This window comes from Trifolium pratense, linkage group LG5, assembly GCF_020283565.1.
Source record: "Trifolium pratense cultivar HEN17-A07 linkage group LG5, ARS_RC_1.1, whole genome shotgun sequence".
In the NCBI taxonomy this organism is placed as follows: Eukaryota; Viridiplantae; Streptophyta; class Magnoliopsida; order Fabales; family Fabaceae; genus Trifolium; species Trifolium pratense.
The window spans coordinates 31,006,516-31,078,604 of NC_060063.1; the positions used below are offsets into that span (position 1 = coordinate 31,006,516).

General features: G+C 33.8%; 3 protein-coding genes, 1 long non-coding RNA gene and 1 pseudogene across 10 annotated transcripts; 2 read left to right on the forward strand and 3 right to left on the reverse strand.

Moving 5' to 3' along the window:
- Nucleotides 1–2,376: 2,376 nt before the first annotated feature.
- On the forward strand, nt 2,377–39,074 carry LOC123886434 (annotated as a pseudogene).
- Nucleotides 32,314–36,406, forward strand: LOC123882820. 7 transcript variants are annotated; one of them, XR_006799990.1, is made up of 8 exons: nt 32,316–32,407; nt 32,764–33,345; nt 33,630–33,754; nt 34,023–34,128; nt 34,443–34,562; nt 34,729–34,819; nt 35,575–35,638; nt 36,145–36,406. It is a non-coding gene; the product is annotated as an uncharacterized LOC123882820 (long non-coding RNA). The 7 variants fall into 7 exon arrangements; XR_006799991.1 differs by having other exon boundaries at nt 32,318–32,391; XR_006799992.1 differs by lacking the exon at nt 32,764–33,345 and having other exon boundaries at nt 32,314–32,391; nt 35,575–35,787; nt 35,886–36,404.
- A 3,036-nt stretch (nt 39,075–42,110) lies between the features above and the next one.
- LOC123886435 (STOREKEEPER protein-like) lies at nt 42,111–42,662 on the reverse strand. The gene has a single exon (XM_045935749.1). The coding sequence runs from the start codon at nt 42,660–42,662 to the stop codon at nt 42,111–42,113; it is 552 nt and encodes a 183-aa protein (XP_045791705.1).
- A 2,305-nt stretch (nt 42,663–44,967) lies between these two features.
- LOC123882821 (protein ENHANCED DISEASE RESISTANCE 2-like) lies at nt 44,968–60,884 on the reverse strand. The gene is made up of 22 exons (XM_045931422.1): nt 60,656–60,884; nt 60,481–60,555; nt 60,317–60,370; nt 59,965–60,030; nt 59,708–59,766; nt 56,179–56,255; nt 54,022–54,138; nt 52,937–52,971; nt 50,823–50,923; nt 50,625–50,720; nt 50,129–50,193; nt 49,904–49,975; nt 49,066–49,236; nt 48,745–48,944; nt 48,544–48,610; nt 47,992–48,167; nt 47,617–47,718; nt 46,855–46,902; nt 46,215–46,358; nt 46,013–46,108; nt 45,812–45,913; nt 44,968–45,277 (listed from the first exon to the last, which is right to left on the reverse strand). The coding sequence occupies exons 1-22, from the start codon at nt 60,866–60,868 to the stop codon at nt 45,185–45,187; spliced, it is 2,229 nt and encodes a 742-aa protein (XP_045787378.1). The 5' UTR covers nt 60,869–60,884; the 3' UTR covers nt 44,968–45,184.
- Nucleotides 60,885–65,480: 4,596 nt separating this feature from the next.
- LOC123886436 lies at nt 65,481–67,664 on the reverse strand. Its single transcript, XM_045935751.1, has 2 exons — nt 66,488–67,664; nt 65,481–66,400 (listed from the first exon to the last, which is right to left on the reverse strand). Exons 1-2 carry the CDS (start codon nt 67,662–67,664, stop codon nt 65,481–65,483), a joined length of 2,097 nt encoding a protein of 698 aa, XP_045791707.1.
- Between the last annotated feature and the right edge of the window lie 4,425 nt (nt 67,665–72,089).

Genomic DNA, 72,089 nt, shown 5'->3' on the forward strand with positions numbered 1-72,089 from the left:
TCAACAAATGATTACATTAGAAACACATGAATAGGATTACCAAATCCAAGAAGTAAATACAAGATTGAGCTAACTTCTAAATACACAATCTAACCAAGTCTTATACAACATATAAGAAAATCTTAACATCAGCTGAATAATGTAATCCACATATCTGAACTTCATGCTTCAACGTCGCGACACTTCGATCAAGCTGTCTATCTCATCTGAAACAAAAAGTGGGGAGGGGGGGGGGGGGGGGGGGGGGGGGAGACAGTCACTTCGTCTCAGTGATTCCATTTACCTATAGAGTTAGTAATTAAGAGGAACAAACTAACATTTGATCATTTCTTACATAGCATCATATTCATTCGTCAATTACATAGCATATAAATAAGTGTATCACCCAATAATTATTCGGGTATATTTTACAGACAACTTGAGGTGAGTAGTCTCAAGAGGTCTAGCTAGCCGGCTAAATTCCCTATAAAGGGCTAGAGCGTGAACATACTCATCTTATCGTCATGTGAAATTCCCTTTCGAAATTCCAACCAACCGCCAAACTACTATCTGTAGCAGTTTGTCTGGTGCCTGATGAACCATGACTTCTATTCATAAATGTGGTCCAAAGCCCACTAATAATTTCATACTGAAAAATGGCACAACTGTTACACAACCTACTTGCACAACCGCTCTATCTTCTCTCTTCATCCATCTCTTACACTTTTTTCTTTCTTTTTTTCTCTCTTTTCTTTGATTCTCAAAAAATAATTGATGATTTCTATTCTATAGCCCAAAGGAGGAACAAACCACTACCAATAGAAAACTAAAGCATGCATTAATCGTTAGTTGGTTCAGTGGTGATTGACGCTAAACTTGATAGGGAGGACCGCGATTCGATCCCCTGCAACTGCGATCGGGAGGGAGCTGAAACCACTTGATGTCAGAACTGACCCCCGGACCAGATTCAACTGGTGGTGAATGCAAAAAAAAAAAAAAAAAACCTAAAGCATGCATTGTAACTGTTTAAAAAAAAAACATGCATTGTAACCAGAATATATTACAAGTGTCAAGAGCCATCATTATACGATAAATAACGAAAAGAACTTCTAGAAAATATTTTTCTAAGTCCACAAATCCTAACTCAACCGGTAGAAATGTCGAAATTGATATTATCGGACGTTGGGACCGGGGTTCGAACCCCCGGTAACTCCACTTTGTGTGTGTGAGTTTTCAATGACTCTGTCATTTCGTCTATAAAAAATAAAAAATTTCAATATATATTTTTAAAACAGTATTCGATTTTATATAATATTGCAAAACAATTAAAGAATTCATCAAAACTAAAAATTAAAAAAAATCCAAGGCAATGAACATTACTAATATCTGATTTTATTTATGGATTTGTCGAGCCCTTAGGTGTTGCATCTTCTGTTTTTGCTGAGCTTTGTGGTGCTATGAGAGCCATTGAAATTGCTTATCAGAAGAATTGAAGATCTCTTTGGTTAGAATCAGATTCAACCATAGTAGTTTCAACTTTAAATAATCCTTCTAAACCAGTTACTTGGGCTTTAAGGAATAGATGGAAAAATGTTTTGTTCATGATTAGTCAAATGAATTGCATTGTTACTCATATCTTTAGAGAAAGAAATCAGGTGGCTGACCTTATGGCTAATCATGGTTTGTCCTTAGCTTCCATTGTGTTTTGGAATGATACTCCTTTGTTTATTAGTGACTGTTTTGATAAGAACAAACTAGGAATGCCTAGTTTTAGAATTTGTCGTGCTTAATGGAGTTTGGTTTGGCCCCCTCCTTTTGTACTTGTTTTATTATCTCTCTTTATATATTATATTTTGGTGTGGATAGCTCTTAGCTTCCACCTTTTGGTAAAAAAAAAAATTCACTATTTCTTTATCAAACAAATTCATAATAGTTTGGACAGTCCTTAAGTTTCCAAAAAATACAAAAATAATAATGAATAAAAATAAGGTAAATTCTTTGGTACCGAAACTAATATTATTGGATACCACTATTTCATACGCAAAATTCTTTAAAATGTGAATTATGTAAATATAAGTTAGTATCAAAATATGATATTTATATAAAAAAAAATGGTATCAAAGTGTTCACAAAAAAATAATTTAAACAAAGAAATCAAAAACAAAAAGAAAGAGCTTAGTTGAAACAAAAAAATACATGAGCATTTAGAAGGAAAAAAAATTAATAAAGTGCATAGCACATGTTCTTTACAACTTTTTTTTTTCTTCCTTATTTAGTGAGATTTGGTTTTAATTACTATTCTATTAATTTAATATATTAATAATGAGTTGTAATTATTGAATTGGTTGTGCCTAATCATTAATGCTTAGGTGACGACTCACCTAAGAATTTCTCCCTATGTCAAAGGTCAGATATAGCTGTTTGAAACCTCAGTAAAAAGAATCATGACAGTTGGATGTGATTTTGCAAAACGGTGTGCAGGAACATTCTTGAACCATTCTTGAATCATTCTTAAACTTATGGAAGCTCAACGAAATCTTTGCCACCGGAGTTGTTCTTGGAACATATATGGCCATCATGACTGCAGTTTTTTACTATCTCATTCATGAAACCAATTTCTTCTCAGTAAGTAGTACATGCCAACCTAACACCAAGGGAAAAAAATTAGCATAATAGAATGAAAATGACAAATATGTTTTCTTTTCAGGATATTTTCGGCGTCCACTCAATTGCAGACAGCGAGGAAAAACTTAACTCAGCCCTCTACCTCCAAGTGAGTATCATTAGTCAGGCACTTATCTTTGTGACCAGGTCAAGGAGTTGGTCATTCGTGGAGCGCCCCGGTGTGATGCTTCTTGGAGCCTTCATTGCTGCACAATTGGTTGGTTAAAAAACATTGAATCTTGCAGGCTTAGAGAGCTCCTCCACACACTCAAGGGACACATTGAATCAGTTGTCAAGTTCAAGGGTCTTGAAATTGAAACCATCCAACAACAATACAGTCTTAAGAAAAGAGCCATTTCATATTTGTAAATACACTTAGGCTGCTCATGAAGGAGTGGGAGCTTTAAATCAATTTGTCCTCTTCTTTTTATATGTCCTACATTCTTTTCTTCTTTGAAATTGGAGTGAAAATATGAGAGATGGTTCGTGGAACTTTATATTCCAAATCCCATTTTTACCAAGGATATATCACATTGACAATACACATAGGAGTAATTCAGATTTGTAATAATATAGATGATACACATGGCTTTTGCAGAAGCAACAGGAAATAAAGTAAACAAAATTTAAAAGGATTTCTAATACTATATTTTTAAGCTTAATAAAGGTTAGGGTAGGGTAGGGATGGAATTTATATGTAGTTTTTTATGTCCTATTTGTACAGTTCTTTTATCACAATTCAATACATCGATCGATCCATGTTCTTATATTTCTATATCATCAGGATCAATCTGTTATATATAGTGCTGATCTTGCCCAAAATTTTAGATTCCTAATGTCTCTTTCAAGTTCTTATGTACAAACTGACATGTTCATCCCTCAAGTCTTTCCTAGGAACAAACTACTTGCATTATTTCCCCCACAAGACTATAAATCCAGCTAATGTTTACTTCAATTTTCCTCTGTTACAAAACATAAAAGCTCAAACTATGACTGTGATATGGCATGACAAGGGTGAAATGGCATTTGAATAAAAATATACATGTTCCTTTCAAAAATAAAAACATGTTGAATGGAGCCTTAATTTAAGGAACCTGTGGAAAAATATCATCTATACTCTACAATGATAATGTATTTGAGTATTGACATATGAATGCTAAAATTTGGGTTTAATGTTTTTCCAAGAAGTCGACTCAGATGGAATTACCTCTTCATTACAGGAAAGCACCGCATGTGCCATCAAATTACCTAGCCAACCATGGTATAACAAACCTCTTGAACCTAAACCAATACTTACAACTATGATTTCTACCAATGAAATCATTAATACAACCCAGAAGTGGGAGTGATCCAAGTGGCGTGAGTGGAGGCATTGCCCTCAGACCAGCTCTTGCACCAGTGAAAACCTAATCCCTTATTCCAGGATAAATAGTGGATGCCTTCGGCAGGAGCTCATGAAGAGCTTTTGAAGCTTCGTCAATTGAAACATTTGGTGATGAATTTATAGATTTCCATTCCCAAGTTGAACCGACATTTAGACTCCGAGAGCTCTCAACGGCTATCCATGCATCTGATAATATGGAAGGTCCATCCTCAGGATAACACCTGGAAGACAAGGCAAGATAAATCTCAAATCGGATGACCTTGGTGGAATCTCTAGCACATTGTATTCAATGAAGGTCCCTTCCCATAAAACAATACTCTTGAAGTAAAACGGCTCAATAGTTATTACATGAGACACCAATATGCAAAATGATAGGCCCATACTTAAGCAACTATACAATAAAAGATGAACAAGTGGACTAGGGGGGAAAATATGCCAGCTGAAAATGGCCTAAAAGTATGAGGAGAAATAACAATGTGAGACAAGTGCAGTAAAGAGGGGGAGAGAGGGAGAAATAACAGATTGGGGGAAAGTGGCAGATAATCAAAACAATACATTAAACCACATAAAGAGCCTTCATTGGCAATTTAGATACGAGAGCCTTCATTTTGCCAATTTAGATACTTGAAAAGTATTCTCACTAATAATATGCTTATTGAAACTGGAATAGAAAGGGAATTTCTTTTTATTGACTGAATGTACAAATCTCAGGATATATTCGACAAACCAGGAATCTCCCCTTAATATCACTAAGGGGAGATTGAAACAGAATATAATTTGCTATATCATGAGGTGGAGGAAGTCTGGTTCGATTGCATGGGTTGTGAGACACTGTTTTGTGAGTGAAGACAGGAATCATATAGGTTCCGTAGTGCTTGTTTTAGCTCCACCTGCTGGACATGGCTTGATACTGGTCAAAGAGCATTCCTTTGTTTAAGGCACACTGTCTTTTTTGTAGCTCCAAGATTGTAGCTCTATACCGGTTAATAGGAAAGAGACTAGGAATTTCTTTATTGATTGAAAATACAGATCCCTGGATATTCATGAGACCAGGACTCTCCCAAATTTTAATCTCATTTTGTACTCTCCATTAGAACCCCTATTATTCATACATTTCTCTTAACTAACCAACTACAAAAGGTTTACTCATGCAAAAATTGTATTGGAGCATCAATTCAATAGCACACACAATGGCCAAGAACTCTGCAGCATTCGAACCTCTGATCCCTACAGGCGCTGAAAATTTTTCTAGAGTTAAGCCTTCATCACTGCAAAGAATGCCACCAATACGAGCAGTGTCTGACTCTGGGACAAACCTAATGCAAGCGGTGTATGTGCTTCATAGATATTTAACATCACTAAATCAAATCAAGTGTTGCATTATGTTATCTACCCAAACCCTTACTGGTTTACTATTTAAGAATTTGAAAATAATTTGAATCATACCAGAGTAACAGGTCTGCTCATGAGGGTGCTAGACTCGACCACACTCTACTAGCAATTAGCAAACTGGTCCGGCTCTGTCAGGTTCCAAAATGCATGAGAAGGAGCCAACACAATACTGGTCCGGACCAGTTTCTAGTCTTTTGCTTTAATTTAATACAAAACATACAATTGACATACAATAACATTCAATAATTTGTCCTCAACAGCTTTTTAAAAACATTAATCTGGACTTATAAAAGAGATAAAAATAGACACCGGAATACCAAATCACAATGTCAGCTTGCATATCATATTTTCAACTATCTGCTACACCAAATCAACAGATATATAGCAACAAATATATAGATAAATCAACAATCTTTGCTAGAGAGAGCAAAATATCAAGAAAGTATCAATCTATTTCAAAGAAGAAATTAGGTAGCAATATGAAAATATTAAGAAATCAAGGAGAGAAAATTGGATTCATTCTCTTTCTCTTGACTTATTGGTTTCTTGATCTAAATCAGTTCTTGCAGCGGCTTTTTTCAGAAAGTAATTGCAAAATATAAATCTCACTCTTCATATTTCTAAATTGTTATTCAACATTGGAAACCATCATCAAGTTATTAGAAAAAAGGGCAATTTTTTCAATTAAATCAGTTAATGTTGGCACTTCATTCTATGAAAATTCAAGTGGACAAAATCAAAAATCAATTAAACGAGATTTAGTTTCTTTGTACATCATCCTGTGAAAATTCAAGTGGACCAACGATTAAAGCCACAACTTAAGCTTACTAAGGAAAAACAGAATTGAACCAACAAATACTAAACCAGGAACTTGTTCTCAAAAGGAAAACATATTAAAATTGCATGATGGAAAGCAAATAAATTTTACAAAAATTAGCTTATAAGGCTAATGTCATGAACCAATTAACATCACAAAAATGAGCTTATAAGGCAAAACACAAACAAACATATCTTCCGGCACCTTCATCTTCATGCTTCTCTACTTTCCTTATCTACCTCAGATGACTCTAGCAGGCTCTTATAAATCAAATCAACTTGCTCTTTAAGTAACAACGAGCGTTGGAGACGCAGTTGATCCTCTTGAACTTTCAACTCCAAACATCTTTTATCCAACTCCGCCCTCTTCAATAAATTCATATGCATATTATCATCTCCATGTTCTCCTTCATCGGCTCCAATTTCCCTGTCTACTGCTCCATTTTCTACTCCCCATAACTCATTAGAAAGTTCAAATAGTTTCTCCTTATGAGTATCAATGAAAATGAGAGAACCTTGCTCTTTCATTGTCAGATTTTCCTGATATTTCTTCTTAAGTTTATGAATCTTATCACTAAGTTGCCTTTTTCTAATAGTTTTGTTGCTAAAAGAATACTTATGGGTGCTGTAAACCTTGCTTAATATTTTGGCCGGATCAATGCCTCTTTTAGATTTTATTTGTAAGAGGCCATTGAGAAGAATTATTTCATCATTGCGAGAGAAGATTCTCTTAGGTTTCACGGTTTGTTTCTTGTTTTTTGCCATTGAAAAGAGAGAAAGGGTTTTGATTTTGAGTGGGAAGGAGAAGAGTGAGGGAGCGATGAGAACCTTCTGCTTGTTATGTTAAAAGTAATGAATGAAAAATGAAAGAGTTGCTCGCCAAAATTAATTCACTTTCCTTTCCCTATGCAATTGCACTTTAATATGAGATTCTTATGAGTAAATACAGTAGAATAGAATTAGAAGAGACTTATATATATATATATATATATAAAAAAAATAAAAAAAAAAAAAGAATTAGAAGAGACTCAAAGACCAAACAACTGCCTATTATTATCATTATTAGGTACTTTTTTTTGGACCTGATTAATCACGTTATTTTTGGACCTGATTAGTTATTTGAATTTGAATGCACAATATTTCCATATCTCTTTTTTCTTTTTTGACAAAAATATTTCCATATCTCTTCTTCAAGTTAGTGTAGGAGTATGTTTACTTATTTAAATCGTTTACTTGTTCAATTAAATGCTAAATTTAATCGTGTACTTATTTAAAAAATATTAAAACAAATTGAAAAAGAAAAAAAATTGATGTCTTGCACAAAAATAAATAAATTGAGTTTTTACAAATCATATGAAATAATAATTATTTAAATATAAAAATTAGAATCTGAAATATTTTCTTTGCAGTATCTGAAGAAATTGAATCAGAAGAGATTGATGTGAAAGAGCAGAGAACCGCCGATTCTTATGATTATTACGTACTTTTTTTTTATTTATTGTTGAGCAGTATTACTCACTCTGTAACACAATATAAGTCGTTTTAACAGTAGTACACAAATTAAGAAATACAATTAACGTTGTATGGAAATGAGAAATTTTACAAAATTGTCCTTAATTAATTATATGGAAAAGATAAATTGCATAATTAAAAGAATATAGAGTAATAAATAGTTAAGGTATAATAGAAAAATATATATAAAACGACTTATAATTTAGTACAATTTTTTTTTTCTTCAAAGGTAAACATTTTGGTACACATATTACGTGAATGTGTAACAGTACACTGCTAGATAGTTAACAAATGACAACAATTTAAAGCAGATTTTGTTTCTTTATGAAGTTTTCTATATTAATTATTAAATACTACTACTTTTTTTTTTACAAATTAAACACTTTTTTTAATATTTGTAAATGTATCTTTGATTTTTTTTCCTTAAAAAAATATAATCTTCAATCATGTTCCACAATAAACCAAACCTACATCAAATCTTCCATCTGATAATATTAACATTTGTTTTAACAAGATTCAAATATTTTAATATTATTATAATATCCTATAAAATAATATAACAAAACAAATGATATATTCTTTAAAAAAAAAAACAACGTATGATTTTAACAACTTTTTTTTTTTGGACAAACCAAAATGAGATATATATATCTATTATTTATATGTTTAGGAGTTTTTTCTCATAGAAACTTTTTTATGTGGCATTCTCTTGCTTAGCCAACTTTGTTTTCATCCCACATGGCATCTTCTCAAGCATCAGTTGCATATGTGTCATTTGTTTACAACTTTTTGAGTTTTATGTTCACAATTTTGGTAGTTTTTGATCTTCTTATCACATTTAAAACTCCTTAAAACTCCTATTTAAGTTTTTTTTTAATTCTCTTTGTTTATAGGTTTCCTATGTGTCAACCTATTAGAGACTACTCATATACAACCAACTCATAGTATTAATTTTGCTCAATTATAAATATAGAAATTGCTCAATCAGGTTTTATGAACAAATGTCTATATATATTAATATTTTGATACAATTGAAATTTTACATATGGAAACTTTTGATTATTGACCAACTCATTTTTGGAATATATATTGATTAAATTAAATCAATGCTGAAATGTATGGAAATTTCAAAAATTAAGGAACAAAAATCTACTATAGTTTCTATATATACGGGTCAACATGTAAGAGTGAGGGTCATTGAGTGTCTCAGCGCCCCTTCTCTATTTTCTCTTCTCACCTTCACTACTCTTCTTTTTTTTTTTTTGACAGAATCACTACTTTTTTTTTCTATCTATTGCTATTGTTGGTTTTTTTTTTTAAAAATAAAAAATCTATTGCTATTGTTGGTTATTTCTTATTTATTTGTTCAATATAATTTTTGTTGCTCTCAAGTGGAATGAAATCTAAATTTTATTTGTTTTTCTTTGCAGGTATTTTGTTTACTTGTGTTAGGCTACAATAAGAGGATTCAACATAAAAAAGAGAAATCATTTTCTTCTCTAAAGTCAATAATATTTTGTAAACTTCTTTTTTTTTTTTGGTAGAAATTTTAAACTTTTTTTAAGAAGCCAAAATATTATTCATCTATCTTTGTAACTTTTATTTACTATTTGGATTCTTGCAGAGACTGATGAAGATGACTACGAGGGATAAATAACATGTGGATTGGGAACAGATGAGTGGATAAAATATTCAAGTTTAATTATACAATCAGAAAATTGTACTAATTTTGAGTTATAATTCTTTATTTGCAGGTCCATATACGGAAGAACAACATTGTTTGTTATTCAAATTAGGATTAAGTATTATCAATTGATGTTAGAGTTTTAAGTATTTATTTATATTTTTTATATTTTATTGTCATTTTTTTTAATCATATGTTTACTTATTAAAAAAGAATTGTTGTTCATATTATTTTTTATTGGATTTAAATCATGCTTATAAATGTTTTTTTACTATTATTTATAAATAAATGTTGTACTCTATGTTTTTACTCATTATTTTTTTATTTGTCTAATTTTTCATGTGATATTTAACAAATACACCGATAAAATAATAGAAACTCCCCGAATGACTATACTATAGAATGAATTGGAAAAATGTGGAATTGAGAAATTGATATGCTTAAAAAAAATTATTCTTAAACTTCATACTTATCAAGTAGAGAAAAATGTGTCATTGTCTGAAATATAAAAGGAATGAAGTAATTGACTTCATAGATTATTTTTCTATTTCATTTTATTATTCTATTAATTATGGTTTACCTTAACGTGGTTTTTCTAATAAAAAAAAATACATAGTGATTTGTACCAAACAAAATATTAAAATACGGGGGTATTGATAAAAAAAAATAACCTACATGGAGGTATTAAGCAAAAAATAACTTACACGGGGTGAGACATACATTTGTAGATTTTATTATATAAAAAATACGATATCAATTGAAAGCAGGGAAAGTAACAATGATTTTATATATAAAAAAAAAGAATTAAAAGCAATAATATCATGTATTACTTTATTTTTATTATCCATATATCACTGTAAAATAAACAAATAAAAATAAAAACAAATAGATACATTTTTTAAAATTTGCACATTAACAAATGAGATATGCTTAAAAAAATTATATAAATTTTTTTTGTGTCAAGCAAATGACAAATAATTTTACTGTTCATTACTTTTAAATAAATAATATTAAAATTAAAATCGCCCCATTTTGCTTCTCAAATGTGAAATTTTTTCACACGGGGACATGAGATAAAATATTCCTGAAGAAAACAAATGTCTAAAGGAGAGAGATGACGATTAAGAACAAATATATTAACCGTTAGATTAGTTTTTGCATAATGACCTTTTTTTTATGAAAATAAAAGAACAAATATATGAACATGTGAGTTGGGAACGGGGAGTGGAGTATCACTCTCCATTATGTCATTTCTCCTTAAAATCTCTAAAATTTGGATCTTTTATCATATTTAAATAAACTATTACATTAAATATAAAATTAATTTTACAAATAATTAAAAAAAATCACAATATTAAAATTTTAATAATCCATATTTTTCATGTGTGAAAAAAAATGATCTATATTTTTCATAGAACATTAACCCGGGCGATAGCACGGGTAAGTTATCTATTATTTATATGTTTAGGAGTTTTTTCTCATAGAAACTTTTCTATGTGGCATTCTCTTGCTTAGCCAACTTTGTTTTCATCCCACATGGCATCTTCTCAAGCATCAGTTGCATATGTGTCATTTGTTTACAACTTTTTGAGTTTTATGTTCACAATTTTGGTAGTTTTTGATCTTCTTATCACATTTAAAACTCCTTAAAACTCCTATTTAAGTTTTTTTTTAATTCTCTTTGTTTATAGGTTTCCTATGTGTCAACCTATTAGAGACTACTCATATACAACCAACTCATAGTATTAATTTTGCTCAATTATAAATATAGAAATTGCTCAATCAGGTTTTATGAACAAATGTCTATATATTAATATTTTGATACAATTGAAATTTTACATATGGAAACTTTTGATTATTGACCAACTCATTTTTGGAATATATATTGATTAAATTAAATCAATGCTGAAATGTATGGAAATTTCAAAAATTAAGGAACAAAAATCTACTATAGTTTCTATATATACGGGTCAACATGTAAGAGTGAGGGTCATTGAGTGTCTCAGCGCCCCTTCTCTATTTTCTCTTCTCACCTTCACTACTCTTCTTTTTTTTTTTTTTTGACAGAATCACTACTTTTTTTTTCTATCTATTGCTATTGTTGGTTTTTTTTAAAAAAAATAAAAAATCTATTGCTATTGTTGGTTATTTCTTATTTATTTGTTCAATATAATTTTTGTTGCTCTCAAGTGGAATGAAATCTAAATTTTATTTGTTTTTCTTTGCAGGTATTTTGTTTACTTGTGTTAGGCTACAATAAGAGGATTCAACATAAAAAAGAGAAATCATTTTCTTCTCTAAAGTCAATAATATTTTGTAAACTTCTTTTTTTTTTGGTAGAAATTTTAAACTTTTTTTAAGAAGCCAAAATATTATTCATCTATCTTTGTAACTTTTATTTACTATTTGGATTCTTGCAGAGACTGATGAAGATGACTACGAGGGATAAATAACATGTGGATTGGGAACAGATGAGTGGATAAAATATTCAAGTTTAATTATACAATCAGAAAATTGTACTAATTTTGAGTTATAATTCTTTATTTGCAGGTCCATATACGGAAGAACAACATTGTTTGTTATTCAAATTAGGATTAAGTATTATCAATTGATGTTAAAGTTTTAAGTATTTATTTATATTTTTTATATTTTATTGTCATTTTTTTTTAATCATATGTTTACTTATTAAAAAAGAATTGTTGTTCATATTATTTTTTATTGGATTTAAATCATGCTTATAAATGTTTTTTTACTATTATTTATAAATAAATGTTGTACTCTATGTTTTTACTCATTATTTTTTTATTTGTCTAATTTTTCATGTGATATTTAACAAATACACCGATAAAATAATAGAAACTCCCCGAATGACTATACTATAGAATGAATTGGAAAAATGTGGAATTGAGAAATTGATATGCTTAAAAAAAATTATTCTTAAACTTCATACTTATCAAGTAGAGAAAAATGTGTCATTGTCTGAAATATAAAAGGAATGAAGTAATTGACTTCATAGATTATTTTTCTATTTCATTTTATTATTCTATTAATTATGGTTTACCTTAACGTGGTTTTTCTAATAAAAAAAAATACATAGTGATTTGTACCAAACAAAATATTAAAATACGGGGGTATTGATAAAAAAAATAACCTACATGGAGGTATTAAGCAAAAAATAACTTACACGGGGTGAGACATACATTTGTAGATTTTATTATATAAAAAATACGATATCAATTGAAAGCAGGGAAAGTAACAATGATTTTATATATAAAAAAAAAGAATTAAAAGCAATAATATCATGTATTACTTTATTTTTATTATCCATATATCACTGTAAAATAAACAAATAAAAATAAAAACAAATAGATACATTTTTTAAAATTTGCACATTAACAAATGAGATATGCTTAAAAAAATTATATAAATTTTTTTTGTGTCAAGCAAATGACAAATAATTTTACTGTTCATTACTTTTAAATAAATAATATTAAAATTAAAATCGCCCCATTTTGCTTCTCAAATGTGAAATTTTTTCACACGGGGACATGAGATAAAATATTCCTGAAGAAAACAAATGTCTAAAGGAGAGAGATGACGATTAAGAACAAATATATTAACCGTTAGATTAGTTTTTGCATAATGACCTTTTTTTTATGAAAATAAAAGAACAAATATATGAACATGTGAGTTGGGAACGGGGAGTGGAGTATCACTCTCCATTATGTCATTTCTCCTTAAAATCTCTAAAATTTGGATCTTTTATCATATTTAAATAAACTATTACATTAAATATAAAATTAATTTTACAAATAATTAAAAAAAATCACAATATTAAAATTTTAATAATCCATATTTTTCATGTGTGAAAAAAAATGATCTATATTTTTCATAGAACATTAACCCGGGCGATAGCACGGGTAAGTTATACTAGTATATATATATATATATATATATATATAGGGAATGTATCATGTGAGAACTGATAATTATTGTGAGAAACGAGAACTATTAATAATAACCATTAGATTTAATTGACGCATCAGATTAAAATCTCCCTACTCACTTAAAATCTTATGTGATTATATTTGTGCAGATTAGAAAATCTTCATATATAAACTTTCCTAATTTATACAATTGATTATTTTACTAAAAATTATTTAAAAATTAAATTAAATAAAGAAATGATTAGAGGCATTACTGTTATTATATTGTTGAAGCTTTTGTTTTTGTTTTTCTGGAAAAGAAAATTAAATTGATACAGGCATACACATGCCTGAAGATACAAAAGAAGTCACAAAACCTATTGTCACACAAACACAGCTAATGATAAATGAACTAGAAGTATATAATAACCATAATGCTTTTGGTTTAAAGAAAAAAAAATTTAGTGTTATATTAGTATTAAAAATTGAAGAGAGAGGTAAAAATTTATTCTTGTAAATTTTGGAAGGAATTGCAATAAATTAGGAAAGATTATATGTAGGTAGATTTTTTCAATCTTCAGAAATATAATCACATGAGATTTTAAGTGAATGAGAAGATTTTAATCTGACGCGTCTATTAAATCCGATGATTATTATTAATAGTTCTCATTTCTCACATAATTATCAGTTCTCACCTGATGCACTCGCTATATATATATATATATATATATATATATATATATATATATATATATATATATATATATATATATATAAGTAAAACCAATCATCCTCCCAGCACAAGACGTGTCAGAAAAGACTAAGTAAGGTTACAAAGAGTCAAGATACATGAACCAAAAGAAACTAAACAAGGCCCAAACAAAGCATAGGACTATGATTTTAACAACTTTTTTATTATTATTGGATGCAACTATGGTTTAATATTTCAATATTATTCCGTCAAAAAAAATTCAATATTATTACCTTTCATTTTTTTTAATATTATTAGTTTGTAAGTTTTTAATATTTATTTAAAGTTTAACCATTAATATATATAATTATTAAAATAAATTTATTTTGTTTTGATAAAGAATTATAATTTTTAATATGTGTATATATTTTATTGTTATAGCTTATTTTTGAAAAAAAAAAAAATCGCTTTTAATTATTTTGTATCCGTTAGTTACATATTTTTAAAATAATCAGAAGTTAATTAAAACAATAGAATAGGATTAGAAGAGACTGAAGTGAAAGAGCAAACAACCGCATGTTCAATATTAGGTATTTTTTTTGGACCTGATTAATCACGTTATTTTTGGACCTGATTACTTATTTGAATTTGAATACACAATATTTCCATATCTCTTTTTTCTTTTTTGACAAAAATATTTCCATATCTCTTCTTCAAGTTAGTGTAGGAGTATGTTTACTTATTTAAATCGTTTACTTAATTAAAACAATATATAAATCGTTTACTTGTTCAATTGAATGCGAAATTTAATCGTGTACTTATTTAAAAAATATTAAAACAAATTGAAAAAGAAAAAATTGATGTCTTGCACAAAAATAAATAAATCGAGTTTTTACAAATCATATGAAATAATAATTATTTAAATATAAAAATTAGAATCTGAAATATTTTCTTTGCAGTATCTGAAGAAATTGAATCAGAAGAGATTGAAGTGAAAGAGCAGAGAACCGCCGGTTCTTATCATTATTTTACGTACCTTTTTTTTTTTATTGTTGAGCAGTATTACTCACTCTGTAACACAATATAAGTCGTTTTAACAGTATTACACAAATTAATAAATACAATTAACGTTGTATGGAAATGAGAAATTTTACAAAATTGTCCTTAATTAATTATATGAAAAAGATAAATTGAATAATTAAAAGAATATAGAGTAATAAATAGTTAAGGTATAATAGGAAAAAAAAACATAAAGCGACTTATAATTTAGTACAATTTTTTTCTTCAAAGGTGAACACTTCGGTACACATATTACGTGGATGTGTACGGTACACTGTGTTGGATATAAATTTGGTATTTATCAATTAAATATAATTGGTGGGTCCAATATTTATTTGGAGGTGATATTGTTAAAATAAAACTTTCAAAGGGGGCGTCGAAAGCCAGCTAGGTCGAAGCCAAAAAGCGCTTCGAAAGATATGGATAATGCGTCCAATTTTGGTTCTGCCAGGAAGCTATCGAAAGCGCGAAATCGAACCGATGGAGAGCTGGGCCAAGCCCAAAGAAGGAACAACGAACGGCCCAAAAGGTCTTGGCGCGCGCTGAAAGAATGAAAGATGAAAGTGGAGAACGTGGTCGACGTGGCAAATGGAGGAGCGTCCAGATGATCGAGAAACAGTTACCACTTAGTAGTAGTATTTATAGTAGTTTTTCATTCAGAACAAGGGGTCACAAAATTTATACAAACACTCTCTCTAAAAATTCTAAGTACTCAGCGATCGAACGAACGGAATTCGAAGGAGAAATGTATGTTTTGTGAACCATCTTTATTTGTAATTGTTTTCATTCAATGCAATTTGTTTTCCAGTAATTTTTTCCAAGTCTGAATTCAGATACTTGCTTGAGAAACTGCTACTTCGAGGCGATTCGAATTAGTTTCTCTTGTATGCTTTAAAATATTTTAATTCCTAAGTGTTTGTTTCCTTAGTCAAACGAACATTCAAACAGTTTTCTCGAAGCGAATAAACACAAAATTGTCCTGAGATTTACTAGTTGATCTCGCGAGTTTAAATACTTAAACTAGCGGTTGTTTACCAAATTCCAACGTAAACAAATTGGCACGCCCAGTGGGACGGGTTTTGTGTTTGTTAAAGTTGTGTTTATTTTTATATTGTGGAATAAAAAAAAAAAACTTGTTACTTGCATACAACTCATGATAAGTTAGGTTATGGTTAAAACTACTCAGAGATCTAATCCTAGTAAAACTCCAAGTTCTAGTGCGATGAGTAGTGAAGCAAGTTCGAGTGGTGGAGTCGATCCGCCTCCACAAAGTTTGGTAACATCTGAGTTGGTGAATGTTCCAATATTCTCCAGTCCAACCATTTCGACTGTGCATGATGTTATTCCAACTTTGCCAGTACCAACTATGGCAATTCCGTCCGTGACTGCTGGTTTTGGACGTTCGAAACCACCATCAGGTCAGGGCTTTATGTATGGGCCTCCCCCCACACTTGGCTTAGGAATGCCAAGTTTCGAACCTGATAGGTATACTTCGTCAAGGGTAACTCCCACACCCTTAACAACTGCATCTGTGTTGTCTTTGAGACAGCAAATGGATGAGAGCAACCACGAAATGGTTAATCTCTTAACACAACAAATGGGTACTGTGTTTAATCCATTAATTCAGAATACCAATGAGAGTTATCAAATGTTGGCATTTCAAATGAGTCGAATTGCAGATTTTTTTGGGACACCTCCACCACCTCCTAGAGTAAATCCCATTACTCCACAAGTAATATTACCTGCAATGTCTTCGACCCCAGTGCAGCAGAGGCCAACCTATGTGGCTACTGAAACAGTTCCTAACCCAACACCTACGCCAGTTGTACAAGAGGAAACCTATTATCCTCACGAGGTTAATCAAATGCCTCAAGTAGTAAATCAAAACCCTCCTGTTATGAACCCAAATCCACAAGTGGTACATCAGAACCCCCCAGTGGTAATGGTTAGGAGGAACCAGGATCCTGACGAGGTAGTGCGAGAGGTGCAAAACAATAATTTGCTTGGCCAACACAATTTGGCTAACATGGTCGAAACGATTTTGGCCCAAAACGGCCTAAACATGGGTTGTCGAAGGCCAAACTTTGTCTCTGCTTTCACTGAATATGTGCTGCAAACCGAGTTACCAAGAGGTTGGAAAGTCCCAAAATACACTAAGTTTGCTGGGGACACTAATGAGTCAACCGTAGAACATATTGCCAGGTATCTAGCTGAGTCTGGAAATTTGGCGAATAATGAAAATTTGCGAATGAAGTATTTTCCTAATTCGCTTACCAAGAATGCATTTACTTGGTTCACAACTTTGCCTCCCAATTCGATCAATAGTTGGGCCCAATTGGAAAGGATTTTCCATGAGCAATTTTATATGGGCCAAACCAAGATAAGTCTGAAAGAGTTAGCCAGTGTAAAAAGAAAAAACCAAGAGTCAATTGATGACTATCTAAATAGGTTTCGCTTGCTGAAATCCAGGTGCTTTACTCAAGTGCCTGAACACGAGCTAGTGGAAATGGCTGCTGGTGGGTTAGATTATTCAATTCGAAAGAAATTGGATACCCAATACCTTCGAGACATGTCACAGTTGGCTGACAGAGTGAGACAAATCGAAAGGTTAAAAGCTGAAAAAGTTAGAAATTCTAAGTTTCAAAAAAAGAAAGAAATAGGTTTTGTTGATTCCTATGATAATGAAATTGATTATGAAATGAGTGATGAATACTTAGATTTCGACGATAGTGATATTAATGTGGCTGAATTAAAGCCTGGGCCTCCTTACACTTGCAAATTGTTGAGGCCGTCGAATGGAAAAAATCCTATCGAACCAAAAAATGATAAGTTTGTTACGAAGACTTATACTTTCGACATCACTAAATGTGATGAGATTTTTGATTTATTGGTGACTGACGGCCAAATTATTGTGCCAAAAGATATGAAAATACCACCAATAGAACAAAGAAAGAAAAGAGGTTATTGTAAGTTTCATAATTATTTGGGACATAAAACTTATCAATGTGTTGTTTTCAGGGATTTGGTGCAAAAAGCGCTGAATGAAGGAAGGCTGAAGTATGCTGATAAGGCTAAGCCTCCAATGAAGGTAGATTCAGATCCTTTGCCACCTGCGGACGCTACCTATGTCGAAGTCTATGACTGCAACATGGTCGAAGTGATAGATGCTACTGCTCCACTCAAGGCTGTGCCTGAAGAGGAGTATGAAAAGAGGGTACGTGAGGTGTACCCCAATGCTGAGGAAGAATTGGTGGACTTCCTAAATAGGTGCAAGCTGAAGAATACTGAAGTGATGCTTTGCCCTAGATGCAGTGCTGTGTGCGACAAAGAGGCTACTGCAGGCCTTCAAAGTGTTGTACCTTATGCTGAAAACAAGAGAAAATGGCCAAAATCTAGGCCAAATCAAAAAGCTTGGCCTTACAAAGGAGCCAACTGGGGAAAGCCTATTACCAAAGGCCTTTCGATCCAGCAAAGGCTAGGCCCCCAGAACACTTTCAAACCATCTGGGAGAGCACCTGTTAACCAATGGGTGAGTGGACAGTACGTCACTTTCAATCGAAGGATGATGGAAAATGGAAGCTCTAGCAATGTTAACGTGAACATTGTAGCTGAACCCAAGGGTTCAAAAGTGATAGCTGGGAAGGAAACAGTGACTGCTGCCACTGAAGTCAACAAATACTCTTATAGGAATAACTATAAAGGAAAAAATCCTATGACCCGCACTCAGTGGCGAAGGTTCCAGAGGAAACAAAAGTTGACAGCAAAAGAGGCTGGGGGCAAGGCTGTTGCAACCCAGAAGGTTAAAAAGGTTGAAATGGCCAAGAGGCCAGTAAAGGAGAGGCTTTCCATAATATTGGAAGAGCCAATAGCTGAAAATGCCCAAGGAGGGGCAGAAGATGAGGATGACATGGAGGATGATGATCTCCTGGATGAGGGGTCTGATTTTGATGTCATGGTCAATGTGGTGTCGATTCTGCCACTGGAATATGATATACCTACTGAAGTCAATGAACTGGAAGAGGACTTCGAAGCCCTTAATTTGGCTGATCATAAGCCAATGTGTTATTATGTTATGCAAAATGGTTGTGTTGAAGAGCAAAAAGCTGTCTTCGAAAAGCCAGATCTGGGAATGCAGAACCACTTGAAGGCTTTGTTCATTAGGGCAAAAGTCAATAATGTGGGAATCAATAAAGTCCTAGTGGATGGAGGAGCTGTGGTGAATATCATGCCTCACTTCATGTTGAAGAAATTAGGTCTTTATGACACAGACCTTCATTCCCACAATGTGGTGTTGGCCAACTATGAAGGAAAAACTGGTCATTCCCTGGGGGCAGTGCAGTTGGAAGTTTGTGTTGGTAGTACAGTTCGAAAGACCTTGTTTATGGTCATAGCTGCCAAACCTAATTACAATCTGTTATTAGGTAGAGAATGGATACATGGTGTTGGAGCTGTTCCCTCAACCATGCACCAAAGATTAATCATCTGGAGAGAAGATGGTTTAGTCGAGAATGTAGAAGCAGATCAGAGTGCATATGTTTCAGAGACAGGCACTGTGACTTTACAGAACTTCGACAAAAACCTGGCCTCGATTGCTCCTTGTGGTGAGCAAGATGCTGCCTTCGATCCAAATGAAGTGGTATCAAAAAATGTATACCACTCAGTTAAGTTGCATCCAACCCATGGCTTTTGTTGGGAAAGGGAAGACATAGAGAAACCCTTGTGTGAGGATGCATACCCACCAGTGTCTGGATGGGTCAACCATGATGAGTTTGATGATTGAGTCCCCAGCATGGGATCGAATTACGGCTTACGCAGCCGAGAATAGAATCAAAATGGCTCTTGAGGCCATTAATGTTCAAGAAAATATGGCTGTCGAAGCTAATGATGTTTTAAGGGACAAACTGGCCTTGGAGGCTGGTGAAATAAACGATGGGAAAAAGCAAAAGTTGGATTGCATCTATGATGATGAGCCTTTGGGTTTTGAGAGAGATCCACATAGTTCGATTCAGAGAATGCAAGCCCAAGATCCTTTGCAGGAGGTTGATATTGGAGATGGCTCTGTTAAAAGGCCAACTTACATTAGTGCCAATATAGACCCAACCCTAAGAGAAAAAATGGTCGAGTTGCTTAAGAAATACAGAGACTGCTTTGCATGGGACTATAACGAAATGCCTGGGTTAAGCAGAAATCTTGTGGAGCATAGGCTACCCCTTCGACCAGATAAGAAACCTGTAAAGCAGCTTCCAAGGAGGTTTGCACCAGAAATCATGACAAAGATCAAAGCAGAAATTGAAAGGTTGCTCAAATGCAAGTTCATTCGAACAACCAGGTATGTGGAATGGTTAGCTAACATTGTTCCTGTTATTAAGAAAAATGGATCACTTAGGGTTTGCATAGACTTTAGAGATTTGAATAATGCTACACCTAAGGATGAATATTCCATGCCTGTAGCCGAAATGTTAGTCGACTCAGCAGCAGGGCATGAATATTTGAGTATGTTAGATGGCTATTCAGGTTATAATCAAATCTTTATTGACGAAGATGATGTGCCAAAAACCGCATTTCGTTGCCCTGGTGCTTTAGGCACCTATGAGTGGGTAGTGATGCCTTTTGGATTAAAAAATGCTGGAGCAACATACCAAAGAGCCATGAACTTAATTTTTCATGATTTTATCGAAATATTCATGCAGGTTTATATTGATGATATTGTTGTGAAATCCTCTTCCCAGGATGAACATATCGAACATCTTAAAAAATCGTTCGAAAGAATGAGAAAATGTGGATTAAAAATGAATCCACTGAAATGTGCTTTTTGTGTACATGCAGGAGATTTCCTTGGCTTTGTTGTGCATAAGAAGGGCATAGAAATTAATCAAAATAAGACAAAAGCTATCATGGAGACAGAACCTCCAGGAACAAAGAAACAGCTTCAATCTTTGCTAGGAAAGGTCAATTTCTTGAGAAGGTTTATATCAAACCTAAGTGGCAGAGCTCACCCCTTTTCTCCACTGCTGAGGCTCAAGAAAGATGATGTATTTGAATGGGGAACGGAACAACAAAAGGCATTCGATGATATCAAGGCATACTTGTCAAAGCCTCCAACTTTAATGCCTCCTATTCGAAACAAAGCAATGAAGTTGTACATCGCAGCGTCAGATTCGACTATTGGAAGCATGCTCGCACAAGAGGATGAAAATGGCGTAGAAAAGGCTATTTACTATCTAAGTAGAATCTTGAATGATGCTGAGACTAGATATAGTCCAATTGAAAAGCTTTGTCTATGTTTGTATTTCTCTTGTACCAAACTTAAGCAATATATCAAACCAGTTCATGTTTATGTTTATTCTCATTTTGACATCATTAAGCATATGTTATTAAAACCAATTTTGCATAGTCGAATTGGGAAATGGGCTTTAGCTTTAACTGAATATTCATTGACGTACCAACCCCTGAGGGCTGTAAAAGGTCAAGTAGTGGCTGACTTTCTTGTTGACCACTCGGTGGCTGAGACCCCAATAACATATGTAGAACATGAACCTTGGATGTTGTACTTTGATGGCTCGAAGCACAAACATGGTACAGGAATTGGAATCTTAATCATTTCTCCTTCAAAGATTCCAACAAAGTTTAAGTACAAGATTAATGGAACATGCTCCAATAATGAAGCCGAGTACGAGGCTTTAATTGTAGGTCTAAAAATTATTTTGGACTTGGGGGCAAAACATGTTAAAATCAGAGGAGATTCTGAGTTAGTAATAAAACAATTGACAAAGGAATATAAATGCATTCAAGAACATTTGATGAAATACTTTGTCATTGCCTTCTCTCTACTAAAACGATTTGATTCATGTGACATTCAACACGTGCCTCGGATCGAAAACCAAGAAGCAAATGACTTAGCCCAAATTGCTTCTGGTTATAAGGTAACGGGGAAAAAATTAGATGAGATAGTTGAAATTAAAGAAAAACTAATCTCATGTGAGGTAATACCCCATCAGCTGGGGGCAAATGAACTAAATGTCGAAAGGGAGTCCGAAAGGGCTGATGCACACTTTGATGAAGCGATGACTGAAGTCTTCGTGATTGACAATTTGGCTGACACGGATTGGAGACAACCCATTGTTAAATACATAGAAAATCCAACAGGTACAGCCGATAGGAAGGTTAAGTATAGAGCCTTGAATTACACAATCATGGGAAATGAACTATTTAAGAAGACTCCTGAAGGGGTTTTGTTGAAATGCCTAAATGAGAACGAAGCGTATGTAGCAATTTCAAACGCCCATAGTGGAGCCTGCGGTGCCCATCAAGCAGGCCACAAGATGAAGTGGCTTTTGTTTCGACAGGGTTTATATTGGCCTTCCATGCTTAAGGACTGCATAGAATATGCGAAAGGCTGTCAAGAGTGTCAAAAACACGCAGGGGTACAACACGTTCCTGCCAGTGAGTTGCATTCGATTATCAAACCTTGGCCTTTTAGAGGCTGGGCTCTAGATTTAATTGGTGAGATAAGGCCCGCGTCATCCAAGAACCAACGTTATATACTAGTTGGGATTGATTATTTTACCAAATGGATAGAGGCTGTTGCCCTAACAAACGTGGATCAGGAAACAGTGATCAATTTTATCCAAGACCATATTATTTATAGGTTTGGGCTTCCTGAGACGATCACTACAGACCAAGGAACGGTGTTTGTTGGTCGAAAGATGCAAGATTTTGCTGAACAATTGGGTTTTAAGCTAATGACTTCGACGCCTTACTATGCTCAAGCAAATGGCCAAGTTGAAGCAGCCAACAAGGTTATAATTAGTTTAATTAAGAAGCACGTTGCCCAAAAGCCAAAGAATTGGCATAAGACCCTGGACCAAGTCCTATGGGCATGTAGGAATTCTCCTAAAGAGTCAACAGGTTCGACACCTTTTCGACTAACATATGGTCACGATGCCGTGTTACCTGTTGAAATAATGATGCAGTCGATTCGAGTACAAAGGCAATGGGAACTACCTCCTGATCACTATGAGAACATAATGTTAGATGAATTAACAGACGTGGATGAGGAAAGGTTGCAGGCGTTAGATGCTTTGATTCGACAAAAAGAACGAATTGCTAGAGCATATAACAAAAGGGTTAAATCCAAACTCTTCGACGTAGGAGACTTAGTTTGGAAAGTCATCCTCCCCATGGACAGACGAGATCGAGTCTTTGGAAAATGGTCACCCAATTGGGAAGGACCATTTAAGATTTCTCAAGTTTTGTCAAATGGAGCTTATGAGATTGAAGAGTTAACTCCTGAGAAACGTTCAGTCAACATGAATGGCAAATATTTAAAGAAATACAAGCCAATGTTGCAAGAAATAACCATAAAAAATGAATAACGCAAGAATAAAATTTGCGAAATGGTAAAAGGAAATGCCAATAATCAAGTTTTATTTCATATAAAATTAACAATACAACCAATCATTCAAGAATGTTCAAGAAAATACAAGAAATGGTTGAATATTGAAAGATAAACACTTAAGGTTTACCCTGAACCCGAGTTCCCTCATCCTTTGAATCAGAATTGGAAAGTTCTGAGATCTGAGAGTCTTCATCCTCAGAAGAAGGAGTTGGAGTTCCTGGGTATTCTTCATCAGGCTCTAGGGTACTGAGGAACTTGAGGTAGTCTTCATCTTCGTCATCTGAACTAGAGCTTGAGGAGTCAGAAGAGAGAATGATGGTTTCTACTACATTAGCTGGTGCCGGTCGAGGGCGAAGGATTCTAGCGCGTGGAGGTTTGGAAGCTGGAATCTTGATTCGTCCCTTTCTAAGAGGACGCAGCATGTTTGAGCTTGAGGTAGAAGAAGGAGGATTTGTCTTGTTATCCATTCTTTGTGGAGAGGTATTGATGCGTTATTTGTGCAAAATGATGAACAAAAACTTGCAAAGCGTGGGTCTTTATAAAAGGATTAAGGCGCGTTAATGGCTAGGTTCGTTCCATTCCTTGCAAAATGCTATTAATGAGGCTTGGGATAATGACCCAAAAGAAGGAAAGAAAAACAAGTTTTGGAGCCAATCCAAAGTTTGAAAGGCAGTCTAAACGATAGGAGAGATAAATGGAAAAGAAAGATATCCATTAATACTTTCAAAAACGCCACTTCCTCTTGCGATAAACATAGTCGAAAATGGCATTTTTGGGGGGCAATTTGTTGGATATAAATTTGGTATTTATCAATTAAATATAATTGGTGGGTCCAATATTTATTTGGAGGTGATATTGTTAAAATAAAACTTTCAAAGGGGGCGTCGAAAGCCAGCTAGGTCGAAGCCAAAAAGCGCTTCGAAAGATATGGATAATGCGTCCAATTTTGGTTCTGCCAGGAAGCTATCGAAAGCGCGAAATCGAACCGATGGAGAGCTGGGCCAAGCCCAAAGAAGGAACAACGAACGGCCCAAAAGGTCTTGGCGCGCGCTGAAAGAATGAAAGATGAAAGTGGAGAACGTGGTCGACGTGGCAAATGGAGGAGCGTCCAGATGATCGAGAAACAGTTACCACTTAGTAGTAGTATTTATAGTAGTTTTTCATTCAGAACAAGGGGTCACAAAATTTATACAAACACTCTCTCTAAAAATTCTAAGTACTCAGCGATCGAACGAACGGAATTCGAAGGAGAAATGTATGTTTTGTGAACCATCTTTATTTGTAATTGTTTTCATTCAATGCAATTTGTTTTCCAGTAATTTTTTCCAAGTCTGAATTCAGATACTTGCTTGAGAAACTGCTACTTCGAGGCGATTCGAATTAGTTTCTCTTGTATGCTTTAAAATATTTTAATTCCTAAGTGTTTGTTTCCTTAGTCAAACGAACATTCAAACAGTTTTCTCGAAGCGAATAAACACAAAATTGTCCTGAGATTTACTAGTTGATCTCGCGAGTTTAAATACTTAAACTAGCGGTTGTTTACCAAATTCCAACGTAAACACACTGCTGAGGTGATTAACAAGTGGCAAACATTTAAAGCAGATTTTGTTTCTTTATGAAGTTTTCTATATTAATTATTAAATACTACTACTTTTTTTTTTTACAAATTAAACACTACTTTTTAATATTTGCAAACGTATCTTTGATTTTTTTTCCTTAAAAAAAATATAATTTTCAATCATGTTCCACAATAAACCAAACCTACATCAAATCTTTCATCTGATAATTTTAACATTTGTTTTAACAAGATTTTAAAAAAAGATGTTTATGTTTTATAGAAAGAAAGAAAAAAAAAAGTTAAATTCTTCGGTACACATATTATGTGGACGTGTACCGGTACACCGTTAACGTGGGTCCGATTAAGGTGCATAAGCCCAAGCTTATGCACCGTGCATAATTGCTATGCGCGCCCCCCATATTGCTACGCGCCCCCCCCCCAACTGCTACGCGCCCCCCATTTTCTAGCCCCCAATTTCTAGCGCGCGCCCCCCCCCCCCCATTTTCTAGCGCACCCCCCCAGGTTTTTTTTTTTTTTTTAGATTTCTAGCGCACCCCTCAGATTTTTTTATCACGCTTTTAATTTTGATTGATTGAATTTTATTTTATTTTATTGATTAGGGATAAATTTCAGAGTATTATGTATGGTTAATTATTTTAGTAGTTAGTTTTAAACTAAAATCATGCCAAACCATCATCGCTGTAACCGCTGCAAGCTCTTCAATCTTCTTCGCTCTCGCTATCTTCGTTTTCCAATCGGAATCTTACAAATCGATTCTCTTGAATCGAACGAAAACGAGAACGAATTGCAATTTCTGAGATGAATCGGAATCGGAATCGGAATCGGAGTTTTGCAATTTCTGAGATGAATTGGAATCGGAGTTCGTGAGAGAAGGTGTGAGTTCGTGAGAGAACGTGAAGAAGATGAACAGTGATCGCGGATGAACAGTGATCACGTTTTCACTGTTTCGCGTAAGAGAAGATGAACAGTGAATTTTCGTTACAATTATGCTGGAAACCATTGTGCTGGTTAAATGGTTTCAGAGAGTTAAAAAGTGAAACCATTTGTATTATAAATTGGTTTTATATGTTTATTGAAATCAATATTGTGTTTTTATGGTTTTAAAAATCCTGGAAACCATTATGCTGATTAAATGGTTTCAGAGAGTTAAAAAGTGAAACCATTTGTATTATAAAATGGTTTTATGTGTTTATTGAAATCAATATTGTGTTTTTATGGTTTTAAAAATCCTGGAAACCATTATGCTGATTAAATGGTTTCTGAGAGTTAAAAAGTGAAACCATTTGTATTATAAAATGGTTTTATGTGTTTATTGAAATCAATATTGTGTTTTTATGGTTTTAAAAATCCTGGAAACCATTATGCTGGTTAAATGGTTTCAGAGAGTTAAAAAGTGAAACCATTTGTATTATAAAATGGTTTTATGTGTTTATTGAAATCAATATTGTGTTTTTAATATTGAATTTATTGTATTATTGAAATAATATTCCTTCATTATTATTACTATTACTGAACCAAATTAACATCTCAAGATTCTCTAACCAATAATCACTCAATAATTATAAAAAAAAAAAAAAAATTAATCACTCTACTTTGTCTCCATTCAGCAAAAACACAAATATTTTATCACTAAAAAAAACCTCATCACAAAAAGAAAAACCAAGCTACCCAATTCGATTCTAATTCATACGTTTTTCATTGCCGTTCAAATTCGATTCTGAGGGGTGCGCTAGAAATCTAAAAAAAAAACCTGGGGGGGTGCGCTAGAAATTGGGGGGCTAGAAAATGGGGGGGGCGCGTAGCAATTGGGGGGAGGGCGTAGCAGTTGGGGGGCGCGCGTAGCAATATGGGCTTTCAGGCCTAGTAGGCTAAAATTAAAAACAAAACGTGTGCATCAGCAGAAAGGGGGTGGGGATAGCGAGCCTTTGGAGGGGGCTGGGGGGCGCGCGCGAGAAACTTCTGGGGGGCGCGCGAGTAATTCTGGGCTTATGCACCATGCATAAACATCCCCTTATGCATATTAACTTTTGCCCGTTAACGTGGTTAACAAGTGACAAATATTTAATGCAGATTTTATTTCTTTATTAAAATTTCTATTTTAAAAACTACTTTTTAATATTTGCAAATGTATCCTTCACATAAATATAAATCATCAATCATATTTAATGCATATTTTGTTTCTTTATTAAAATTTCTATTTCAAACACTACTTTTTAATATTTGCAAATATATTCTTCACAATATTTTAAGGATAGAAAATAAGAATCACATTTTAATATTATTAGTTTATAAAATTTAACATTTATTTACTGTTTAACCATTAATACCTATAATTTTTAAAATACATTTATTTTTTTAAAAAATACTTAATAATTTTTAATATGTGTATATATTTTATTGTGCTGTTAATTTTTTAATGATTCGTAATATTTTATAGGGTTAAATAAGTTTTTTTGTCTTGTACAAAAAAAATATATAAGTTTTTTTTTTGACATAAGAAAAAAATAAAATATATATAAGTTTGTTGTCTCTGTAAAATTATTAAATTTATTTTTCGTCTTTATAAAAAAAATATCATGTTTTCGCCCCTACTAAATTTTTATGCATGCAATATTAGCAATGTTTTTAAACCCGGACCGGTGATTGACCTGGTCAAGGCACTGGGTCACTGGTTCACTGGTCAGACCAGTGGGTCGCTGGTCAGACCGCATTGCTATTGACCTGACTTTTATAAAAAATTTAAATATATTAACTTGAATTTCATAACAATAAAATTTAATAAAAAAAAACTTCCTTCAAACTTTTTTCAATAAAATTTCATATATTTAAAAGAAAAAACACAAAAGCTTTTCATTTCATCATTATTTATATTTTGATTCACATATTTAACCGTATAATATTATAATTTAGTCAATAAAAATATTATTATATCATAATTTTTAATTAGAACAACATAATTTATAAGTCAAAAAAAAAATAATACATAATTTAATATATTATATTAAAATAAAACAGTGAATATATATTAAATTAAAAATAATAAGGAAAAAAATGATCAATGTATTTATTAATATATGCCATGATGTTTTATAACTAATATAGTAGTATAGTAGTATTAAATATATTTCAATTATTTAGAATATCACATAAATGTGAGTGGCCTAGTGGTAGTAGTGATGCTGTTGTACCCAAGTGATCTGAGTTCAACTCCCATATACAATATATTTAGAATTTTTTTGAAATAATTGATTTCCTCTTCAAACCGGTCCGGTTCACGCGTGCGGGTTAACCCGGTTCCCAGTTCAACCATCAACCCGGCCTGGTCACAGCGGTTTTCGACGGTTTTAAAGCAGAACCGGTTCTACATGCTAACCGAGCCGGCCACCCCACTGGTTCCCGGTCCGACCGGTCAGACCGGCCGGTCCGGTTTTTAAAACTATGAATATTAGTCATGTTGTTAAGTTGATATGTATTTACAATTATTTTGTAAATATGTATATAGAGCATTGTAAAATGTTTGTCCAAAAATAAGGAGCTCAAAATTTGATTTTAGGTCAAAATATTCGTTAGTTTTATCTCGATATTTTGATTTAGAAATTCATATTTTATTCATGTCATTTTAAAAAAAATACTAATTTTTTGTAAATGAACTTTTTATATTTTTCTATTCTAGACCTGCTTGATTGTCGAAATTTAAATTCATAAGTTACCGTTAGTCCAATTAGATGATATTGAACGAATTGAGAAAATTTGAATTCCTTAATGCAAGTAAGTATAATTACCTAGGTTTACGTATCGTATGTGTTTCAAGTTGAAGGGAATTTGATCTATAAATTTTGATTTCTTTAGTCACAATCAACATTATTAGTTGAGACTTGATAGTCATTTCACATTAACTAGATTTCTTAAGTCATAGTTCATCCAACTAGTTGAGATTTAACTGTTTGATTGTCAAAATTTGAATTCTTAAGTGTTTTCCGCTCTTATTTGGTCAAGTTGAACTGTTATATTTAGAATATTTGATCTCCTTAGTTTCTTTCAGACTAGTTGGTTGTGACTTAACAATCCTTTCATAATAACTAGATTTATTGAGTAATAGTTAGTCCGACAATATGAGATTGAACCGTCAGATTATTGAAATTCAACTTTTTAAGTGTTTATTTTTACAATTAGGTCAAGTTGAACAGATTAACTGAGATGAATTGATTCTCATAGTCATAATTGAGAAAATTAGTTGAGATTTAACACTCACTTAATATGAACTAGGTTTGTTGAGCCATAATTAATCTAACTAGTGTCGACAATTAAATTCTTAATTGTTTTCCATTTAATTTGGTCAATTTATTTTCTTGGTTCTTATCGATAGAAATGTAGAGACTTAATAATCCGTTCGTGGTAACTAGATTTTCTGAGTAACAATTAATCATAAAAAATAACCGTTAGATCCGTGAAGGATTCTTAATTAGCCGTTAGATCGATTAGTTGGGATTTAATCATTATTTATCTGTATAATTTCTTTTATAAATTTAAAAATAAGCTAATCCAAACATCATGCCAATAAAATATTTCGTAAAATTTAAAATTTATTAAAAATAAAGTAAAATAAAAATTAACAACTAACATCGACCACGCCTCTCCCCATACACCAAACTTTTCCTTGTCACATTGGTTCCTTTTCTTCATCCTAATGTTTAGTACTATCACCAATACATGAAAAACATTTTTGTCTTTTCTTTCTTTTTTTTCATCTTGTACCAAAAAAATATCCATGAAAAACGTTCCCTTTAGGGGGATTTTTGGTCTTCCATCTATTTTTTTCAAACAAATTATGTTGATTATACAAGGAATTGGATTTTGTACCGGTAAAAGAACCCTAATTATTATCATCCATCACCGACCGAGGTAAATTTGGTGGGGTTAAATGATTGATTAGGATGTTAATTTTTTTCAGCATTGATTCTCTAAAATCTCTGATCACTTACACATTCATTATCAATGTTTTAAAACTGAACTGGTCATTGTACCGGTAAGAGTACTGATCATTCGTCGAACCGATAACTCATTCTCTAAAAAAAATCATGAGACCTAAAAATTATGAAAATATAATAGTTTATTCATTAAATTTAACTTCTAAATATAGTCATCACTCACACATACAACAAAATAGTATAAAATCCAAATAAGTTTTTTTTGCCATGTAATTCAAATAAGTTTTGAGATATTTTTTATTTTTTAATTTTAATAAAAAAAAGAGTCATGCTATATGGCACGACAGTGTTGTTGCACGAGAATGCACGAGGCATTAAATAGACATCCAATTTCCTCAATTGTTCATTACTGCTCTATGAAACATACTATAGTCACAAGATGCACTTTGCATAAAAGATAAATAATATCTCACACTTTAACAGCATTGGACCTTTGTTATTTATTCTCAATTAAATATTAAAATGTTAGTTACTTTGATATCAAATATAAGTAAAAGTTGGTCATGAAATGTACATTAAAATTTTTTATAAAAAAATTGTACATAAAAATTTATTAAAAGAAGTTAACTTATATTTAATATAAAATTTAGATCTAATATACATTTTTTTTTTTATCAAGTAGTCTAGTAGTTAGAAATTTCATCTTTAAGTAGATAAGTAGAATGATCGAAGTTCGAACCCCGACCCCCTGCAATGTCTTGCCAACTCATATATAAATTATTATTTTTTGGTACAAAGGACTAATATATAAATTTTATTTGACTAAATTTTGTTTATATTTTAGACCGGAGTAGTAGTTAGTCGTTAACGAGACAAATAAGAGACAAGACAAAACATATGTCAATGATTTATTTAAAAAAAAAAATTCACTTGGTTCTTATGGTAAGAAAAAAATTATTTTTAAGTTTATAGAATGTTAAATATATCTGATTCATATTATAGATCAGATACATATTCTATTAACCTAAAAAATAATTTCTTTCATAATAAAAACCAAACTATTTGTAAATTTTAAATAAGCCGAACTTGAGTTTAAAAAAAATCGTGTCGAATTAGAGTCAAATTTTGAATTAAACAAATTCTTATTGAGTTGAAAGAAATCATAAAAACCAAATACTATATAAATCCTATATAGTGCTATGTAAAATTAAATTGGTCTTTTTAAAAGAAATCATAAAAAAATGTGTAAGTATCGCGTGTCGTGCACTTGAGACGATGTAAAGTGTCGTGCCACAAATCATTTTCCTAAAAAAAAATATGGTGTAGGAAAATTGAGCAAGTTTTTAAATTTTTTTCTCTCTAATAATCATAAGGGTTCTGGAGGGGTTCGAGAGGAGCGACCACACAAGGCATCAAAATTTTAGGGGCACCATTTTTTTCACTTAGTGTGAGTATGTGCGTGCATACACTCATGTGTGCGTGCGTGTGTCTTAAAATAAATAAATTAAATAATTATATAATTAAATTTTAAAATGGCCGTTTCTTGTGGGCTCACTACTAGAAAATTCGCTTTTAGAGACCGATTTAGCGACCGAAATAATTTGGTCGCTATAGAGACCGAATTAGAGACCAGATTTCGAAAGTCAAAGTTATAAAAAAAATCGGTCGCTAAGTCGGTCGCTAAGTAATTTAGAGACCGAATTAGAGACCGATAGTTAGTGACCAATATTTCGGTCGCTTTTAGAGACCGAATTAGAGACCAAAATTTTGACCTTCAAAGTCAAAAACTATTCGGTCGCTAAATCGGTCGCTGGGTGATTTCAGAGACCGAATTGGAGACCGATTATTATTAGCGACAGCGGCCCCGACACAAACCTTTTTTTTTTTTTTTTTACAAATCACTAAAATAGGTGTTACTATATACTATTTTTATTATTTTATTTTCCACTAAAATACTCTCACGAAAATTTAACTTATTGAGAAAAATTCTCAAATTAACAAACAAATTTGAAACCCTTTGTAGCAATCTCTGCACACATTCAAACACCAAAGATTCAATTCCTTCATGCTCTCAAACTGACGTGGATTCAATTTTTCATGCCCTCAAACCTCCTCCCTAGATTCAACTTCTTCATACCTTAAAATCCTCGATTCAGTTTCTCATACACTCAAAAACGTTTCCCCCCTTTTCGATTCAGTCTCTTGTACCCTCAAACCCTCGATTTTGTCTTTCATACACTCAAATATGTCGTTCCCCTTTGATTTCGATTCAAATTATATATATGTGACCGGAGATGGAATTCTGGTACGAAGAAAGAGAACGTACCCGATTCCGATTCTCATGTTCCCTCGTCAAACATGTTCCATTCTCTGGTTGAGGTTTGTCAAATTGCAAGTTCGTCCCATTCCGTTTCTATTCTCTTACAGTTTTGTGTATTTTAATGGTTCATCAAGGTTATGCTAGATTGTTTTTTAATTTAATCTTTCTACTAGGTTTTAGTAAGTATCTTCCTTTTTTTATGATACAATTTGGGATTGAAAGGTTTGAATTCTTTTATCAGCCTTGTCTTCACTAGCTTCTGCAATTGCATCTGATTGGTCAATAATTTCTCCAATGCAAATTCTTCTTCATAGAAGCTATCTTTTATTCTATCAGTATATTGATTGCTTTTTTGTTATTCTATTAATTTTTTGTGGTTTAATTTGATTTGATTGGTGAGTCTTTTAATTTGAATTTGTTTATGGCAGTAGATATTGACAGTAGCGAAGTTGAAGTTAGATGACAAGTGACAACCCTATGATGGAATTGGCAGTAGTTATCAGCCCTTGTTTATTGACAGTAGTTATTTTAATTTGCTCATGTTATTTTTGGAAAATTGTGTAAAACTAGGCATATTGAATTTTTGTTAAATATGATGGTTATTTACTTGTAATGCTGTACTTTAGGAATAGTGGAAAGACATGGATGCCTGATTTTGATTATGAATTGAAATATGATATCAAGGAATATATCTCTTATATAAAATTTTAAATTAGTTCCACAATACCATGATGATCTGTATCTTTTAATATTTAAATTTGCAGCATAGCAAGTGATATTGATGTTAAGGCACAACTAAGCTTACTGGTTTTTAATTTTTTGTTATGAGCTTCTCTTTTTTTGTTGATTAGTTAGTTTATAATATTTTTTTGAATATATATTTTGATCATTGTCTCCCACAATTTGTCCCCCTTCGTGATCGACAGATTCTCTTCATTCTCTAGTTGAATTTTAATCACTAATTAAGATTCTATTCAGTTTCCTCGCTGATTCCGTCCCATTCTCCAGTTGAGGTTTGTCCAATTGTGATTTCTCTAGATTCTTGTTATCTTTCATGTCCCTATTCGACTCTGATTCAGAAAGACAGTATGTGATTTCGATTATCCTGTTTCCTCGTCAATTCTGTCTCATTCTACAATTGTGGTTTTTCAAATCATGGTTTCTCTTAGCTTCTTTTTTAATTGAATTTTACAGTTTTGTGTATCTGATTGTCTCATTTTACATAAGGTTATGCAAGATCATTTTTTTATTTAATCTTTCTATTAGGTTTCAATAATTATCATCTCTTTTTTTTTAGGATAAAATTTGGGAGTGATAAGGTTTGAGTTCTGCAATGAGCCTAGTGTTCACTAGTTTTTTCAATTGTCAATTGCAAATGACGGGGTCAATAGTTTCTTCAATGCAAAATTTTCTTCATAAAAGGTATATATCTTTTATTCTATTCATGGCACATACATTAAACTTGATAATGTTTTGTGATATAAATGTTCACTTGATCTAAATTAAAAAATTATTTTATGCTAGTGATTTCTTGTGAAATGTTGGCTTGAGTAGTGCTAGCAACAAACTCTAATAAAATCCCATTTTCCCTGGTTCTGTCACGATATTGATGACTTTTTGTTATTATTTGTTTTGGAATTTATTATACTGTTATATGATTTTTCATTCTCTTCGTGGTTGATCACAACAGTTTCTCTAACAAACCGCTGTTGTACTTTTTCATCCCGACAAAAGCTTTGCGTCTACTCAGCTTCAATTTCAATCTTCTTGATTTTGTTTGGATCAATACTACAAAAGTACGTTGCAATCTGTCTTTCTCTTGCAGCGTTTTTTTTATGTTGTTTTAACTTTGAATTGTACATCTTAGTTCTCCTGCTACTACTAGTCTACTTATGATATATTGAGAAAATTATATAATATTTGGCTACTATTAAAGAGAATTTGGCTACTATTATAGAGTGCAGATAGTAAATAAAAGTCCTCAAGAGACCGAATGCACAAAGTATGTTCTATAGAATGCCCGAACTAAGGAGCATATTCTGATTATGAAATGTTGCCATATATAAGAACCTTGCGTTTAACTTGTACATTATTTTTGTAATTTGACTAGGTTCAATTGAATTATCAGTGCAAGTTCGTTCTATGATGAACCAAGTTTTGCATATTGAAGGGCTAAATTTGAAGGTCATTAGAAGAAAGTAAACATCTACATAGTACTTCACCAACCAAGGTAATATGTTTCTTTCTCTGTTACCGTAAACATCTACATTGTACTAATGAAACAAATTAAAATGTTCATCAAACAGTCAACCTATATATCTCCATCTATTATATTTTGATTTTTTATAGTTGCTGCTATACTTTGTTTATAATGTTTGATGATAAAATATTTGTAGCCAAAGGTGGTCGTATTGCATCTCGCAGTCATGTGATAAATGTAGAAGAATACTTTGTTGATATTGGAATCCCTGTTTTATATCGCATAAGGTATATGGATAGTAGTCCAATATATAAGTTTCAGAATTCAAAATAAAATTTCTATAGTCTGGTCTTTGTTGCAATCCACTTTAGAGCTTACTTATTTTGAAGGGATTTTTTATCCTTGATGAATTGGACTAATTTATCACATTATTGTGCCTATTAGATTGGTTGATTTATTTTTGTTAGGGTTGAATAAAATTTCATCATTCTCGACATCATGCAGTTCGTCTTTTTGTTATCTCATCATACTATCAATGGCTCTGGTTTTTCTATTTTGCAAAATGTCAGTTGATCTTTTTGGGCATGAATTATTTTTGTTTGTGTGTGTGCATCCAAGAATTTTGCAAACCCCCTATATGTTTTGTCTTCATTGATTGTTATCCTTCTATTTTGCACTCAACAATTTATTTGTCTTCTATATCCTATTCAGTAAAAAAGAATAATATTCTAGGATCTACCTCCAAACTTTTCATTTCCATAATCAACTACATTATCACCTGCCTCATTTACTCATTAAAATAAACGAACTCGACCCTCTGTAGTATCAAGAAATATTGAATGTGTATTCGAAAGAGCAAATAGAAAATATGTTCAAATTATAGCTGCTTGGATTTTCTGGTTCATACCATCAATTTGAGTGTATGTTTTTTTCATTGTTCTACCAACACTGTCGGTCAAACCAGTGTAGTTGAACTTAAGGAGGGAAACATAAGTATAGGACTTATAAAAACAATCATAATTTTTTATTCATTTGATTTCAGAATTTGCCCATTCTGTTTAAAGGTGCAGAGGAATTCAAAGGCATTTTTAATCTGTTAGTATGAGGTATGTTTCTTGTATTTTAACAATCAATACTTCCCTTTCTTCTAATCTCTTTTTATTAGGAGCAGTTTTTCCTTCATGAGTTTATATCTCCGAAGAAAGAACTAGTACATCAACATTAAAGCATTGACAATTTGATATGGTGCCAATTGGTAACATATTCCATTTATGAATCTTTATTATTATTTGTTTTGGTTTTTTATTATACTGTTATATGATTTTTCGTTCTCTTCGTGGTTGATTACAACAGTTTCTCTGACCAACCGCTGCTCTACTTTTTCATTCCAACAAAAGCTTTGCGTCTATTCAACTTCAATTTCAATCTTGTTTTTCTTTGGATCAACACTACAAAATTACGTTGCAATCTCTCTTTCACTATTTTTTTTACGTTGTTTTAACTTTAAATTGTATATCTTAGTTCTCCTGCTACTACTAGTCTACTTGATGAAATGTTGCCATATTTAAAACTCTTGCGTTTAACTCGAACATTATTTTTATAATTTGACTAGGTTCAATTGAATTATCAGTGCAAGTTCGTTCTATGATGAACCAAGTTTTGCATATTGGCGTGCTAAATTTGAAGATCATTAGAAGAAAGTAAACATACTAGTGATAACTTAATCTTAGTCTTGGTTCGGTTTTGGATATTGATTATGTATTCTTTTTATAAGTATTTGGTAATACTTAAATATATTATGTTCATATTGTTGTGTGCATTTTTAATTTTTTTGTGTATATACTATTTTTGAGGTATTAAAATAGATTTAAAAAAATGCTTTTAGGGATTGTAAATTTAATAATAATAATTTTATTTTTTTAAAAAAAAAAACTCCTTAGAGACTGAATAGAGACCGAATTTAATATACAACATCGCAAAATCGGTCGCAAATTCAGTCGCGAATTCAGTCGCAACGAAAATAGAAATCTGTCGCTACAAATCAGTCACAAACTCAGTCGTTCTAGCGTCGCACAGTGTGTCGCAAGCAACAACGCAAATTCAGTCTCTAGGCCCGTCTCTAAGTTTAGTCACTATTTCGGTCTCTAAAATCCGTCGCTAACCGGTCGCTAAAAAATCAGTCACTGGGTTGGTCACAACAGAGTAGCGACCAGGGTTGTTGATGCTGAATTTAGTTGGTCGCAAAATCGGTCGCTAACTGATTTTGAGACCGATATTCATCAAAATCGGTCTCTAAATCGGTCGCTAAAAGCAAAATTTCTAGTAGTGGCTTGAAAGGACCGTGTTCCTGAAAAGCTCCTTGGGCAACAGAAGAACAACCAGGCCCTTCAAAATAAAAACAAAGTAAAGAAAACTCAGATCAATTTTTGTTTGATTGTTTGTTTATAAGGGCCTTGTTTATAAAATGAATTAATTAATTTCATATGCATAACATAAATAATACCAAACTAACTTACCTCCACTTAGCTAGAGAACAATTGGCTCTGAAGCTGGATTCGATAATGCTTCTACAAAATAATAAAACAACTTTCTCTTCTGGACATCATCGACAGGGATAAATCCAGAGTACCGATGAAACCTAACTTTTGGTTGACCAGGTAAATTTCTCACACTATCAGGTTCAGAAATCAATACTCGATGTCTCGATCTACTAAGTGTCGGCTCAAGAAATAAGTCAACGCGATGAAAATAGATTTTCCAATTAAAAGGAACAAACCAAAACGAATCATCTTTGTTGATGTGGTTGGCGAGTAACTGAGTGTTAAAAAAAACTGAATTACACAACAAAACAATTATTTTTTATCAAAATTAGGGTTTCAAAAATTGAAAACAGTGTGTCTGATCATGTAGATGAAGTAGCAAAGTTTTTCACAAGAAATGAGGGGTTTGAATTGTGACACTTTTAAAATTTAACCTTATATCACAATATAAAGTGTTAGTAATTAAATAAATTTGTGCACAGTAAGATCGTTCTAAGAATGATCTGTGCAGTGTCAATAAACAGGCAGAAAATAAAAGTTGAGGGAAAGAGAATCAACACAAAGAGTTATCCTGGTTCACCCCTAATCTTTGGGTTACGTCCATTCCCCACCACCTGTGAGTTTATCCACTAGAATCACTTAAAGGTTACAGATCCAAGATCTACAATTCTTCCTTGATCTTGACCTAAGATCAACAATTACCAAAGCTCCTAGAGCTTTACACTTTCCTAGTCACCTTGACTAAAAGATTCAAACAATAGTCAAGTATTGACTTGAGCTATTACAATATGATTGATTTGGTTCTAAGCTATTTTGAGTCTCAATACAAAATGAGAAGCTTAGATGAAAGCACTCTAAAAGAGATCTATACTCAGAATATGAAACATTAAGAGTGACTTAAAAAGAGTTTCGAGCTTGAGTGATTGAATGTGATTGTATGACTTACATTGCTTGAAAACTCTTGCACTTTCTCTTGGTTCTGCATGCCTTTTATAGACGTTTGCTTGAGGTTGAAGCTTGGCCTTCAAGTATATCAGTTAGAGAGAAAAATGTAGTTGTTACTCTGTGCCAAACATGCAGCAGACAACTTCTGCAGAATTGCCAGATTCTCTGCTCATTCTTGAATCATTCTTGAACCGGGTTTTGCTTTGATTCACAAAAGTCAAAGAAGTGTGAGCTGTTGGCAAGTACAAATGAGTTGTTTCCTCCTTCCTTCCTATGTCAAAGGTCAGATATAGCTGTTTGAAACCTCAGTAAAAAGAATCATGACAGTTGGATGTGGTTTTGCAAAACTGTGTGCAGGAACATTCTTGAACCATTCTTGAATCATTCTTAAACTTATGGAAGCTCAACGAAATCTTTGCCACCGGAGTTGTTCTTGGAACATATATGGCCATCATGACTGCAGTTTTTTTCTATCTCATTCATGAAACCAATTTCTTCTCAGTAAGTAGTACAAGCCAACCTAACACCAAGGGAAAAAAATTAGCATAATAGAATGAAAATGACAAATATGTTTTCTTTTCAGGATATTTTCGGCGTCCACTCAATTGCAGACAGCGAGGAACAACTTAACTCAGCCCTCTACCTCCAAGTGAGTATCATTAGTCGGGCACTTCATTGCTGCACAATTGGTTGGTTAAAAAACATTTCTTTCCATCAAAAAACTTATATTATCTTAACCAAAATTGGTTTTAATTAACTTTGGCATTCATTCAAATGCTCTCAACCTAGGTGGCAACTTCCATTGCTGTGTATGCACACTGGGACTTCGCTAAAATCAACGGAATTGGGTGGGAATGGGCTGGAGCTATCTGGATCTACAGCGTTGTTACCTACATTCCTCTTGACATCCTCAAGTTTATTATCCAAATGGGACTCACAGGAAGCGCTTGAGACAACGTGCTCGAAAATAAGGTAGGGAATTAGCAAACAACAGCATGCATGTGGTGAATTTGAATCAAACATACTGATGTTATGTTATTGAATCTTGCAGGATTAGAGAGCTCCTCCACACACTCAAGGGACACATTGAATCAGTTGTCAAGTTCAAGGGTCTTGAAATTGAAACCATCCAACAACAATACAGTCTTAAGAAAAGAGCCATTTCATATTTGTAAATACACTTAGGCTGCTCATGAAGGAGTGGGAGCTTTAAATCAATTTGTCCTCTTCTTTTTATATGTCCTACATTCTTTTCTTCTTCTTTGAAATTGGAGTGAAAATATGAGAGATGGTTCGTGGAACTTTATATTCCAAATCCCATTTTTACCAAGGATATATCACATTGACAATACACATAGGAGTAATTCAGATTTGTAATAATATAGATGATACACATGGCTTTTGCAGAAGCAACAGGAAATAAAGTAAACAAAATTTAAAGGATTTCTAATACTATATTTTTAAGTTTAATAAGGGTAGGGTAGGGTAGGGATGGAATTTATATGTAGTTTTTTATGTCCTATTTGTACAGTTCTTTGATCACAATTCAATACATCGATCGATCCATGTTCTTATATTTCTATATCATCAGGATCAATCTGTTATATATAGTGCTGATCTTGCCCAAAATTTTAGATTCCTAATGTCTCTTTCAAGTTCTTATGTACAAACTGACATGTTCATCCCTCAAGTCTTTCCTAGGAACAAACTACTTGCATTATTTCCCCCACAAGACTATAAATCCAGCTAATGTTTACTTCAATTTTCCTCTGTTACAAAACATAAAAGCTCAAACTATGACTGTGATATGGCATGACAAGGGTGAAATGGCATTTGAATAAAAATATACATGTTCCTTTCAAAAATAAAAACATGTTGAATGGAGCCTTAATTTAAGGAACCTGTGGAAAAATATCATCTATACTCTACAATGATAATGTATTTGAGTATTGACATATGAATGCTAAAATTTGGGTTTAATGTTTTTCCAAGAAGTCGACTCAGATGGAATTACCTCTTCATTACAGGAAAGCACCGCATGTGCCATCAAATTACCTAGCCAACCATGGTATAACAAACCTCTCGAACCTAAACCAATACTTACAACTATGATTTCTACCAATGAAATCATTAATACAACCCAGAAGTGGGAGTGATCCAAGTGGCGTGAGTGGAAGCATTGCCCTCAGACCAGCTTTTGAAGCTTTTTCAATTGAAACATTTGGTGATGAATTTATAGATTTCCATTCCCAAGTTGAACCGACATTTAGACTCCGAGAGCTCTCAACGGCTATCCATGCATCTGATAATATGGAAGGTCCATCCTCAGGATAACACCTGGAAGACAAGGCAAGATAAATCTCAAATCGGATGACCTTGGTGGAATCTCTAGCACATTGTATTCAATGAAGGTCCCTTCCCATAAAACAATACTCTTGAAGTAAAACGGCTCAATAGTTATTACATGAGACACCAATATGCAAAATGATAGGCCCATACTTAAGCAACTATACAATAAAAGATGAACAAGTGGACTAGGGGGGAAAATATGCCAGCTGAAAATGGCCTAAAATTATGAGGAGAAATAACAATTTGAGACAAGTGCAGTAAAGAGGGGGAGAGAGGGAGAAATAACAGATTGGGGGAAAGTGGCAGATAATCAAAACAATACATTTATGGGAACTAACAGAATGAGAGAATCATTTGAGAATTGAGAAGATCGGTATTGCGTGTAAGCTGAGCAGGATGGTTAGCACTCAGTCCATGATATCATTTTTTAGTTTCATTCATTTTTATCCATCTTGTAAGGAGGTGTTTTAGGTATATCATCTTTGATCAGGGATCTTTTCAATAGCACACACAATGGCCAAGAACTCTGCAGCATTCGAACCTCTGATCCCTACAGGCGCTGAAAACTTTTCTAGAGTTAAGCTTTCATCACTGCAAAGAATGCCACCAATACGAGCAGTGTCTGACTCTGGGACAAACCTAATGCAAGCGGTGTATGTGCTTCATAGATATTTAACATCACTAAATCAAATCAAGTGTTGCATTATGTTATCTACCCAAACCCTTACTGGTTTACTATTTAAGAATTTGAAAATAATTTGAATCATACCAGAGTAACAGGTCTGCTCATGAGGGTGCTAGACTCGACCACACTCTACTAGCAATTAGCAAACTGGTCCGGCTCTGTCAGGTTCCAAAATGCATGAGAAGGAGCCAACACAATACTGGTCCGGACCAGTTTCTAGTCTTTTGCTTTAATTTAATACAAAACATACAATTGACATACAATAACATTCAATAATTTGTCCTCAACAGCTTTTTAAAAACATTAATCTGGACTTATAAAAGAGATAAAAATAGACACCGGAATACCAAATCACAATGTCAGCTTGCATATCATATTTTCAACTATCTGCTACACCAAATCAACAGATATATAGCAACAAATATATAGATAAATCAACAATCTTTGCTAGAGAGAGCAAAATATCAAGAAAGTATCAATCTATTTCAAAGAAGAAATTAGGTAGCAATATGAAAATATTAAGAAATCAAGGAGAGAAAATTGGATTCATTCTCTTTCTCTTGACTTATTGGTTTCTTGATCTAAATCAGTTCTTGCAGCGGCTTTTTTCAGAAAGTAATTGCAAAATATAAATCTCACTCTTCATATTTCTAAATTGTTATTCAACATTGGAAACCATCATCAAGTTATTAGAAAAAAGGGCAATTTTTTCAATTAAATCAGTTAATGTTGGCACTTCATTCTATGAAAATTCAAGTGGACAAAATCAAAAATCAATTAAACGAGATTTAGTTTCTTTGTACATCATCCTGTGAAAATTCAAGTGGACCAACGATTAAAGCCACAACTTAAGCTTACTAAGGAAAAACAGAATTGAACCAACAAATACTAAACCAGGAACTTGTTCTCAAAAGGAAAACATATTAAAATTGCATGATGGAAAGCAAATAAATTTTACAAAAATTAGCTTATAAGGCTAATGTCATGAACCAATTAACATCACAAAAATGAGCTTATAAGGCAAAACACAAACAAACATATCTTCCGGCACCTTCATCTTCATGCTTCTCTACTTTCCTTATCTACCTCAGATGACTCTAGCAGGCTCTTATAAATCAAATCAACTTGCTCTTTAAGTAACAACGAGCGTTGGAGACGCAGTTGATCCTCTTGAACTTTCAACTCCAAACATCTTTTATCCAACTCCGCCCTCTTCAATAAATTCATATGCATATTATCATCTCCATGTTCTCCTTCATCGGCTCCAATTTCCCTGTCTACTGCTCCATTTTCTACTCCCCATAACTCATTAGAAAGTTCAAATAGTTTCTCCTTATGAGTATCAATGAAAATGAGAGAACCTTGCTCTTTCATTGTCAGATTTTCCTGATATTTCTTCTTAAGTTTATGAATCTTATCACTAAGTTGCCTTTTTCTAATAGTTTTGTTGCTAAAAGAATACTTATGGGTGCTGTAAACCTTGCTTAATATTTTGGCCGGATCAATGCCTCTTTTAGATTTTATTTGTAAGAGGCCATTGAGAAGAATTATTTCATCATTGCGAGAGAAGATTCTCTTAGGTTTCACGGTTTGTTTCTTGTTTTTTGCCATTGAAAAGAGAGAAAGGGTTTTGATTTTGAGTGGGAAGGAGAAGAGTGAGGGAGCGATGAGAACCTTCTGCTTGTTATGTTAAAAGTAATGAATGAAAAATGAAAGAGTTGCTCGCCAAAATTAATTCACTTTCCTTTCCCTATGCAATTGCACTTTAATATGAGATTCTTATGAGTAAATACAGTAGAATAGAATTAGAAGAGACTTTCTATACCAAAAAAAAAAAATTAGAAGAGACTGAAAGACCAAACAACTGCCTATTATTATCATTATTAGGTTTTTTTTTTTTTTTTTTTTGCATTATTACTCATGTAACTGATAACCTAATTTTTAGCGGATGAGTTTAAGAGGCAGTTTGTTATAGCTTATTTTTGAAGAAAAAAAATATCGCTTTTAATTATTTTGCATCCGTTTGTTACATATTTTTAAAATAATCAGAAGTTAATTAAAACAATAGAATAGGATTAAAAGAGACTGAAGTGAAAGAGCAAACAACCGCATGTTATTATCAATATTAGGTTTTTTTTTTTAACCTGATTAATATATAATATATAAGGAACGTATTGAATAGTATTAAAAATATTTGCTTTCAATTTCAGACGATGCTATTAAATAATAGCAAGTTTCTTTTCAGCCAAAAATAATATAAGTCTAAAATATCTATATTAATTATTAATATGAGTACATAAAAGGCAATACTTTATCTTAGCCTCAAAAAAATTTCGTCATTTCCTCTCATTTATTTGATTATTATTATATTTTAGAAACAAGGTCATTTTATCTCATAATTTGTCAATTAGATAATTGTTATTAAATGACATTTTTAATTTTGATCTTCATTCTATTAATATAAATAGCTGTGATTTGCAACCAATTTCACACTATTGCAATTTTAAATTATACTCTTTGCAATCATACTCAAAATAATATATTAACAAAAAAAATAAAATACAAAGTATAGGCTAACCGTCATCTAATAAATAATATAAAATTTACTTATTCATTTTTTTTATATTGATGAGATCCTTGCAGTTGCAGAGACCGGCGAAGATGGCTATGAAAGAGGAAATAACATGTGGATTAGGAACAAGAAATGTACGATCACTCTTCACTCGCCCTTCCCCTTCTTTTTTTTGAACCAAGCAAACTTAATTCATATCATTAACTAATAAATGTTCAATACATAAGGGAATAATCTCAAATCTATGGAAACTAGCTCAAACATTGGCCGTCCTAGCAAGAGTATGAGCAACCAAATTCGTTTGTCTCCTAACAAACTTAACCTCAAAGTTTTCATAAGAAGATGACATAAGAAGAATAATGTCGTTAACAATTAAACTAAATTCCGAATTGCCCCGTCTTCTCGAATGAATGGCGTCAACCAACAACTTTGAGTCACTTTCAAATTGAACTCGCTCAAATCCACGATGGATAGCCTCTTTCATAGCATGTAATAGTGTCAATGTTTCGCCTTCCACTATGGAATAAAAAGGTTGTTGTCATTGAGTTAAGTCAGCCACAAAATGCCCATTGGTATCACGAAAGCAAAGACCCATAGAAGTAACACCGGACCCAACTACAAACGCAACATCAACATTACACTTTATCCATCTCACTCCTAGTTTCTCCCACCGAACCGGCCTAGGATCCTCAACAGGAACAATGTTATGACGCTGCAGTTGGTGAACAGTATACCACTCATTCCAGACGACGAACGCCATATTTCCAACTTGGCTCGGGGACTGAATATTGTCATTCCAAATCTTGTCGTTTCGATTATGCCAAATACACCAAAATAACGATACAACCCGTCCTATCGATGCTCCAAAATAACTCGCCCTTCCCCTTTAAAATATCTAAAATTTGTATAATTTTTCATCTTTAAATCAATCAATTACATTAATTATAAAATTAATTTTACATATAATTAAAAAATATTAAAATTTTAATAACTCATATTTTTTTAGTGAACATTAACCCGTGCATAGTTATACTAGTAACTAGTAATTTTATTAAAAAGCTCTCCATCAAAATACAAGGAGTATTTGAGGAGGCAAGGAAACAGCTGCATGAAAAGTGGAAATACAAAACAACCCCAACACAAGGCTTAACAAAAACTGACTCATATATATATATATATATATATATATATATATATATATATATATATATATATATATATATATATATATATATATATATATATATATATGAAAAGCGTTATATGATATTTGAAAATTGCGCATAATTTCATATGACAAATTATATGATACCATGATATATTGCAAGAAAAAAGAAGTATGAATTAGACTCTACAGTTACTAGATATCTAACCATAACCATCCAATATAAATGTGCCACACATTGAATCCCTTGGCCTGTGTCACTAACAATAACATAATCAAATCCACCAAATTTACATTTTCTGATTAGAGTCCCTATAGTGTAACAGAAAAATATATGTCATCCAAACAATTAGTGTACATAGATTTTTGTATACTTTTGGTAGGTCACTTCAAACTTCAAACTTCAAACGATATAGCGGATTCAAGTCTTATACGATTTAATCGAACAGTTCCAAGAATGTACTCTGGAAGCTCTACCTCTTCTTTTGCCTGCAAATATGATGTTGTTACAATTCCAAGTGGATATTTTAGAATGTCAACTGATTATGAATATTTTACAATTCCTAGGATCATTTTAAAATATTAACAACGTAGAGGACTAAATTGACAGGCTCTACACTTTTAGGGCCATGACTGCATTATTATTTTTTTTTGAGGTAAAGGTAAATCAATTCATTTTATCATGAATAATAGTATCAATACAATGAGGAGGATAATAAAAGATACTGGGACTAAACTGAAATATAGATGCTCTAGCTAGATTATGAGCGACTCTATTAATTAGCTTGCCTTCTAATAAAAGCTACATCGTAACATATTTTGAGCTAGATGAAATAAGGGACCTACAACTAGTCAAAATAGCGCCTAGGCCATGACTGCATTATTATCCTTTTACATTTGCACATTTTTCATAAAATAACAGACTCCTAATTGGTGATAAATCTCATGTACATGAAAGGAACAATGATATATAATACCATAAGATAATTTGTCTAGAAATATTATAATTAAAATGGCCCAAACCTCTATCAAAATAGCAAGGTCAACGACTAGACTTGTGACATATCCGAGAACAAGGCCAACAACACTCCTGGCTACAGAGGATGATCCAATATCCACATCTATCTGCATTATGCAGAAAATTGCTATTAAAGTGTAATATCACCCATAAATTGCAGACAATTTTAATAGAAATATTAGACAATTAAAGTGTAATATCTTTACCTCCAAAAAGTTATCTTGTCTGAAGTATTTACAAGTCACAGCTTTCCCTAATAGGCATGCTTTTGTTCCAACAGCTCTCTTGACCATCCAATATCCCTTTCCCAATTGAAAATCACTAGTTACTCAATAAATACCATTTAGAAATTAAAAAAATAATTAAAAACAAAAAGTTCATTTAGAATTTTTGTTGATAATCACACACCTCAACTATACTTGGAATTAATTTGAATCTTGAATCTCGAAACATGTCATTTCCATCGATAAATTTTGCCAATAGAGAATCTTTATTTATAGGTCTTTCAGATGCATAATATAAAACCAAACTGTAGTTTGGTTTAGCTGGAACCTTGAGATATACAACAAAGTAAAAACTGCATTGATAAATTTATATATTTCGAAGAAGTTTATATACATAAATATAAATAAATATGTATATACATTCATGAAGAAAAAAATATCACATTGTTGGTCAAGACTCAAGACCAAAGTATGCATGATGTCCGCTAAAAATTTTGTTACATGCAAAATAACATTTGTGCATCATTATTTCTCTTAATAAATTCTACTTTAATTTTGTTGGAATAATAAAAATTAAAAAATGCAACATGGTCCTCTGTATGAATCTCACAGACTTTGAAAATGAAAAGTGATGCATGCATGGTTACCTTATAATGAAAGGTAAATGGCCAACCAGTTAATTAAACTAAACTTTGTAAAGAGCGACTAGATAATCAAGTGGTTTTTATAATAATAATAATAATAATAATAATAATAATAATAATAATAATTTTATTAAACTATAACTTGTAGTAATCTCGATGCAAGAGCAGATATATCCATACCTGGAGATTAAATACAAGAATAAATGGAAGCTTTTTCCCAGCTTCACTCTGCAATTTAAAAGGGGAGGATAACTCAATGTAGCGATTTTTATTTAATATATAAAACACCAATAGTGATTTCCAGAATATTGTAGTGAGTGGTGACATACATAATAATAATCTCAAATACATCAGGTTTAATTAAGTCTATATCATGCATTTAACTTTAAATAACTGAACCTATCCTAATAAAAAGGAAAATAAATGTGGAATCTGTCCTAATAAAAGGGAAAGCAATACAACAATACACAACTATTTCTTAATCTATTGCTATTTTCATCATTAACAACAAATGTCAAACTGACAAATTAGCTTTTCTTGTTGTTGACAGAACAGACAAATTAGGTATTAACTATGAAGCTCTATTCGAATAATAATTGATTGAGCGTAGGCACACAAAGACACAAATGTAGTATATAAAAAGTCTAATTTCGGTAGCAGATGAACTTCAGAAATTTAAAAGCTCATGTTAATCAATGGTTTAGAAGAAAATAGACTTTATATGTCCACATTTTCAAACCAAATCGATCATGATTTTTCCAACTTTCAAATCAATCTATATCAATATTAATTTAAAAAAATTGTAGCGCAAAAATTATGAATTTTCTTTAGCAAATATGTTATCAAGAGTAAAATATCTCAATTATATTGGCAAATTGGATCAACGGATCATTTGTAGCTAGATTAATATTATGATATGAAGTCTTGCAATATCAATTTTACCTGAACCATACTTCTACCGTGCAACGCAACTTTATCTACAGGTTTATCAACCTTTAACCAATCAACTGCTACAAGCTTGAGGAGAGGATCTCCTCCAACTTCCTGCATAAGGAATGTCATAATGTCATATCCACAACATCTAAACCTCAAAATCTATATATTTAGATATTTGAAAAATATATATGAATTTAAGGGCAAAGTGAAACACACAGATTATACTCAAATTTTGTAAAACATTTTACCACCTTTCTTCTTTACTCAATCATCTCATTTGAAAATGTCACCGGAAACATTTAAAAACACTTTAAGGATCTGAATAGTAAGAAAATCTTCAAATCTGTTATTATTAATAATAATATAATATTCCTAACTCACCTTAGAATTATCTTTTAGATAGTTTTTTCCTCTAATCATAAATCCTTCACCACTAGGAGACGTCCAACAATTTGTGTCATTGTTGTCCTTTCCTTTGCACAAAGAACCTTGAAAATCACTTGCATCAATTTCTATAGGACTTACAAGTGAATCTAATTCTTTGCATAAATTTGGAGCTGCAAGCAGAATGAAAAACTCTTATAGACTAAAAGTTTGAATATATGCATTTATGTGTGTGTACATGTAAACATTTCCGAATTTAGATCCATCTATGCAGCCATTTCATTGTGTGCTACGTTGTAGGTGATCTAAGACACTGGAGATTTAAACTTAGATCCAACAGCCCTATAGGCGTTGCGCTTAGATTCAATAGGACAAGACAGTGAGGATCTAAGAAACTGAAAATTTAAACTTAGATCCAACAGCCTTGTAGCCAATACGCTGTGTGCAGAGCTGTAGGTGATCCCAACCCAAAAAAGTAAATTTTGTGCTGCAAAAATTATTATTAATGCCCTTTATCCCTTGCAATCAACAAGAACAGAAAAAGCTGACCTGTTGTTCGCTGCAAAGGTAAGGCTGTCATGGCCCATGAAATATTCTTTAGTTTGACCTTTCCATCCTGAAAAATATGACAAAGTAATAAATAAATCGTATAGTTTTGCATGAAATAGTAAGTTTCAGATCAGTAACACAAAACAAACAACAGCAATTTCAATTGCAGATATTGTTGTAGTTGACAAGATATGAAGAGACCTTATTTTCAACATTGTCGTCCTCATCACTTTCTTCATCTGATGTCGATGACTCGGCAGCAATTGCATCATAAAATTCATCCTGGACTTCTACATTTTCATATTCAGCTCCGGACAAAGAAACACTGGAGATTTTGGAATGAACGACAGTAACATCTTGTTGGTGGAGTGCTGGATTGGCTCCAATATATTCCTTTAGACCTACCATTGTTTACAAACATTAAATGTCTATTTTAAAGACACACGCTTCCGATAGTTTCAATTTCCAACGATTCTAGAGTTCAGATATCTACAAGATGAAAAAGAAGTTTGATTCCTTTACCTGCCACTTGGCACAACAATGCATAAGGGATGCTTTTTTCAAATTTTGTGCACTGGCTATTCTTCCATCGTTGCCAGGTTGTAGAGTGTATCTCTAATGTGTGGGTCACTAAACATCTTGGTACGTTTGATCCCATTGGTGTGTTCAAATTTCTAATCTCCCATGTAGACGCTATAAAATTTGTGAATGATCACAAAGAAGTATATGTCAAATATTTACTTTTTTTTTTTTTGAGTTTTCAATAATAATACGAATTTAAACAAAGGGTGTCTTTGGTAAGTCCAATAAGCTAGCTTATAGCTTATTGGACTAGCTTATAAGCTTGTTTGAAAAAAACAAAAGTGTTTGGTAAAAAGCTTTTCTCACGAGCTTATAGCTTTTTTTGAGATGCTATTTCAAGTAGCGTTTGAGCTTATAGCTTATAGCTTTTTACGGTTTTTTCCATTTTTAACCTTTAATTTAATTTTATTATTTTTTATAAAATAAAAAACTATCCACTAAAAAAAAACTACCCACTACATATAAATGTCCTTTTATGTCTTTTTATATTTATCAATCATTTAAAAAGCTAATTTTACCAAACACTTTAATTTCAATCAGCTAGCTTTTCAGCTATAAGCTAGCTTTTCAGCTATCAGCTAGCTTATCAGCTATAAGCTAGCTTATAGCTTAATTTTACCAAACAGAGCCAAAGACTAAGTTATAAGAAACTTCTGTATGGAAAAATTAAACATGCCAAGCATCCACTAAATTTGTGTGATTCCCATCCAACCCTTTTTTCTCATGTTCATGGAAACACCCAAACAATGATATTATCTACACAAATAATATATCTTACGATTAATTTTTGTACGACGATAGCCTAATCTCGGCGGCTTTTTCTTATGTATTGCTGGAAATTGCAAGATAGCTGCATCAATTAAACATTCAAATATGTCAATCTAAACCAATCTAGTCAGAATATAATACAAATGTATAATTCCAAGCAACCCAACCACTATGCATTTATGTTTGATAATGTATTATTTAAAAGCTTTAGCCTGTTGAAAATTCATATTCTTACTGTATGTTCCATCTTGTCCGTGAAACCATTGTCTAGAGAAGATAAAATCCCGCTTCGAGTGCCATCTGAATTAGGTTGAAAGAAGAAATTCATGAATGGACAATTATAAAAGCAAAACTTGCTCCCTATTCACATGAAAATAAAAGTTAACAAGGAATCAGGAAAAATATTAGAGATGCAATAAAATTATAGCTACATGGAAAGTGGAAACTAAAATTTTTCAATAAGAATTAGATACCATATATAGAGAAAGATCAAAACTATAACATGTCTTATATAGTTCACAACATGCAGGTCCATATAATTCCAGTCAAATTCACCAACTTATGCAAATCTCTATCAATTATAGAAATCCACATTTCACACACATAAATGAGGAAGTTGTAAGGTATTTGAGCAAAATCATTAATGATGAAAGTATTAAGAATACTACTATAACAAACCAGTAACAGTTGCAATAATGTTTGAAGTTATGAATTTAACAGTGATTGATTACCTAGTAAGATACTTAGGATCATATGTCCCATAAACAACATCGTAATGTCCATCGTAAGACTCTACCAGCTCCAAGTCACCCATTAACATATCCCACCTGAAAAGTAGTAATAATAATAATAATAATAATAATAATAAATGACTGATTTCTGCAATAATACGTTATTAATCTAATCAAGCCTTTTTATAAGAATCTTACTCATATCTTTTCCTCCGATCAGTGTTTAAAAACACTTCAAAAACACTATCTGCAGTTGCATCAATAACACCAACCGATTTAGCGAGGACACCCTTACCATTCTACAAAGCATAAATCAAATGTCAAAGCAAAAAAATATTCATTTGTTTATTTTCAATGTGATAAGTGCAGTTTCAAAGACATAAAAATGGATAGATAGGCCCACCTAGAAGTTCAGAGAGTGAGAAACTGAACACACTAGTAGAAATTATCATTACTTGGGACCTCTTAACAAACCATAGAGATATCAATTTCAATAAGTTTAGTACATGCATGAAATTTTGGACTACATGTTAGCGTCGCAGTCTTTTGGTACTAACTTAGCAAGTAAGAACTAAAGCCACAAAATCCCAGTTGCAGTTGAATGATTCAACTGGTTCAGCATATGCAATATTGTTGGCCAATTCTAGAAGCCACTCTCCAATTACAATTGAGTTCAAAACTTCTTCTAACTTCCCTCCAATTTCTAGTTATAGTTTTGTTTCACAAACAAAATTAGTTACCCGACTGTAACAGAATTAGTTGCTCAACTGTTACAACTGCGATAATTTATATTACAAGCTTAATTCCCATTTTTACCCCTCCAACATAAACCCTACTAACAACTGGTCTACTAACATGCAGCTGTGGCGAAACTATGGTACTCACGGAAATTAAATTGGGTTCAAGGATCGCACAAATGCTATAGGAAAGGGTATGTCAACGGGATAAGAGCCCAAATCCTCATCCGAGAAAGTAGTTCTTGCAAGAGGATGAGCATCAGAAGGAGCCTGAAATAGTAATTTGACATGTGAGGCTCCCTTTGAGCATCTAAAAGTACATTTGAATGTTGTTTAGCTTGAGAGGGGAAGATACAAGCTGTCAATATTTGTTTACGACAAAACTAATTTTAGGCCGAGAGATTGTATTATACAATAAATCTCCAATTAGAGAGTGATAAAAAGAGAGATCAGATAAAGGATCACCATGTTGACATGATAGCATGCAATTCCTGATCGTAGAATAAGAAATAGGTTTTGAACCTTCCATGTTAGCCTTAAGCTCTCTAATGTATTTTCTATGTGTAAGAAGCAAATCAACCCAACTATTATTCTAATGCAAAATCAACATTCAGCTTGCTAACAAATTATGTATCAAAGATATGGATGGACAGGTGATGATGGTGATGATATCAACATAAGCAAGAATGTAAAATGTAGAATCCGTCTACTTGAATAAATAGAGACGGATCGAGCTTGCAAATGACATAGAACTGGAATCAAGATAATCTAAATAAGCCTGAGGAGATTGGGTAATCAACATAATGCTTAATCCAATTTGGAAATCAAGGATTGATCTCCAACTTTAAAACAAGGGGGTTGATTATTGTAAACTTTTTCATTTAAGAACTAATTCAGAAATGTGTTATTGACTTGCTGCAGTGGCCATTTGTGCATAAGAAAAAGTTTCAATGTGTGATTGATTGGTTGCAGGTATGCCAACTAGAGGAAAAGTTTCAATGTATTGAATTGTGATGGATCTTATTCTGTTATAATGATTATCACCATAGTAATTTTGTTTTAAGGAACTATTTATTCCTGCTATCATAACCAGTATAGTATGACATGCGGTTGTCATGTAAAGTGATAGAGACCAAAATTTTAGACACAATGAAATCTAGGTGAATACAATAGAGGTAAAACAGAAAATGAAGGGAATAACCAGAGTTCTATGACCTCCTACTAGAGCTAAGCTCCTAATCCAGAGTTCTATGAACTCCTAACAATATCATAAGAACTTTTTTCCTTTTTTCACTCACCTCTCTATCTTTTCTTTTATAACCAAAGACTCCCTAAAACTTAGGGAGAGAGCTAATTAACTTAGTGTTCTATCATAAACCACTTAGCTTGACAGGCTGTTTGTTATGTATACATTTCATAGATAAAGAGCATTTGTGTTTTAGGAGTATGTCATTTAAAAGAAGAGGATTTGTTAAATACAAGCATTATACTTCAATTAAAATGACATCAACAAATGCAGAGTCATATATATATATATATATATATATATATATATGAATACACACACGTACATACCTTGGGACTAGTAATATCCTCAAAAATTCTAACACCTGAAAACAAAAACAAAAAAGAACTCGGAACGATAAGGATAAGGATAAATCCAAAGTTCAAATATTAGCATATATAATCATCATTATATATTTTTGCAGATTCTCAATCGGTGCTGTTCATACAAGAGTGAGTAACAGAATATTGCGACTTGCCATTCTGAACCACCGCCTGACAATCGCTTGGTGATATTGTTTTAACGGCGGTGAGGGTTTTTGCAATATGGCTGTGTGGTCTTGTAGGGCCAGTCCTATGACAAAGACCACTCCCAACAACGTTACGTCACGATCGTTACATTATTGATTTTTGTGAGATTCAAGCTATTCCCCGCCTTAATTATAAGTAAATTTATTTACAATTTTTTGATTCATTGATAACTAATGTATAAACTTTGTACTAGTACAAAATTCAATAAATATTATTAAGAGGTATTGAATTGAAGCAACAAAACATTGGCTTGCAATTGTTTTTTGGTTCGATCCCCGCAACCGCAACTATGTTCGGAAGGGGGTTGGAACCACTTGATGCTAGGCTCTGTTTGGTAAAAATAAGCTACTGTAAGCTAGCTTATAGCTTATAGCCGATACTATAGCTGAAAAGCTACCTGATTGAAATTAAAGTGTTTGGTAAAATTAGCTTTTAAAATTATTGATAAATATAAAAAGACATAAAATGACTTGCATAGTGGATAATTTTTCTCTTTAGTGGGTAGTTTTTTATTTTATAAAAAATAATAAAATTAAATTAAAGGTTAAAAATGGAAAAAACCGTAAAAAACTATAAGCTATAAGCTCAAACGCTGCGTCTCAAAAAAAGCTATAAGCTAATGAGAAAAGTTTTTTACCAAACACATTTATTTTTTTCGAACAAGCTTATAAGCTAGTCCAACAAGCTATAAGCTAGCTTACTGGACTTACCAAACACACCCTAAAACTAACCGCCGAACCAGATTACGCGATTCAATGGACCGGATACTATACTGGTCGTGAAGAAAAAAGACATTGGCTTGCAATAGACGGTAAAATTGATTGTGTGTGGTAAAAGAAAAGTACCTGACATTGTACGAACACATTTCCACTGATGTGCTTCAAATGCATCTCCAATATCTCCTTCAAAACCATCTGAACTACGGAAAAATTTTGATGATAGCCGTAAGAGCGTCTCTGGGCCTTTAAAATGAAAGAGCAAAAATAATGTCACAAATTAATGTAAAAATACAATCCACGTTGGTTCAGATTCTAAACTCAAGTGTACGATTATTTTGTGGATATCAATAATTAAGTCACTCCATTTAAAATAAGAAACAAAACATACACACCATTTCACTCTGGTCATGATAGGAACCAGAAATTATAGAGAAGAAATTGAATTATTGAATTAAAAGAAACTATTACAGATATTAAAATCCCTATAATCCCAAGGCTAGAGCTCCTACCAAGCTACATACTAGAGAAACTAAGCTAAACTAATAACAATAAAACTACTACTATGAAATAAAAGATAAACATTGTCATTTTTCATTAATTAGGTTAAAAAATTACAAACACTGTCCTCAAGGTTGTAAAATTATTATCGGGATAGATAAATTTTCTTTTTCCTGGATCCCATTGTTTGAAAGGTGAACATGTACCTGATATTGCTTCTTGAAAAAATAGGTGAAAACCACTTATTGAATTCAGCAATGTAATGTACAATTAGTCCAGCAATATTAACCAAGACAAAATGAGCACAAGCTTGAAGAAACAAACAGGAACTGGCCAATGGACTACAGACACAAAAAAAAAAAAAAAAAAAAAAGAGAAGAGAAGCAGCAGGGACGGATCCAGAAGCTTATCATACCGGGGGCCGAAAAATAGGAAAATAATAAAATTAACGAATTTATTTATATAGATTATTTTTATTTACATCATCGATGTGATTTTTTTTGTTACCATAGTATAAATATGAATTTTCCACCGCCATTTAACGACGATTAATCTCTATCAGAAAATATTTGAAGTATACAAAGTTAGTTTTTTTCTCTCAGCCGAATTTTTTAATTTATAATATACTAATACCAAGTATTTATAGTATTAGAGTTGAGATTCAATTGAATACATATAATATATATATGTATGCAAGAAAGGATGAGGGGGGGCCTTGGCCACTGCTTGCCACCCCCGAGATCCGTCCCTGAGAAGCAGTTTATCTATGTGGCCACTCAACAGTCACCGCGAACCTTTGTAAAAGGATTTGGTGGTTTAGGCGGTGGAGGTGGCGCCGATGGTGGGGAAAATAGAAGCAGATGAATGGCTGACGAAAAAAATTTGTTTGTCGTTGTGATTAATCAAAACTTTATAAAAAAGATGTAGAATTTGTTAAAATATTTTTTTGCAAAAAAATATATTTGATAGGTAAAGAAGAAGAAAATCGGTATAATGATGATGAAAGTAAAAAGTCTTGAAGAGTTTGAAAAATTCTCAAGGCTTTCGGGGAGATTGTTGAAAAAGTGAACAAAGAAAAGAAGAAAAAACCGGGTCCAGTGATGATGAACACCACAAGATTTATTTAACTTTTTTAAAAATCTTGATTGAATACCTCAAGATTTTTTTGTCATAAAAAAGTCTTTTAAAATCCCATTAAATTTCAATCCAATACACCCGCTAAGGCTAGACTTTGGGTTAATCCTTGTAGAGTTTTTGATTTAGATCCTCTCAATTTTTTTTATTTAATATAAGGGTTTTTTTTTTATAGCAATCCAAAACAATATTATGATGGCATAAGACAATCATAATTACTGCCTAAAAAAAAAAGAAAAAACAGAATCATAATTACGGGTGCGTTTGATTCGTAAAAATGCAAGAAGATGACATAACAGTACAGGACAGAATAAGATAATATTGGATAGAACAAAGTTATATCGAGAGAGATATGGCGATAATATTTTTATATTCGAAAATAAAATGAGTATTCGTATTTTTTGTAGTTCTACTGTGGACAAAAAGTTATACCGTTGTTCAGTGGGAAACAAAAATTCTTGTTTTTTCTGTCACTTACTACCTAAGTTGTCCAATCTCATAACCAGTTTAGTGTCAAATCAAACATAGTACAACAAAAATTTTCTAGTATTTAAGCATATTGTAATTAATGTTATGATATGTAAGCTTTTGAATAGGATATCAAAATTCCTCCAATGAATATTATAAATTAAATAATATTTATCAAGTTACCTTGGCCAATTTTTATAAGCTTCCTCAGCCCAGATGCATACCGCCTCACTTTATGTCGATGCACTTCTAGATTGATCCTTCAACAAAAGAAGAGAAGTGATATGGCAATTTATGACAAGTTATATAAAAGCATGACTTCAAAGGAAGGCCACCTAAAAATGGTCCAAAAACTAAACACGTATTTTATTAATGTTAATGAGAATTTGAGAGTTTTAAATAGAAAGAAAATATGGATTGAGAAGGCCTATGATTCGGTTGACTGGGGTTACTTAGATGTAGTTATGGAAAAAATGTATGTCTCGACCTTATGGAGGAAGTGGGTCAAAGAATGTGTTTGTACGGCTACAACTTCGGTTCTTGTCAATGGTAGCCCAACAAATGAATTCCCTTTAGATACGGGATTAAGACAAAGGGACCCGATATCCCCCTTCTTGTTTTTGTTAGTTGTCGAAGGGTTAAACTTGATGATGAAAGCCATGGTGGAGACCAATCTTTTCACATGTTATAGCATTTGAGTGCAGTTTCTCACCTTTAGTTTGTCGATGATACGTTCCTCTTGGGGGTCAAAAGTTGGGAAAACGTCTGTGCCCTGAGGGTTGTCCTTGTGTTGTTTGAGATGATGTCGGGCTTGAAGGTGAACTTGAATAAGAGTTTGTTGGTAGGGGTAAATATTTATGATTCTTGGCTAAATGAGGTTGCGTCCGTTCTAGGTTGTAAGGTGGAAAATGTGCCTTTCATGTATCTAGGTCTCCCAATTAGGGGTAACTCGAGGCGCTTAGACTTTTGGGAACCGATGTTGGGTTGCATAAAGAATAGATTGTCAGGTTGGAAGAGGCGTTTTCTCTTTTTCGGTGGTCGTTTGATTCTCATCAAGTCTGTTTTGACCTATCTGTCTACGCCATTTCCTTCTTCAAAGCTCTCTTAGGTACTATCTCTTCTATTGAATCTATTTTTATTTTTTCTTTTTTTTTTTTTTGGGGGGGGGGGGGGAGGAAATTAGAAAAACCACTTTGATTAGCTGGAAAACTATTTGTTTACGTCAGGAGTATGGAGGGTTGGGGGTGAGACAGTTGGGGGAGTTTAATATCGCTCTATTGGGGAAAATGGTATTCGAGGATGTTGGTGGACAGGGGGGCATGTGGTTTAGGGTGTTGGCAGCTAGGTATGGGGTGGTGAGGGGTCGGATGAAGGAGGGTGGGAGGGGTGAGTCTTCTTGGTGGAGGGAGATCGTGAAAATTCGAGATGACACAGGAGGTCTAGGGGGAGTGTGTGTGTCAAAGTAAGTGGGTAATGGGGCGGATACATATTTCTGGACCGATCCTTAGTTAGGCGGGACTCCCTTGTGTGTGAGATATGGGCGTTTATTTGATTTAGCGGAGAATAAGTCGAGTACGGTATGTTGGAACAAAATTGATTTAAAAATGTTTGCCCCTAAATCTATTAAGGTTTTGATGATAACAAAGTATTAATATACAATTGGAAGGACTAAAAATTTATTTTAAGTGTGCAGAACTTAGCTTCAGATAAGCTCTGAAGAAAGCTCAGAAGACGAGTATTCAGAAGTTCGCAAGTATTCAGAAGATAATGATCTTCAGAAGTTACAAGCATCAGAAAGTGAAGTCATCAGAACTTCTTAAAGTCTGAGCTCCATCAAACTCTGAAGATCTTCTTGAAGTCTGTGAAGATTCGAATTTGAAGGTCAACTCTCCTACCAATGAAGAAAATGACCTCTCAACCTTGATCAGAATAGCTAATCTCTTTTTGTCTGTCCACTCTTGAGAACGTGGGATATCAGACTTATTAGCTGAATAAGGAAAGTCTTCTCTGCACATGGTCAAAGTGTCTGAAACTCTTACTCTATTTTGGAAACGACCAAACTGCATCAGACAAGTTGCTTGAAGACAAAGGATATCTTCATCAATGATCATCTTTGCAACGACTCTTTCTCAGTCCTATATATACTAGAAGAATCAAGTTGCAAAGCAAATCAACAATCTTACACGCACTCGAACAATCTCTGATTTGTGAATACAAGCTCTGAACCTCTGAACTAGTGTTTTTAACTCTTAGTCCAAATACCTTGTACTCATTGTATTTGATTTTTAAGGTTCTCGTAAGAGCAGTTGTATTCTTTCAACAACTTTATTATCTCTGTTATTTGAGAAATCTTAAGCTTGTGTGCTTAAGTGAGAAGTCTTAAGCTTGTGTGCTTGAGCATTGTTGAGAAGTCTCTTGCTTGTGTGCTTGAGCATTTGTAATCTTGTGTGATTATAGTGAAATCCCTTGGAAGTGCAAGGGGACTGGACTACTCTCGTTTTGTGAGATGAACCAGTATAAATTGCTTGTGTGATCTCTCTCTCTCCCTTATCTCGTTTTATTGTGTTACTTATCCGCTGCTGTTGTAGTTAAGTTAAGAACTTTGAAAAAGTTTGAACTTGGCTAAAACACAATTCAACCCCCCCCCCCCTTCTTGTGTTTTCACACCTTCACGGTAGTCAAGATGTTTTCTTTAGGGTGGGGTGTTGGAGACAATTGTGGGTGTGGGAGGAGAAGATGTTGGGGGAGTGTCAAGCTTTACTTCACAATGTCTTGCTGCAAGAACATTTCACATAATGATGGCAGTGGCTTATTGATCACGCCATGGGCTATTCCGTCTGTGGAGTCTATTAGTTATTGACTTCTCAAGAGGCTTTTATTCGGAACGCAGTCGAAGATCTACTTAGTTCCCCTAAAGGTTTCTATTTTTGCTTTGAGACTATTACGAGACAGGTTGCCAACAAAAGCAAATTTGATAACTCGGGGCATAATCACTACATAGGCTCAGTTTTGTGTATTAGGTTGCGACGATGTCGAATCAGTTCAGCACTTATTTCTCTCTTTCAACTTCTTTGGCTCTCTTTGGATGCATGTTCGGTCGTGGATTGGTGTCATGATAGTGGATCCTCAGAACTTGTCAGAACGCTTTTTTTTAGTTCATTTATTCAACGGGTTGCCTAAAAGCACGTCGCTCCTTTATGCAACTTATCTGGCTATTATGTGCTTGGGTTGTGTGGTCTGAAAGAAATCATAGATTATTCAACAACTCTGAGAAGACCTTATCTCAATTGTTGGACAAGGTCAAACCTATTATTTTTGGTGGATGAAGGCAAAAAACATCAATCTAGCTACAAACTTTCATATTTGGTGGCCAAATCCTTTTGTAGTCTTTTTTGGCACACCTTATACTGAGGAGACCCCATTAGTTTTACGGCTAGTTTTAATATATCTCATTTTTTCTTGTTAAAAAAAAAATCGAGATTAAATTTGCAGAAAATAAGTGGCCTTGTGAGATCAAAATCGCGTAATTGCTAGACAAACTAAAATTTACACATTTGTAAAAAAAAAAAAAACTAAAATTTACACAACTTTAAGATTTTGTAATAAAAAATGATGGAAGATAATAAGAAAATTAAACACTGGGATAATAAAAGTATTGAAATCCATGGTAAGTAGTAAACACAACATATAAACCTTATTAATAAATGCATACTCATTTTCCTGGTTTAGTCTATCTCTAGCACTAACGCCTCTTGAAAGCTCATACTCAGCCTGCAAAAAAGATATATTAAATAAAGTCACACTCATGATATTATGATCAATGGCTTGCCAAATTCTTCCGGATGGAAACACAACCACTACCATATATTTGTCTATACTACAAGAACTAATAATCCACCACAACCAGTCTTGTGTTGTAACAAAACAATAAAACAATAAAAGTGAAAAATTATAATTATTTTCTCATACCTGGTTCTTGGCTTGTTCAAATGCCTCCATCCATCTTTGTGCTTCCCCAGCTGTAGCACAAGCAACCTTGAAGAAAACATGGTTAAATAACTCATTTCTAATATGGCGCGCGGTTGTAATGACAGCTAACTTTGGCGGCCGTAATGATTCATTGAATGAAAATGCATCCACTTTTTTAATATTTATGTTACATGTTGGAATTAGGTGTTTTAGAATCAAACTTGTAAACTTCAAATTATGGAACATTGGCCTATGCGCATAGAATTGTTTCTTTATAAAATATATATTACAAGCAGATTGGTATCAAGTGTTTTTAAAAGAAACAGACTGGAAAATGAAAATTTGAACTTACTTCTCCCTTTCTAGTCTCATCCAATCGATTGTAAAAGCGAATGACATAAAAATCCTGTGGAAGAAAGTGAAATTGAATTAACAAGTTACAATAAATTTAATGAATGCTAATAATATAGCATGAAATTTGAAAAGAAAATGAGGAGTATATATAGTAACAATTACCCCATTGTTAACCTTTCGACGACCAAGTTCCTCCACCATGAGTGTAGGACCAATGACACCCTGTCTAATGGGTTTCTAAAGAAAAAGAAATGAGGAGGTTTATTCAGATGGTTGAAGTGAATGAAAATGATTAATTATAAGAATTAATAAATGAGATGGAAATACATATACATACAATGCCAGGATTCTCATGAGGATCACGCTTGTACATGGAAACATATTTGCCTCTAATGAAGAGGAAACGTAGATGACAATATTCATGACCGATAGAATTCACGCCTAAATGATAAACCCAACCGAAATACTCAAACATTCCTCCTCCTCCTCCTCCTCCGGATCCTTCTCCTCCTCCTCCTCCTCCTCCTCCTCCTCCTCCAACTCCCTCCATTCTATCTAAAACGTTGTTGTTTGTTACATCCAATATTCCATTTTCATTTTGTCTTCTCCTTTATTTTTCCCTAACTAACTCTTCTCTTATGCCCGTCCGTCTTCCTTTGGTGCTCCTTAATATACGTTCCTTATATATATAATATATATATGGAATTTTTTTTAAATATTATTTAACTGTTTGTTTTAAAATACTATTTAAAAAATTTGGTTTAAAATTCTACGATCAAATTGAGATAATATTTGACATGATATATGTTTAACATTGTTACAAGGTAGAGCAAGATGGAGAGTATTCGTTATGTTCCCTTTCTACATTATTAGGAGATTTTTTCCCTCGTCTTCATCTCTGAGGCTATATATGAATGAAGGTGTGAAAAACACAAGAAGGGCGAGGGTTGAATTGTGTTTTTCTTTCTAAAACTTTTCCGTCAAGGCCCATCATAATGGGATAAGAACAACACGTGGCACAAACGACCACATAACCAATTTACTGTTAAAACTTTTCACGATTGATTTTTACTGTTCACAATTGACGCTAATGGATTTGGTTGTTTGCTCACAAAGAACAGTTGTCTGATGCGGTTCACGCAGTTGAAGTAGCTTGGGTTGTGGAATTTTTTTGGTAGAGAAAGCTTGGTTGTTGGAGGAATCCATATGTGGGAAGCTTTTCACGCGTTAGATTCATCGAGACTTTAGCCGACCTGGTATTGTTCGAAAGATATTGGTGCATAGATACTCTGTGTTGATTGGTAGTAATCATTTGTCGTGCTAATGTGTTCGCTAGTTTTGGTGTTTCTTGTTTTTCGTGGTGCTCAGCTTCGTCGATTGGCCATCACTCGATCTGACTTTTGATTGGATCTGGGTTTCTTTCAACAAGACGTAATTCCTCAGAGATTGATTCAAAACTCTATTGTGATGGATTTATCTCAATATTTGTATCATTCCTTGATTTTGGAAAGTTCAGCTTGAAAAAAGTCACTATCTCTTGTTGTTAGTAGCAAGGAGTACGTAGTGGGTTTGTGGACCGTTTTCGTGTTGAAGATTGTTCATTCACTCAAATATTCTAGGACTTATGTTTTGTCTTATAAGTAGAAGTTATTTCACCGTCCGACATGTGTATGTGTGGATTCACTAGGTTAGGTCTATGTCCCCCAAATTTTGAAGGTGTGGTTGATTGACTTGTTGAAATGTAAGCACTTGTGGTCTTGGCCAAACTTCCTGAAATCTTCTTCCATGACACTTATCAAGAGACTAAATAGATTTAGTGGAATCACATTCAGACTTCGTCGACGACTACATCAACATAGTAAAGTACTTTGCCTTCGATATTAGACTCTCAATCTCAAATTCTAACAGTTGTTATTAATTTTTATATCAAAATTGTAGAAACTTTGAATGAATGGATTAGGGGTGGACAACGGGCCGGGTTGGGTCGGTATGAGCCCAAAACCTCAAACCAGCCCAATCCGCGGGTGGGAACCTCGGGCCCATATCAACTAAAAATCCATTAACGGTTTGGGCAGGTTGGGTTTAAGCGGGTTACGGGTCAGACGGATGGTTTTATACGGTTTGGGCCAATTGCAGCCCAATTGATTTTTTATTATTTTTTTTGTTTAATTGGTTTTTTTTTGTTTAATGGGCCTATTTTCAAGTTTTTTTTTTGTAACAGCCCAATTTTGAACAGTACAACCCAAATAGGCATTTTTTTAATATATGATCATTTTCTCAATTTTGATCGGTACACATTTTACAGTCATTTTTTTCCTACCAAATTCAAACTGTACAAATTTTGCTATCCAATAGCCACAACACACATCACAAAAAATTTAGCCATTCAAACATCTCTAGGCCATTAATTTCCTAATAATTTGAAGGTGGATCAATTTCACAACGTAAATTATAAACATAACATAAAGTAAATATCACATTCATCAATATGGTAACAATGGGTCAAAAACAGAAGAAAGCACAATAATAACATAGATAAATTAAAATCAAGAGTTTTAAGTTTTAATAACAAACACTGACTTTAAAAACCACGCAAAATAGTTAAAACTTTGAATAACAAACCCTAACACTAAAACTCTAAAAATCGAGTGAAGAAGAACGAGAATGGTGAAATAGAGAAGCTTGAGAAGGATGAAAAAGATTGAAGAACGCAACAACGATTTCTCTTGCAAAGAAAAGGAATCATACCTCTTTTTGCGAAGAAAACGATTGAATATATAAATAAAACACAAAGAATAAAAGGATGAGAATGATACCTTCTTCGAAGATGGTGTTTGTGCGACGACGGTGGTGGATCGGTGTTGATTTCAGATGGTGGTTGCGCTAGGGTTTGAGTTTGAATAGAGAACGAATGAGTGTATCATGTGTTACATGAAAGTGATATGTAAGTTGAAAGTCAAAACGACATTGTATAACACTAATAATAATATATATTAATTAAAATAAAAAAATGGGAGTAGCTGGTCGGTTCGGTTACCCGCGAATCAGATTTTTTCACCCAAACTCGACCATCCCATATCATATTAACCCGCTGTTTGGAACCATCAACCCGCGGGCCAGCTTCCACCCCGACCCGGTTTGGTTTTTTGGACCGGTTTCTAGCGGTTTGGGCCGGGCCTTCGGGTTTTGTCCACCCCATGGATGATGAAGGATGCAGAGAGATGTAGTGTGGGTCACCGTCAAGTACTTAGAATTTATTCTAGGTTATTTTTTAATTCAAAAATATTTTTTAAAAAGTAAATGAGGTGTCATAATACTATTGGATGGGGGTGTAATGCGTGTTTGCATTGTCTATGCATCACAATTAATCTCTCATAACAACAGAGGCGGAGGTACATGGGGACAAGGGGTGGCTGTAGTCCCCCCTAGCCTTTTCATAATTTTTTTACTAGTACTGAAATTCTGGCACACTAGTATTAAGATGTTGTACTCAACGCTTCACCACTATAGTACACTTTTAATGCGTGAATCAATGATCCAACATCCAACCGCGCATACACAAGGAATAATAAATTAAACAAACTGGAAGTAAATTAACACAGTAATTTGTTAACCCAGTTCAGCATAAGCCTACTCTGGGGGATACCAATCCAGGAGTGAATCCACTATGATAGTATTAGTTTGAAGCCCTCAATAAACCTCCCGTTTATGACTTCTCACCTAATCACCACCCGTGCTATATCCTACCTAAGACACACCTAGGTATGAGAACCTCCGCTCACCTCCTCTTGACCACAGCCACTGTGATCGTACAATACTAGATTTAATATGTGAAGACACACTTCATAAAACACTCACACCACTTCCGTGCTTAAAAGCTTTGGAATGGTATACACACACTATCTCCTTGCTTAGAAGCTCCAGAGATATTACAATGCACAAACACACAGTTCCTAGTCTAGTGGAAAATCAACACAAGACTTAGAACACAATAAACACAATACTAAAACCTAAACTCACGCTTTGTAAGACTCAATTCTGGTTTCAGTGAATTGAACAATGGAGTCAACCTTCTTTAAATAACCTTCACGAGCTCAGGCTAGGTCTTCAATCAGGCTTCAATAGCTCAGCATGATTAATGGTTCCTTTCAAGAAATAATCTTTAATTCAAATGTTTTGTTTCCTTAACTTGAAGATCTGATTAACAAGCAACACTTGATCACGAGATCCATTAATAATTATGCGTGACCACGCTCCTTATCACAAACGACCATTTATTGTGGATTCCATATTTAGAACTTAGGCGCGAGATCTCAACATACACAGGCCCGGCCTACTGGATGTGGTATCCAATGTTGAAGCATTGTACCGAACATCTTGCTTATACTGGATGGTGGAAGCATGTAGTTCCACATCAGGAAAGATCACATGTTTTAGCAAAATGAGGCCAACCAAACAACGCCAACAATCTCCCCCTTTGGCAATTTTTGGCTAAAACATCCTAAGATTATTTCAACCGTTCTAGAGAGATACACAAGCTACCTTTTCTTCAACTCAACGTAGGCACACAGTCATGAAGTAAAGTAGAATAGTTTAACATGCTTGTTTTAATAACCCCTCATATAAAAATAGCATATTTAATATGTATCAATTTAGAACTTCAGAGGCATGCAACAGCGGAATAGTGAACACAACTCGCCTCACAGGAATTTGCCAGTAGAGAGTATAAGATTCTCATAAAAGAAACACTGGGGAAAAATAAATTCCCTCAAAGCTGAGAAAAATAAATTCTCAGGAACAGATGATGCTTCAACATGAAGTAGCACATTGTGTGCTAAATATTGCTCCCCCTCAAAGGTAGAGTCGAGTACCAAGTTCATCTTACTCCCCCTTAATTCATGCATAGGAATTATTCAGATGATCCAGCATCTGGTGGCACATCAACCTTAGCAACCTATTATGACATAATAACTACTCCCCCTTTTTAGCCACAAAATAGACAAAATGGGAACTGCATAAAATAGTATCCAAGAGCAGTGCAGATAGTAGCAGAACAAAAAGTGCAGACAAAATATTACAAACCATGCACACTAGGTGCTAAAATCAGGGCTCAGCCCACAGACATGCAAAACAACAAAAATCCAAACAAGGAAACATCAAAGTTACACAGAAGCACTTGGAGATGAATCATTTTCTTCTCCTTCAACATCTGTGTCAGCTTCTTCTTCACCACTAGAGCCATCATCATCTGCATCAGCTGCTTGAGCTGCAGCCTCTTCAACCCTGAGAGCATGTATCATCCTTTCGAACTGCAACTTCTTTTCATCTAGCTCCTTACAGTTAGCTTCCAGCATAGCAATCATCTCCTTCCTTGTCATAGGAGTGTCAGCAGCAGCATTGGATGGTCCAACAATATCTGGCGCATGCTGTTTACTGTACAGCTTCTGATGAATGGCCAGAGGAGTTGCCCTTTTCTTAGCAGACTCATCCTCATGCCTTATATTCGGATGTTGGGACAAGATGATGTCACAGATTAGGGTTGGAAATGCAATGGGTTGCTTGGTGACAGAGGTCTTGGCATGCTGCACAACTTGATTGAAAATATATAGACCAGCATTAAACTTAGTACCAGTACCAATCATATAAATGAGCTTACCCAGATTTGTTGCAATGTCGGATGCATGTGTAGTAGGGACCCAGTTGACAGAAGCAATGCGATTCAAGATGGCATACTTTTGGGTTAGCTTGACAGCTGGTACCTTCTTCTTCTTGGGCCAGGTTTTCACTTTATCAGCTGTGATGGTTCTGCAGACCACATTATCAGACACATCTATATCAGGGTGTGGCTCATCAGAATTACCCAGGAACCTGTTTATCACACTTGGGGAGAAAGTAACACATTTTCCTCGAACAAAGACTTTCTGAAACTCCTTATCCAAGGGATTGTCACAACCTATAGGAATGTTGACAACAAACTCCCTAACCAGCTTTTCATAGCAGGAGCCTAAGCCCCACACAGTTTTGATCAAACCAGCATCATTGATCAAACTTACAATCTCTTCACATTCCAGAATATCTTTGCCTAGTTCCCTTTCCAGAGCCAATCTTCTTTTGCAAATGATTCCCCATCGTTGAGCATAAGATGGAAGATGAAATGAAACATTGTCACAAGGAAAGTCTTCAATGTCAGGAGCAACAAATTGAGGCATGGCCTTCTTAGCAGACATAGCCTTCTTAGCAGGAGGCTTGATGCTTGAGGCATCCTTTTCAGCTTCAAATTCAGAGTCACTTGATGGTGCACTCTTCCTTTTCAGCACACCCTTATTCTTTTCAGGAGGAGGTATAGGCTTGCTCCATCCTTTCTTAGGACCATACTTGACAGGCTTCAGAGTAGTGTCCTTTGAGTTCTTGGTGACAACAGGGGTAGTGGTAACAGTAGGTGCAGGTGTAGTGGTCCTGCTTCTCAGTCTTCTCCCAATTCCTTTCTGAGTAGGTGGAGGTTGCAGATCTTCTTCAGAGGGGACTTCATCAACATCCACTATGTCCTGTTCTTCATTTGTGGTTTTCTCAGATTCCTCACCAGCTTCATTCTCTGGCTCAGAATCAGCCACATCCTCAGGGGTACTTTCTTTGTTTACTTCCTCTTCAGTGGAAGCTTCAGTATTAGATCCACTGCCAAACGACCCAGTGGCAGTGTTAGCATGTGGGCTAGATCCTCCTTTGGATGCTTCAGCATCCTTCTCAGCATTAGTTGGTATAGAGGATGGTTCAACACCGGTTGGAGCATCGGTTACAACAGCCTTTTCTTGAGATTTTTCAGTAACATCAGTTATGACATTCGTGGGGACTGTCATATTCTCAGGAACACTCGGATTATTGTTCACACCAACATTCTCAGCAATATTTTGGGTTTTTCCTAGGGTTTCAACAGAACTAGGGTTTTCCTCTACAGTAGGGTTTTCTTGATTCACCTTTTCAGACACAGACTTAACAGACGATTCAACATTCGCATTTTTGCCGGAGGCAACATCATGCGATTCCACATTCGCCGTTTCAGAAAAGCTCTTACTTAAGTACAGATCAGACATGCTTAAACCCCTTTTTACAGGAGATTGGGGTTTCTTCTTCTTAGACTTAATAGAATCAGACTTAATAGAGGGAGACGATTCACTTACTTTCTTAGACGATTTTGCAGATTTCTTCTTCTTAGAGGTAGTTGCAGGAATACTTGATAAAGGCATCGCATCTACCACAACAGTTGTTCCTTCCTTCTTAGACTTTGATCTTGTTTTCACAGTATCAGCAATTTTGTTTTTGATCTGAGCGGAACCGGAAGATTGAGACATTTTCACAAAGAACTTGTTGAAGTTTTTGAGATTTTTGATGATTTGAGATGATGATTTGTGTTTGCGGATCGCAGCAGGAAGTTCAGAGGAAGTTAAGAGATTTTGAACGAAATAATGAAGATATGAGAGTTGATAGCGTGTAGTAGAGCAGTTATGGAAAGTATTTTTTGTCTTCCCTTGATTTACGTGCGCCAATTGATGAAATTTGGAGAGCAAAACGGTTGCGCGCACAATATGCCTTAACTGCTATAATTCCTCATATAGGCAAATTCCTAATTTGCCCCTAAGCCTTTCAAACTGATTTGCATCTAAAGCTTTGGTAAAAATATCAGCTACCTGTTCTTCAGTTGCAACATGCTCCAACTTCACAATATTCTCTTCCACCAAATCCCTGATGAAGTGATGACGAATGTCAATATGCTTTGTTCTACTGTGCTGAATAGGATTTTTTGAAATATTTATGGCGCTTAAATTGTCACAGTACAATGTTAGAGCATCCTGTTCAACATTGTATTCCTTAAGCATCTGCTTCATCCACAATAATTGAGAACAGCTACTCCCAGCTGCAATGTACTCAGCCTCTGCAGTGGATAGAGAAACACAGTTTTGTTTCTTGCTAAACCATGAGATAAGATTTTCTCCTAGATAAAAACATCCTCCAGAGGTGCTTTTCCTGTCATCTGCACATCCAGCCCAATCTGCATCACAGTATCCCATCAACCTAGCATTGTTGGTGTGGGAATACATTATTCCATAATCAGAAGTTGCATTGACATACTTCAAAATTCTTTTCACTTGTGTAAGATGGCTCATCTTTGGCTCAGCTTGGTACCTAGCACATACACCCACTGCAAAGGTGATGTCAGGCCTGCTTGCTGTGAGGTACAATAGGCTCCCTATCATGCTTCTGTACAGGCTTTGGTCTACATCTACACCTTTCTCATCCTTGGTTAATTTCAGATGTGTGGCGGCTGGTGTTCTTTTGTGTGCAGCATTTTCCATACCAAATTTCTTTATGATATTTTTGGCATACTTGCTTTGAGACACAAATATTGTGTCTTCCATCTGTTTCACCTGTAATCCAAGAAAATATGTTAATTCACCTACCAAGCTCATCTCAAATTCAGATTGCATCTGTCTCACAAAGTGTTGGACCATCGGTTCCGCCATCCCTCCAAAGACTATGTCATCAACATATATCTGTGCTATCAACAAGTTTCCATTCATTTCTTTGACAAATAAGGTCTTGTCATTTCCACCTTTCTTGTAACCTTGGTTAATCAGGAATTCAGTTAACCTTTCATACCAAGCCCTTGGTGCTTGTTTCAAGCCATACAAAGCCTTTTTCAGTTTGTAGACATGATCCGGATGATTTGGATCTATGAAACCTTTGGGCTGTTCAACAAATACTTCTTCATGAAGATACCCATTTAGAAAGGCGCTCTTGACATCCATTTGGTAGAGTTTGAGTTTGAGGATGCAAGCTACACCAAGAAGCAGCCTTATGGATTCTAGTCTTGCCACGGGAGCAAAGGTCTCATCAAAGTCAATTCCCTCCACCTGAGTGTAGCCTTGAGCTACCAGTCTTGCCTTATTCCTTGTTACTGTACCCTTCTCATCAGACTTATTCTTGTATATCCATTTAGTGCCTATGACATTTACTCCATGTGGTCTTGGAACAAGGTCCCAGACTTCATTTCTCTTGAATTGATTCAATTCCTCTTGCATTGCTTCAATCCAGAACTCATCAGTAAGAGCCTCTTTTATGTTTTTAGGCTCAAATTTTGATACAAAACAAGTGTTTGAGATAGCATCAATCTTTCTTCTGGTAGCAATGCCCTGGTCTGGATCACCTATGATTAGATCTTTAGGGTGATTCTTCTGTGTCCTAATAGATGGTGCTTTTGCTGGGGCAGGTGCAGAGTCTTGATCAGATTCATCACCTTTTGATTCAGACTTTTCACTTTGTGTCATCTCATCTGAGTTGTCAGGAGATGGTTCAACATCAGTTTCCACATCCGATGGTTGAGTGGATGGTGCATCATCAATCACAACATTGATCGTTTCCATAATGACTTTGGTTTTTGTGTTATAGACCCTGTAGGCTCTGCTATTCAAGGAATATCCCAGAAATATACCTTCTTCACTTTTAGGATCAAGTTTTCGTCTTGGTTCTCTGTCAGCAAGAATGTAGCATTTACTCCCAAAAATGTGAAAGTGTTTCACAGTTGGCTTTCTTCCCTTCCATAATTCATACAAGGTTGCAGATGTTCCCTTTTTGAGTGTTACACGATTGTGTATGTAGCAGGCTGTACTCATAGCCTCTGCCCAGAACTGATATGGAAGACCCTTGGCATGAAGCATTACCCTAGCAGACTCTTGAATGGTTCTATTCTTTCTCTCTACTACACCATTTTGTTGTGGTGTTATGGGAGCAGAGAATTCATGTTGGATACCTTCTGCTGCACAGAAATCATAGAATTTGCTATTCTCAAATTCCTTTCCATGATCACTTCTGACTCTTATGATGACAGACCCCTTTTCTCTTTGAAGTTGAACACATAAGTTTCTAAATGTTTCAAAACTGTCTGATTTTTCTCTAAGGAAGTCTATCCATGTAAATCTAGAGAAATCATCCACCATAACAAAAGCATACCTTTTTCCTCCAAGACTTTCAGTCTGCATAGGTCCCATTAAATCCATGTGTAACAATTCAAGTGTTCTGGTAGTAGATTGATGTTGAAGCCTTGGGTGCGCCACCTTGGTTTGTTTGCCTATCTGACATTCTCCACATATTGTTCCTTCGTCTATCTTTAGCTTGGGTAATCCTCTGATTGCTTCTTCAGCTATGGCCTTTTTCATTCCTCTCAGGTGTAGATGACCCAACTTTTGATGCCAGAGTTTGACTTCCTCATTTTTGCTTATGAGACAGGTAGACATATAATTTCCTTCTTCAGACACCCACAAGTAACAATTGTCTTTGGACCTTACTCCCTTCATTATCAGTTTTCCTTCTTCATCTGTAACAAGACATTCAGATTGTGTGAAGTTCACCTTCATGCCTTGGTCACATAGTTGACTGATGCTAATCAAATTTGCTGTAAGTCCTTTTACTAACAGAACATTGTCTAAGTTTGGTAACCCATTATCAATTAGGTTTCCAATTCCTTTTATTTCTCCCTTAGCTCCATCTCCGAATGTTACAAAGCTTGTAGCATAGGACCTTAGGTTGGCTAGATACCCTTCCACTCCAGTCATGTGTCTAGAGCATCCACTGTCAAAATACCAATCTTGTTTAGATGATGCCCGCAGTGATGTATGAGCTATCAAGCTTACACCATCTTCCTTCTTCTTCCATTCTTTCTTGACATTCACGTTCTCAGATTTGGGTTCAAGTGGCCATGAATTCTGTGGATAGCCGTACAGTTTGTAGCAATAAGGTCTAATGTGCCCTTTCCTACCACAATAATGACACCTCCAATTCCTTCTTTTAGTCCTAGATCTTGACCTGTTGTATTGATGGTGAGGCGGGTGTTGAGGCATCGAGTTAGTCTGGACATGCTGCTTGGGTTTTAACCATGTGTCAGTTCCCTGATGTGTGGGAGGATGAGGAGGTAGTAACCCACCACTAACAGGAAAAGTTTTATTAATGGGGGTAGTGATTGTAGCTTTGTTGTAACCCATTTCTTGATCCACTATCTCGTAATCAAAGCCAATAGGTTTCTTACCAGCACTTTGTTTTAGCAGCATGGCTTGAAACTTTTCTTCTCCTGATGCAAAAACTCTCACTTGTTTTCTAGCATGCTCCAAGTCTTCATTCAGCTTTTCAATCTCTTTGTTGAGAGTCTTAATTATATCCAGACATTCATTCTTCTCAGCCTGAAGTTGACAATTTGTCTCCTTTTGTTTTTCCAAGGCTTTGCAGAATTCATTGCTCCTGATGAATAAGTCCTTATAGGTAGCCAGAAGTTCTTCATATGATGTTTCATCGCATGATTCAGCATCAGATTCATAGACACCTGTCAATGCATTGACAAGTTTAGCAGATTCACCTTCATCTTCTTCTGAATCATCCTCATCTGACCAAGTAACAGCAAGACTCTTCTTCTTCTTCAGAAAAGTAGGGCATTCAGATTTGATATGACCAAATCCTTCGCACTCATGACACTGAACTCCTCTAGATGAAGTACTTTTGTCATCACTTCTGGTCCTCCTTTGACTAGATACAGGTTTGTTGAAGTCAGATTTGGTGCTTGGACCATTGAACTTATTGTTGAAGTCAGATTTGGTGCTTGGACCATTGAATTTATTTCTTTTATCCATCCTCTTCATGATACGGTTGAACTGTCTTCCAAGTAACACCATGGCTTCAGATAAACTTTCATCACTCTCCATATCTATCTCATCATCTTCTGCAGTATTAGA

Bases quoted from the DNA above. Each gene is read 5' to 3' on its own strand.
- LOC123886435 (XM_045935749.1), bottom strand. From the start codon at position 42,662: ATGGCAAAAAACAAGAAACAAACCGTGAAACCTAAGAGAATCTTCTCT.
- LOC123882821 (XM_045931422.1), bottom strand. From the start codon at position 60,868: ATGGAGGGAGTTGGAGGAGGAGGAGGAGGAGGAGGAGGAGGAGGAGAA. The intron at 59,767-59,964 runs GTATGAGAAAAT...TCTTTTTTGCAG, and splicing joins TTGAACAAGCCAAGAACCAG to GCTGAGTATGAGCTTTCAAG. The intron at 46,359-46,854 runs GTATGGATATAT...GTATATCTCAAG, and splicing joins TTCTTGTATTTAATCTCCAG to GTTCCAGCTAAACCAAACTA.
- LOC123886436 (XM_045935751.1), bottom strand. From the start codon at position 67,664: ATGTCTCAATCTTCCGGTTCCGCTCAGATCAAAAACAAAATTGCTGAT. The intron at 66,401-66,487 runs GTGACAATGTTT...AAAGGGAACTAG, and splicing joins TGACATTGAAGACTTTCCTT to GCAAAGATATTCTGGAATGT.